This window comes from Oncorhynchus mykiss, chromosome 15 (assembly GCF_013265735.2).
Source record: "Oncorhynchus mykiss isolate Arlee chromosome 15, USDA_OmykA_1.1, whole genome shotgun sequence".
NCBI lineage: Eukaryota > Metazoa > Chordata > Actinopteri > Salmoniformes > Salmonidae > Oncorhynchus > Oncorhynchus mykiss.
The window spans coordinates 14492485-14564573 of NC_048579.1; the positions used below are offsets into that span (position 1 = coordinate 14492485).

The 72089-nt window shown below is 42.7% G+C and overlaps 2 protein-coding genes across 4 annotated transcripts; one reads left to right on the forward strand and one right to left on the reverse strand.

Annotated features, from left to right (window-relative positions):
* Positions 1-15942: 15942 nt before the first annotated feature.
* Positions 15943-53213, reverse strand: LOC110489648 (SH3 domain-containing kinase-binding protein 1). Of its 3 annotated transcripts, XM_036943837.1 has the most exons (19): positions 52770-53212; positions 51209-51366; positions 40971-41073; positions 37394-37500; positions 34739-34883; positions 33773-33846; positions 33582-33671; positions 27930-27999; positions 27676-27770; positions 19561-19662; positions 19403-19454; positions 18607-18684; positions 18148-18286; positions 17986-18056; positions 17575-17684; positions 17343-17489; positions 16811-17037; positions 16651-16714; positions 15943-16559 (listed from the first exon to the last, which is right to left on the reverse strand). In XM_036943837.1, the coding sequence occupies exons 1-19, from the start codon at positions 52771-52773 to the stop codon at positions 16521-16523; spliced, it is 1875 nt and encodes a 624-aa protein (XP_036799732.1). In that variant the 5' UTR covers positions 52774-53212; the 3' UTR covers positions 15943-16520. The 3 variants fall into 3 exon arrangements, with proteins under 3 accessions (XP_036799732.1, XP_036799733.1, XP_036799734.1); XM_036943838.1 differs by lacking the exon at positions 18607-18684 and having other exon boundaries at positions 52770-53213; XM_036943839.1 differs by lacking the exons at positions 17986-18056; positions 18148-18286; positions 18607-18684.
* Positions 53214-61350: 8137 nt separating this feature from the next.
* si:ch211-161h7.8 (thiosulfate:glutathione sulfurtransferase) lies at positions 61351-71256 on the forward strand. Its single transcript, XM_021562393.2, has 4 exons — positions 61351-61748; positions 70355-70477; positions 70600-70762; positions 70894-71256. The coding sequence occupies exons 1-4, from the start codon at positions 61598-61600 to the stop codon at positions 70946-70948; spliced, it is 492 nt and encodes a 163-aa protein (XP_021418068.2). The 5' UTR covers positions 61351-61597; the 3' UTR covers positions 70949-71256.
* Positions 71257-72089: the final 833 nt, after the last annotated feature.

The window sequence follows — 72089 nt, forward strand, 5'->3', positions numbered from 1 at the left end:
ATGACAGACAAAATGAGAAAAAAAAATGTAGGATTTTTTATGAATTTATTTGCAAATTATGGTGGAAAATAAGTATTTGGTCAATAACAAAAGTTTATCTCAATACTTTGTTATATAAATACGTTATATAATACTTTGTTATATACCAATGACAGAGGTCAAACGTTTTATCTGTAAGTCTTCACAAGGTTTTCACACACTGTTGCTGGTATTTTGGCCCATTCCTCCATGCAGATCTCCTCTAGAGCAGTGATGTTTTGGGGCTGTTGCTGGGCAACACGGACTTTCAACTCCCTCCAAAGATTTTCTATGGGGTTGAGATCTGGAGACTGGCTAGGCCACTCCAGGACCTTGAAATGCTTCTTACGAAGCCACTCCTTCGTTGCCCGGGCGGTGTGTTTGAGATCATTGTCATGCTGAAAGACCCAGCCACGTTTCATCTTCAATGCCCTTGCTGATGGGAGGTTTTCACTCAAAATCTCACGATACATGGCCCCATTCATTCTTTCCTTTACACGGATCAGTCGTCCTGGTCCCTTTGCAGAAAAACAGCCCCAAAGCATGATGTTTCCACCCCCATGCTTCACAGTAGGTATGGTGTTCTTTGGATGCAACTCAGCATTCTTTGTCCTCCAAACACGACGAGTTGAGTTTTTACAAAAAGTTATATTTTGGTTTCATCTGACCATATGACATTCTTCCAATCTTCTTCTGGATCATCCAAATGCTCTCTAGCAAACTTCAGACGGGCCTGGACATGTACTGGCTTCAGCAGGCGGACACGTCTGGCACTGCAGGATTTGAGTCCCTGGCAGCGTAGTGTGGTAGGCTTTGTTACTTTGGTCCCAGCTCTCTGCAGGTCATTCACTAGGTCCCCTTGTGTGGTTCTGGGATTTTTGCTCACAACTTCTGTTGACTCCAAAATGACGGATATTTCTTTGGCTGGATTGGGCTCTGAGCGCTGTTCTCAGATTATGCTTTTTCCGTAAAGAAATCTTACACAGTGGCTGCATTAAGGAGAAGTCTATCTTTAAGTCTGTGAATAACAATTGTATCTTTTCTCAATGTTTATTATGAGTATTTCTGCAAAATCACCGGATGTTTTGGAATCAAAACATTACTGCACGTAACGCGCCAATGTAAACTGAGATTTTTGGATATAAATATGCACATTATCGAACAAAACATATATGTATTGTGTAACATGATTTCCTATGAGTGTCATCTGATGAAGATCATCAAAGGTTAGTGATTCATTTTATCTATATTTCTGTTTTTTGTGACTCTTTGACTGGAAAAATGTCTGTTTTTTTGACATGGCGGTGATCTAACATAATCATATGTTGTGCTTTCGCTGTAAACCATTTTTTTTAAATCGGACACGATGGGTAGATTAATAAGAAGTTTATCTTTAATTTGCTGTATTGGACTTGTTAATGTGTGAAAGTTACACATTTTGTGTCTGCACCCGACAGAACTGTTTCGGTTTCGTTCATTCCCTTTGTTATTTTTATTTCAGTGTTCAGTTAATAAAAATCATGAACACGTACCCCGCTGCACCTTGGCTCACACCTTCTTCAAACAGCCGTTTACAGTTTCTATTCCAAGATGGGTTTCCATTAGGATGGAATGGAAAATATGGCGCTGCACAACGTGACGGTCGGCAGTACAGTACTGGGCTATTTAGCTAAAGAATCCCTGTGTCGTGCGGGCAGGGCACGCGGGAGACCGGGGTTCAATTACCCTATGAAGAGGAAGGAGTAGGCTATCCTTGTAAATAAGAATGTGTTCTTAACTGACTTGCCTAGTTAAATTCAATCTGGAGTGTCTGTGCTCATAAATTCAGAGCGTTGTCAGATTGTCAGTTTGTTAATTCAGACCGTTTCGGTTTCAGAGCGCACATTGGGCGTTTGGGCCGAGGAGTAGGATTGATTTAAGCGTTCTGCCCCTACAACGGCAGTCAAGCACCCAAGCTAACGTTAGCTAGCTTGCTAGCTTCTTCCAGACACAAATGAGACCACTCTGACCATTTTACTCACCCTAGCAGAGCTGGTAAGGTAGTTTTTGTGTTAACCAGAGCGTTGGTGACTGTAACTGTGCTGCTGGAAACAATTTAATTATGCTTTTTTGCCGACCTTTACTGACACCGGTCATATTCAATGGGTGTTGAGCGCTGGTAAATGTATTATTCTGCGCTCTGGGACACTCAGACGAGCGTGCTCTGAAATCGGAGTAGATAGCCAGAGCGAATTTACAAAAGCACCCGGATGTCCATTGAGAACACACAACAGCTATACCATTTAGCTAAGCTAAGAATGATGGGAATAATCAAGTCAATAACGTTGGGTAGTTAGATAGCCTATAGTTAATATACAAGCAAGTTTTATGTATAACTACTAACGTTAGCTAGATAGCTAACATACCGGTACATACTGCTGCAATGATATGCTATGTGGTTCGTAAGGACAGAGTAACTAACACATTGTCAGCCAACATAACGTGTAAGGTAACTTATTTGAAAGTCATTACTTTACTACATTGAGTAGCAAGCTACCGGGAGGACGTGCACAGTCGATAGCACGCTGGTCTTCGGGCAAGAAGGTTAAGGGTTGGAAACCTGTTCCTTGCTTGTTTCATTTGAAGTAATGCACAATTATCAGTTTATTATTTGGTTTATATTGCCCATTCATTGTCAGTTAGAGACACAGTAGTGCATTGGGACCCAAAAAGCATAATCAGTGCTCTAACCCCCCCTTGGTCATTAGGGCAGATCTGGTCTGTGATAGTAGAGGGGGGTTTTAGACTATTCTTTAGTGAAGGTTAAAAAGTCTAATGTTCAGCTATTAGCCCCCCTCCCCAACTTGCAAAAAATTGATGTTACTCCCATCTTGTTCCTCGCCCTCTTCCACGCGTCATTCTCCGCCTGAGTGGCTCTCTTGTGGGCATGCTGGCAGGATACAGCAGCACCACAATAATTCTGCCTAACAAGTTTGTATGAAGGTCTGGATATTCACAGGCAAATTGTTATATGCTATGGAGGTATATTTGTGTATTTTTGTCGAGAAAACCTTTTTTATTTTCAATCAAAAATAATTGTTCTACACTCAAATATTTTGTAAGAGCGCAAAACTTCATGCATTTTATTCCCCCAAAATATTTTGAGAATAAAAAATGTATTTGAAAACAAAACTAAATTTTGGCCATTTTTTCCAGTGTCAGTTTGGCTACAACCAATGCTGTTCAGCCTTTCTTGCCGACACCAAGGAAGTCATAGCGGACATCTACAAAGGACTGTGTCATGATGGCATCTCAGGTAAGCAGCACTGGGTGTTCCTCCGTCCAACTTCTACATAGCTAGTAGTTAGCTCCTAGTTCATAACATTCTACTGTAGAATGATAAATAATGCAATTATTATTCTCAGGCGAACCAAAAACATTTAGCTACGATCGCCTGTTCTCGCCATTTTCAGTTGAACTCATCTAACTTTCTTTCATGGCAACTCATAAGCAGGCCATGTCCTATTTGCTTCATAGTCGATATATAATCATATTTCATGACAGTGTATCGGTTAGCTTTATATACAGAAGGATGAAAGAACACAATATGTCTGTCAGGAAATGCTATTCTGATATGTCAGATAAAGAGTTAGACCAGAAAGTCAGGGACATTAAGGCAAGGATGCCCCATGTGGACTTTAGAATGGTCAAAGGAAGTCTCCAAGCAATGGGCCATTGTGTACAATGGCAAAGAGTTAGGGAGTATTTGCAGCATGGAGATGGTGCATGTATCATTGCCAGAATGATCCAGCTTTGTTGCATTGCTCTGCAAAAATACTCTGTTCCTGCTCCCCTGTCTCTCATCCACATTGATACAAATGTTCAATGATGTATGAAATAGGAATTGTTCTTCAACAACACAATAGATCTGGTAGAAGAAAATACAACCAAAAAAACAACCTTTTTTCTTTCTACCAACATCTTTGAAATGCAAGAGAAAGGTTCCAGTTCCAGTCATTACTCTGCTTGTTATTCCGATGGTGTCCACAAGATGGCAGCATTGTATGTGCAAGGTTTCAGATGGATAACTTGAGTATGAGCGAGCTACATGACATTTAGTGGGAAGTCACCCAGGTACATTTGGGCAAATCGTGAAGGAGACATTTGCATTCATATTACATTTTTTCTTCAAGAATATTGCCAAATCTGTATACTTGGACTTTGATTGAGCTTTTACAGTATTGTAGCCATATTATAAGTTCAACATTTGCAAAACAGCCAGTTTTCATAACTTCATAACTCTGAATATTCTTATAATTTTTGTCCAAAAGGAAAAGGCATTCAGTCGTACAAGGTTATTAGCTACATGTTATGAGAAATACACGGTTTCCAGATACTCCCATAAAGCCCAGCTCATTGACTATCTAGCTAGCTTTGTTAGACCCCGATTGGTGCTTATTTGACAAAGTTAGAGTCGTTCAAGTGAAGACCGCCCGCATCATCGGCGTGCCATGAAGGCATCGGTCTCTGACCAAATATGGTGTCCTATAGGATATACTACACCCCTAATGATATAGTGAAGTCTGGTTAAGTTATCTCTGGAACCCTTTGGATGAGAAATCGGAGTAAGATTTCAGAATGTAAGTACACATTTCACCTTCAGAGTTGAATTTATCAAACCTATCGCGGTGAAAAAAAATGTTTGTTGTTGGGAGCTCTCAAACAATAGCATGGCAATTTTTCGCAATAATAGCTACTGTAAAATTGGACAGGGCAGTTATATTAACAAGAATTTCAGCTTTCAGCCGATATAAAACTCCTATATGTACCGTCATTTGTTGTTTCTCTAAAATCTGCGATCATGACACAAGGCACTGCATGATTTATAACTAGCCCGTTGACGGGACGCCAATCCCTAAGAAGTGCTTTAATAACGTAACATAATACAAAACAAGAAACCACAAGCAACGTACAGACATGAAACAGAAACAATGACACCTGGGGAAGGAACCCGAAGAAGGTTAAAACAAGGCCTTATACCTTTTAAATGGTTAATAAATTATGCTATAAATTATGCTATGATAAACTGTAACACCTGTTTTGAGTGTTGTGACCTTCAGACACTATCAGAAGGTGTCTACATTCAGACTCCTCCTGTCTGGATCCCACCGTGGTTATCTGGTTGTCCGACAACACAAGGCTGCCACAGACCTAATGAAACCAGACACCTGTCAGAAGATGCTTACACTCGTTTACATTGTTATGACTCTATACTTGTGATGAAAGGTCAAGTTTCGGTCAAACCCACTTCTGAGTTTTTACTTGTTGATAAGATGTTTCCTGCTGTCAGGGGAGGTTAGATTTATTAAAATGTTGTTGCTAGGGAAAGTTACATAAGGGTTGGGGAGGCTATATGAGCTACAGGATGTCTTAGATATTTTGCAGAACTTGGGGAGAACTATTATATACTGTTATACTGTACTCTGTACCAACTTCTGCCTACAATTGTATAACTAAAACAAGTATTTTAATACTTAAACAAAGAGTCTGTTTCCTTTCCATTACTAATGTATGTTTGATAATTATGTAGACCTGATCATTTGTTGAAGAAATTGACCAACAAACCAAAGGGAGTGACATATAAAGGGCAGGTGATCAAGGAAGTGATGGAGTCCAGATGCGTCTGACGACGCACAGGTGCGCGTAATCATGATGACAGGTGTGCACCATAACAAGCAGCCTGGTGACCTAGAAGCCCGGAGAGGGAGCACACGTGACAAACGGTCATATCTCAGTTGTTTTCATATCTACAAAAAATAAGCAATTTTCTTTAATTTCGGAGTATGAGCTGATCAAGGGGTCGAAAATGTAGATATTGCTAGATGTATGTTCACTGTCTGAGGAACAGGCCATAGAAGCTTTATTGCTGGCAAAAGTGTCCATAACCAGAAGTAAACTGTTCAGTGTTCTTTTTCTCTATTCCTCTCCGCCTGTCTTGTTGTACATGGAACTTGTCTCACATTCATTCATTAAAAAACCCTTAAGATGTCAGCTGCTAATTTTCAGATTTACACCACAAACACTCAGCCATTTTCACTGAACTATCAAGCCCCTGTTGCTGCCAAGTCATGATTTCCCTAGGGGTTAGCCTTGCAACAACCAAGTGGTGAGACACAACGCCCTCTATGTTTAAATGTTTCAGGTACACTCAGATAGGTGTCTGTCACATACAGTCCAGTACCCACTCAGAGGCACACACAACTTGCATTTCTATAAACTCTGACCCAACTCGGTGTTCATTATTCATGGAGGAAGACCACAGGACCACAGAGATTAGGAACCCCCCCCCCCCCCCCAACCCACACACACACACACAAAACCTTTTATTTCTCTATTAGGGTGGAACGCTTATAGAAAAAAAATAGCACAGATAGAGATGTAGTAGTCCCAGAGTTAATGATCCAAGGTCAGTTTTGCATTTCACCTCCTGATGATTATGATGACTGACCATGATAGAATAAAACCAGCCGTTACTTAAGTCATGTTTCTAGTCTATTGCATAGTTACAATGTGTAATCATTTATGTCCCAGCCAGGAGAAGGAGTGGTAAATACTGTTGGTGTATAATTGTAATACATACATTCAGACACAGCATCATTCAAACAATAGAGTTTGATACACCTCGTATTGGATATGACTGAAAAATACTGTCTCACAGAGATTCATACCTGAACTGCACCTTTATTTGCCAAGGAAGAGTACATGATCAGTGAATATATTCAATGTACAGGCTACAATGTGGGGATCTCATGCGCGGTAAAAACTACAGTAAATGTATATAGGACTTGCATCTTTGGCAAAATAAAGTAATATTCTACTCAATCCATAGGCTTCATTAATGCCATTCAGACTTGAAGTCAATACATCAACTATGATAGCTGAGGTTCATATATTCTGAACTAATATTCATACCAAACGTTTTCAGATCCATACACAGATCGGCTACATACAGTAGCTAGCTACACATCCATAGGCATACAGTTATTTTCAACCTCAACTACACAATAAGCAAATAAACAGTTAGTTAGCTAAGTTACTTCAGATGCATTGCATGGCAAATATCAGCAAGGCAAGCTAACACAATTGTACATTCAATTTGCAGTAAATGCTTTAGCTAGCTAGATTCTTTACATCCACTGTTTCACAAGACGACAGCCTGGTTTGCTGGTTTTCTCAGGAGTCCCTAAAACATGAAACAACACGAATTACAATTTCATACTCATGTTATAACACTAGCTAGCTAGCTGGCTAATGTTAGCTAGTCAGCTAACTTGCTAAATATTTTCCTAAATTAACTTTATGGCAAAAAAATGCTGGCCGTTTTCATCCAAGCTACTCAATACTACCCCTGCAGCCATATGAAGTTAACTAACATATTCCTCTCAATTGTACATGTTTTGCTTGACTCGTTATGACGTTATAATTACTTACATTTGCTTCCACCATAATGTTTTGTCAGCCATCTTCGCTGAAGAAAGTCACCAGCGATGAATGGCTCACATCAAATTCATCATTGGAACCACTCGATATGATTGGTCATATGAAATCCTTTGGACCAAATGCATAATGAGTGCTCTAACTCCCCCTTGCGGTGGTCTGGAGCAATGAAGCCGTGACGCTGTGTACCTCTAAGTCCCGCAGTGTAAGCTCGCAACTTTCAAAGGAGGAACCCCTGTAAACACACATACACACACAATGTGCTTGATCAGGATAATTACAATTCTACATGAAGACCCTTGATTTAGACTTGAATAGTTTAATTCCAAAACACTATATCCATACTGTCACGCCCTGGTCGAAGTATTTTGTGTTTATCTTCATTTATTTGGTCAGGCCAGGGTGTGGCATGGGTTTTTGTATGTGGTGTGTTGGTATTGGGATTGTAGCTTAGTGGGGTGTTCTAGTTAAGTCTATGGCTGTCTGAAGTGGTTCTCAATCAGAGGCAGGTGTTTATCGTTGTCTCTGATTGGGAACCATATTTAGGCAGCCATATTCTTTGAGTGTTTCGGTTTTCACATTACGTTTATTGTTTTCGTACAGTTCATGTTTTATCATTGTTGAATAAACATGGATCGCAATCTACACGCTGCATTTGGTCCGACTCTCCTTCTACCGAAGAAAGCCGTTGGGGGGGCTCACAGGAAGTATGGCTATGCCAGGTAGGAGACCTGCGCAAACTCCCTGTGCTTACCGGGGGGCTAGAGAGACCGGGCAGGCACTGTGTTATGCTGTGGTGCGCACGGTGTCTCCAGTGCGGGTGCATAGCCCGGTGCGGTACATTCCAGCTCCGCGTATCGGCCGGGCTTGAGTGAGCATCGAGCCAAGTGCCATGAAGCCGGCTCTACGCATCTGGTCTCCAGTGCGTCTCCTTGGGCCGGCTTACATGGCACCAGCCTTGCGCTCGGTGTCTCCGGTTCGCCTGCATAGCCCAGTGCGGGCTATTCCACCTCGCCGCACTGGCAGGGCGACCGAGAGCATTCAACCAGGCAAGGTTGGGCAGGCTCTGTGCTCAAGAGCTCCAGTGCACCTGCACGGTCCGGTCTATCCAGTACCACCTCCACGCACCAGCCCTCCGGTGGCAGCTCCCCGCACCAGGCTTCCTGTGCATGTTCTCGGCCCAGTACCACCAGTGCCAGCACCACTCATCAGGCCTGCAGTGCGCCTCTCTGCTTGTCCAGCGCTGTCAGAGCCTTCCTCCTCTACAGCGCTACCGGAGTCTCCCGCCTGTTCAGCGCAGTTGGAGCCTTCCTCCTCTCCAGCGCTGCCGGAGTCTCCCGTCTGTTTAGCGCTGCTAGAGCCTTCCGTCTCTACAGCACTGCCGGAGTCTCCAGTCTGCATAGAGCTGCCAGTCTGCAAGGAGCTGCCAGTCTGCAAGGAGCTGCCAGTCTGCAAGGAGCTGCCAGTCTGCAAGGAGCCGCCAGAGCTGCCAGTCTGCAGGATGCCGCCAGAGCTGCCAGTCTGCAAGGAGCCGCCAGAGCTGCCAGTCTGCAAGGAGCCGCCAGAGCTGCCAGTCTGCAAGGAGCCGCCAGAGCTGCCAGTCTGCAAGGAGCCGCCAGAGCTGCCAGTCTGCAAGGAGCCGCCAGAGCTGCCAGTCTGCAAGGAGCCGCCAGAGCTGCCAGTCTGCAAGGAGCCGCCAGACCTGCCAGTCTGTATGGAGCAGCCAGGGCCGCCAGTCAGCATGGAGCAGCCAGGGCCGCCAGTCAGCATGGAGCAGCCTAGGGCCGCCAGTCAGCATGGAGCAGCCAGGGCCGCCAGTCAGCATGGAGCAGCCAGAGCCGCCAGTCAGCATGGAGCAGCCAGAGCCGCCAGTCAGCATGGAGCAGCCAGAGCCGCCAGTCAGCATGGAGCAGCCAGAGCCGCCAGTCAGCATGGAGCAGCCAGAGCCGCCAGTCAGCATGGAGCAGCCAGAGCTGCCAGTCAGCATGGAGCAGCCAGAGCTGCCAGTCAGCCAGACTCTTCCAGATCTGCCAGTCAGCCAGACTCTTCCAGATCTGCCAGTCAGACAGACTCTTCCAGTCAACCAGACTCTTCCAGATCTGCCAGTCAACCAGACTCTTCCAGATCTGCCAGTCAACCAGACTCTTCCAGAACCACCAGCCAGCCAGGATCTGCCGGATCCAACTACCTGCCTGAGCTTCCTCTCAGTGCTGAGCTTCCTCTCAGTGCTGGGCTTCCCCTCAGTGCTGGGCTTCCCCTCAGTGCTGGGCTTCCCCTCAGTGCTGGGCTTCCCCTCAGTGCTGGGCTTCCCCTCAGTGCTGAGCTTCCCCTCAGTGCTGAGCTTCCTCTCAGTCCCGAGCTTCCTCTCAGTCCCGAGCTGCCCCACAGTCCCGAGCTGCCCCTCAGTCCCGAGCTGCCCCTCAGTCCCGAGCTGCCCCTCAGTCCCGAGCTGCCCCTCAGTCCCGAGCTGCCCCTCAGTCCCGAGCTGCCCCTCAGTCCCGAGCTGCCCCTCAGTCCAGTGGGATTCTGGGTGAGGACTACTAGGCCATGGTCGGCGGCGAGGGTGGACTATCCTAGGACGCGAGGAGGGACTAAGACATTGATAGAGTGGGGTCCACGTCCCGCGCCGGAGCCGCCACCATGGACAGACGCCCACCCGGACCCTCCCTATTGTTTTGATGTGCGTCCGGGAGTCCGCACCTTAGGGGGGGGGGGTTCTGTCACGCCCTGGTCGAAGTATTTTGTGTTTATCTTCATTTATTTGGTCAGGCCAGGGTGTGGCATGGGTTTTTGTATGTAGTGTGTTGGTATTGGGATTGTAGCTTAGTGGGGTGTCTAGGGCTGTCTGAAGTGGTTCTCAATCAGAGGCAGGTGTTTATCGTTGTCTCTGATGGGGAACCATATTTAGGCAGCCATATTCTTTGAGTGTTTCGTGGTGATTGTCCTTAGTGTCCTTGTAACTGTCTTGTGTTAGTTTGCACCAGTTTAGGCTGTTTCGGTTTTCACATTATGTTTATTGTTTTCGTACAGTTCATGTTTTATCATTGTTGAATAAAAATGGATCGCAATCTACACGCTGCATTTTGGTCCGACACTCCTTCTACCGAAGAAAGCCGTTACACATTTTTTACATGTAAGTTTTTTCATAATAAATGAATGCTTATTGTACTTTTGTGTGTAAAATATTACTGTTCTCATATTTTTTTATTCATGGAATTTAGATTGAAAAACAAATCTAAATTCTACATGTCCATTGTTTAGCTGGAATGGAATGTTGGTGCACTGTTTATTTGACTGTGATGTGGTTGTCTCAGCTAGCTATCTTAAGATGGATGCACTAACTGTAAGTCGGTCTGGATAAGAGCATCTGCTAAATGACCATTTATTTTTTGCAAAATGCTATTTATCCACCTCACTCTCAGAGAAATAAATGACAAATGTCAAATGTAAATGTTTTACATATAGATCTCATATTACTGTCACGACTCACGACGTTTCCCTTTTGGGTGTATATCGTGGCTTCCCCCCCTCTCTCACTCTCTTTCCCACCGCAGGTTTTACAACGGTCATAAATTCCTGGGAGAAACTCTCTTCGCTGCCAAGGAGTATTGAGGGAGAGAGCCTATGGAGAACAAAGACATTCTTCTTGCCAAAACTCCTAATAAAATATTTATATTTTTGAGAATGTGGGAATGGTCCGTGGACACTTAAGAGACAGTCATGTAGAGTTTGTTTAATTTGGTGATCTCTTTGAAGGAAAGGAAACACACATTACTGTGTCTTTGGTTGTGTAAACATCTGATGGTTGTATAAAATATATTATTTAATATGAAACTATTTGTGAGAAGATGTAATGTGATGTTGGCCTTCTAAACGAGATACGTGTTTAGATATTAAGTTTTAACTAGTCAGTGGCCACGCCCCCGTGATCCCAGACATTACATCAGGCGTCATGGAACCACCCTTTCTTCCAGAGTATAAAAGCACTTGTGACAAAATGTACATTTTATGCCGAAGAGAGCCACGGTAAACCGTACCTCACGAATGGTTAGGAAATCTACAAACTAGAGTCAAGATAACGCCAGGACAGGGTCCCCACGTTGAAATGCCTAAACTCTGAAACTATCGATCACTACCGAAGAAGTAAATCCTAGACCGTAACCTTTATCAGTCTGCAGCTGAAAATATGAGTAAGTCTAGGACGAGAATACCGAGAACCTTGGAAGCATCTATTCTAACAGAAAAACTCTAAGAACTACAGGGTACGCTGACATATCTATTATAACAGATCTACAAAGGACACGGCGACCAGCGTTAAACAAGCATGATGAACTATTAACCAGCAGACGGTCCAGCGATCAAAGAGAGAGACATCAAAGGCATACACTCGCAAATATGTAAATTGCAATTCATTTTCGAATGAGCAGTTGTTCATGTTAAAAGTATTAGCATTTCCATGAGTGTAGTTACAAACTTTGAGTTTCCCGCTCTTCAACTATCCCCACCCCTTTCCTTTGTCTACAAAGGACACGGCGACCAGCGTTGTCCCTGTTCTTGGTGTCTTAACAGTCAGATTTGAGGAAGATGTCCTTGCAGATCCGTCCACACAGACAGAACATGTCTGGAACCGGGTGGTCACATGACTTAACACATGTAACATCACACCTAGAGTCTGCTCCCTATCTCCTTGGCTGTTCCTCCTTGAAACATGTTGGTATTACAGACTCAATACTATCAAAATAAGGAAAGTCGCACACTCCATATATAAACTCCCTGCAATTTAATGGGTATTTACCAACGATTCGGAATCACTGTGCCTTCCTCAGGGTAATGTCATGAATACTTGAACCAGGTTATGTAGAGAAACAGTGCAATTAGTGCAACCAATGACAATAGTGAAGGGTGTTTACATACACCTTAGCAAAATACATTTAAACTCAGTTTCACATTTCCTGACATTTAATCCTAGTAACAATTACCTGTTTTAGGTCAGTTAGGATGACTAACTTGACTTTATTTTAAGAATGTGAAATGTCAGAATAATAGTAAACAAATTATTTATTTCAGCTTTTGTTTCTTTCATCACATTCCCAGTGGGTCAGACGTTTACATACACTCAATTAGTATTTGGTAGCATTGCCTTTAAATTGTTTAACTTGGGTCAAAAGTTTTGGGTAGCATTCCACAAGCTTCCCACAATAAGTTGGGAGAATTTTGGCCCATTTCTCCTGACAGAGCTGGTGTAACTGAGTCAGGTTTGTAGGCCTCCTTGCTCGCACACGCGTTTTCCTCCAAACATAACGATGGACATTGTGGCCAAACACTTCTATTTGTATTTCATCAGACCAGAGGACATTTCTCCAAAAAGTACAATCTTTGTCCCCATGTGCCGTTGCAACCCGTAGTCTGGCTTTTGTACCGGTTTCCTCCAGCATCTTCACAAGGTCCTTTGCTGTTGTTCTGGGATTGATTTGCACTTTTCACACCAATGTACAATAATCACTAGGAGATAGAACACGTCTCCTTCCTGAGCGGTATGACAGCTGCATGGTGTTTATACTTGCATGGTATTGTTTGAAGGTTGGCCTTGAAATACATCCACAGGTACACCTCCAATTGACTCAAATGATGTCAATTAGCCTATCAGAAGCTTCTAAAGCCACGACATCATTTTCTGGAATTTTCCAAGCTGTTTAAAGGCACAGTCAACTTAGTGTATGTAAACTTCTGACCCACTGAAATTGTGATACAGTGAATTATAAGTGAAATAATCTGTCTGTAAACAATTGTTTGAAAAATGATTTGTGTCATGCACAAAGTAGATTTCCTAACCGACTTGCCAAAACTATAGTTTGTTAACGAGAAATTTGTGGAGTGGTTGAAAAATGTAACCTAAGTGTATGTAAACTTCCGACTTCATTTGTATGTTGATGCTAATATGATGTATAATATTCAATCATGTTTCTATATGATAACAATAGCGTAATATATTTAATATGCCATAAACCATTTAAAAAAAAGTTTCACTAATTAATTTTAATAAACTTAATCATTATGACACACCCTTCACTATTGTCTACATAACCTGGTTCAAGTATTCATGACATTACCCTGAGGAAGGCACAGTGATGGCGAAGCATTGGTATATAAAATTGTTGGGAGTTTATATATGGAGCGTGCGACTTTCTTTATTTTGATAGTTTATAGTTTATTTGCCGTTAGTCAGCACCTCCACACAAAATACTTTTCTGGGTGTGCGCCAGCTCATGTTTTTCAATCTAGTATTACAAACTCAGTCAGGGACTGGTGAAAAATGAAAGTGAAGACACTTGCCAGTTGGTCAGTGCATGCTCGGAGTACATGTCCTGGTAATCCGTTTGGCCTGTTTAAAGGTCTTACTCAAATCGGATACGGAGAGTGTGATCACACAGCCATCCGGAACAGCTGGTGCTCTCATGCATATTTCAGTGTTACTTGCCTTGAAGCGAGCATAGAAGTAATTTAGCTCATCTGGTAGGTTTGTGTCACTGGGCAGCTCGCGGCTGTGCTTCCCTTTGTAGTCTGTAATAGTTTGCAAGCCCTTAGTACGATTCAATCTTAGTCTTGCATTGACGCTTTTCCTGTTTGATGGTTCGTTGGTGGGTATAGCGGGATTTCATATAAACTTCCAGGTTAGAGTCCCGCTCCTTGAAAGCGGCAGCTCTACCCTTTAACTCAGTGTGGATGTTGCCTGTAATGCATGGCTTCTGGTTGGGTATGTACGTATGGTCACTGTGGGGACGACGTCATCGATGCACTTATTGATGAAGCCAGTGACTGATTGGGTGTACTCAATGCCATCGGAGGAATCCCAGAACATATTCCAGTCCGTGCTAGCAAAACAGTCCTGTAGCTTAGCATCTGACCATTTCTTATTGACCACTGGTGCTTCCTGTTTTTGCTTGTAAGCAGAAATCAGGAGGATAGAATTATGGACAGATTTGCCAAATGGAGGGCAAGGGAGAGCTTTGTACGTGTCTCTGTGTATGGAGTAAAGGTGGTCTAGAGTTTTTTCCCCCTCTGGTTGCACCTTTAACATACTGGTAGAGATTAGGTAGAACGGATTTAAGTTTCCCTGCATTGAAGTCCCTGGCCACTAGCAGCGCCGCCTCTGGATGAGTGTTTTCCTGTTTGCTTATGGCCGTATACAGCTCATTGAGTGCGGACTTAGTGCCAGCATCGGTCTGTGGTGGTATGTAGACAGCTACGAAAAATATAGTTGTAAACTCTCTCGGTAAATAGTGTGGTCTACAGCTTATCATGAGATACTCTGCCTCAGGGGAGCAAAATCAACTTCCTTAGATTTCATGCACCAGCTGTTGTTTACAAATATACATAGGCCGCAGCCCCTTGTCCTTCCAGAATCCGCTGTTCTATCCTGCTGAAAAAGCTTAAAACCCGCCAGCTTGTATGTTAATCATCGTCGTTCAGCCACGACTCAGTGAAACATAAGATATTACAGTTTTTAATGTCCTTTTGGTAGGATATACGTGCTCATAATGCATCTATTTTATTATCGATTGATTGTACGTTGGCTAATGGGACCGATGGTAAAGGTAGTTGACCCTCTCTGCGACGGATCCTTACAAGGCACCAGGATCATCGTCCTCGATATCTCTGTCTTTTCCTCCTGCGAATGACGGGGATGAGGGCCCTGTCGGGCGTCCGAAGTAAATCCTTCCGGTCCGACTCGTTGAAGAGGAATACCTCCAGTACGGGGTGAGTAATCGCTGCCCTGATATCAAGAAGCTCTTTTTGGTCATAAGACACGGTGGCAGAAACATTATGTACAAAATAAGTCACAAATAACGCGAAAAAACATACACAATAGCACAATTGGTAACAGGATCGTAAACCGGCAGTCATCTCCTTCAGAGACATATATAATCAACTGTCTGTCCTCTGATCTGACACCCCCAGACAGCCAAGCTGAGTTGTGTCCACCGCCTGAGGACATTCTTGAACTGTCACATGCGATCTGCGTTTTTAATCAAAACAACATGCACACACTACCTGATGAGACAGAGATGGTAACCTACTTGTCTACAACACACACAGCAGTTTATACAAGGAATGTGTGTGTGTCCAGTGCTCTGATGTTCAACCAGACTAATTATCTGAATCAACAGAGTAAAGAGCAGTGGAGGGGCACTGACACACACAAACACATGTGGGGTGGCAGGTAGTGGTTAGAGCGTTGGACTAGTAACCGAAAGGTCGCAAGATCGAATTCCCGAGCCGACAAGGTAAAAACCAGTCGTTCTACCCCTGAACAAGGCAGTTAACCCACTGTTCCTAAGCCATCAATGAAAATAAGAATTTGTTCTTAACTGACTTGCCCAGTTAAATAAAGGTCAAATTAAATGTGTGTGTATGTTTGGGTAGGTAAGGTAGCCTGAGACAGAGTAACTGATACTGTGGCTCTCCCTACCCCTAGGGTGACAGGTTGGTTGAGGTTTTTTTATTTGATTAAAATCGGCACACATCCATAATATTCATCTTTAGAACACTGGAATATAAAAGTCTGTTTCAATTTCCTGGAGATATGAAGTCCAGAAACTGTCTTTATGTCATCAGAAAGAAAGACATCTAAAACAGGAAGGAAGGCCACAGTGCGGGGTTGCCATAGAAACCTTGTATGCTCACACACACACACACACACACACACACACACACACACACACACACACACACACACACACACTAACAGCAGGTAAAGGTGTTCCAGGTATTTTGAGTAGCGTGGTGTCAGAGTACTAGTGAGGCTATGCCCTTGATCCAGAACACTCCAATCAGATAGCAGGAAACAAAAAAATAAGCAAGCCTTTTCAACACAAACAGACAAGAAGGGATTGGAATCGTCTGTCATTGATGTTGATTTCTGGCACAAACTAGTTCGTCTGAACTCTGCCCGAGGGATGATGTAACACTCTGGCTCCAGCGTGAGGTGACGTCATCAACATGCGGGTGAAAAGGAGGGTGAAAAGTCATTTAAATAAACTCCTCTTAATCTTCTCCACCTCCATCTGAAAAAGACAAACACCAAATGTAATGTATAGCTAAGATGAAAAATGTAGCAGCGGTAAATGAATGTTGTTCAGCACTAGATGTGTTCACCTGCATAGTAAGGCGGAACCTCTTCTCCTCGTCCAGGTCACTGGACAACTGCTTCATCTCCTGCCTGGGACAAAGACACCAGTCACTCACACTATTAAACAAACAAACAAACAAACAAACAAACAAACAAACAAACAAACAAACAAACACACACACACACCTGTGTTGGCTCTTCAGCAGTTCTACAGAGGCTCTCAGCTCTCTCAGTTGTTCCCTTAGCTCCTCCAGGGTGGGTGTCGGCCTGGGCTCAGGGGAGGGGCTTATACATGAAGAGGTGGGTTTTGCGTATGAAGGGGAGGGGCTTATAGGACGGAGGGCTAAGCCTTCTGTCGACGGTGGGTGAAGGACAGCAGGCTTGGGTGGCAGCACACCCTTACTGTCAGGTACCTGTGGGGTATGTCACAAATCAGGATTCATGAGTTAGCCAGCTAACTTACTTAAATGTTTGGAAATAACTTTTAAGGAACTTTTTAGGAAGATATGCTTGAAATGGGCATGGATTGATTCTATTGTTTCAACCAGCAACATATACACAGGTCTAGGTTAATTAATACACCAGAAATCCTTTTTATTTTTCGCAAGCCAACTTGATGGTCCGGGAATACACAAACACACACAGTATACTACACACAATATACTCTGATTCACTGCTAAAATGTAATTAAACACATTTAAATTCAACAAATTCTTACAGTGATGGTGGGAAGTGCTTTCCTCTGAGAGACATCTACTGTTCTAGGACACAAGGAGTCCTGCAGCTCCTCCTTTTCTCTGTCCTTCCCCCTTCTCTGCTCCTCTACCGCAGGAGAGTCCAGCAGGTCAATACTGGACAGAGAAGACTGCGAGAGAGAAGAGGAGAGAGGTGTCACCCAGACATGTTAAAGAAAAGAATGTGTGCGTGTGTGTGTGCGTGCGTACACTTACTGTGCTGATGATCAAGGAGCGTGGTCTGCGGATGAGGACTCTTGGTCGCATTGCAGTGGGATGGCTTAGTTTCTCTCTAGACAAGAATAGCGAGTCCAAATAAACCACATCTACACACAGACACACATTATATTGTCAATCCACAGTAACACATAACATAACATCTTACCAGAGAACAGGCACAAACAAACACACAGTTCCCTGACCAATATGAAGTCTAGGGCAGCTAATTCCTCACATATGGACAGAGAGAGAGAGAGAGAGAGAGAGAGAGAACTGAGGATCTTCATTCATATTCAAACCTCTCTGTCTCTTAAGTCAGCCAAGTCCCTACTCTGATTGGACTAGTGTCCTGTCACATAACTGTCAAACTGCCCCAGGTCTGCCCCTTGTCCTCTCAGTCAAACTCACCAATGTCTTTTGACATGTCAGAGGCAGGATCTGGAGTCACAGCCCCACCCTCAGACTTAGGGCTCTCACACCTGAACAGGCAGACCAGTTGACAACTTTAGTGTGTGTGTGTGTGTGTGTGTGTGTGTGTGTGTGTGTGTGTGTGTGTGTGTGTGTACTGACGGTACAGAAGGAGGTCTCTCAGGTCTGTCTGGGCCTCGGGGAGGGAGGTGGGAGGAGCTTGTCTTTGGTGGGTGTTTTTTTTTTGGAGGGATGGACGGAAGGGCGGGCTTAGGGATCTCTCCAACCTTCACCTCCTCACCTACACACAAACACACACAAACACATACACGTATACGGACAGGATAAGTGGGGATGTCACATGCGCGCGCACACACACACACACACAGTGTAGAGGTGAGGTGTGAGCCAGCTGAAGAGGTGAAGAGTGTTAAGGCAGGCAGGCTGAATAGGGCCATATAGGGTAGTAGTCAGGCTGCAGCAAGCCGAAGCAGGCATTGTAGATGATTGTGGAATAGTGTAGTATAGTAATGGTAGTAGTAGTAGCTCTGTTGTCATCAGATCTGTGAGGCAGAGTTAGTAGCTTTTTTTTATAGTATTACTGTAGTAGTACTGTAGTACCTTTGTTGTCGTCAGGTGGTCTGTGAGGCATGTGTTCTGGGCGCTCCGGGGGTACCTTCCTGACCTCTGACTTTTTATCTACAGGTCACATAGGGGTCAGCGGTCAACTGAGGGTGACATTTTTGACACTCTTCCCTATGGATATCTCTATCTTTGGTTCTCTCCCTGTTTATTTATCACCATTCGGTTATATGCCTGTTTAATTACCACCATTGCTCCTAGTTTCTATCTCTCTCCCTTACACACACTAACACAAAACAGAGAAGAGCAGAGACGGAAATAGAGAGATGATTGAGACAAGCACAAAACGGTATCAGTGACGATGGGGGATTACCTGTGGAGAGAGGAGATGGGGGGATTACCTGTGGAGAGAGGAGATGGGGGGATTACCTGTGGAGAGAGGAGATGGGGGGATTACCTGTGGAGAGAGGAGATGGAGGATTACCTGTGGAGAGAGGAGATGGAGGATTACCTGTGGAGAGAGGAGATGGAGGATTACCTTTGGAGAGAGGAGATGGGGCATTACCTGTGGAGAGAGGAGATGGGGCATTACCTGTGGAGAGAGGAGATGGAGGATTACCTGTGGAGAGAGGAGATGGGGCATTACCTGTGGAGAGAGGAGATGGGGCATTACCTGTGGAGAGAGGAGATGGAGGATTACCTGTGGAGAGAGGAGATGGGGGATTACCTGTGGAGAGAGGAGATGGGGCATTACCTGTGGAGAGAGGAGATGGAGGATTACCTGTGGAGAGAGGAGATGGGGGATTACCTGTGGAGAGAGGAGATGGAGGTTTACCTGTGGTGTGTTTACCCGAAGGGACGCTGGGGGGAGGCGGCTTCTTTGGTCTCTGCAAACGCACACAAAAAAAACACTAAGTGATTTTGCTCTCATGGAATGTCATTCCTTGAACACCATAATAACAGTACAAATCAAATGATATTTGCGCGTCTTACCTCTTTCTCTACATCAGGTATTAACAGCTTGACAAAGTTATCAGGGAAGACTCCCTTTCTCCCCCCTATCTCCCCCATCCACCACCCCGTGTCAGCACAGTCCTACAACACACAGAATCCACATACACAGGTTAAACATGCTAGGCTTGGGCGGTATACCGTATAAACTCTATACCGGGGTATTTGGAAATAGCCATGGGATGGCTTTTCAATACCGTTGAAACTATTTTAATAATTTGAATATTTGTAGCTACTTTAAGTAAATACCTGCAGTCAACTTGTGCAATACATTAGGAGATAAAGCAGATCACATTCTTCATTTCACGTGTCACATTATCTTACATTAGGAAGCTTAACGTAGTTCCCCACAACAGTTGAGCCAGTCACGTTAGGAAGCTTAACGTAGTTCCCCACAACAGTTGAGCCAGTCACGTGTTTGTGAGTCCAGCTGAGTATTGACAGGGGTCACGGTTTATATTGAAAGTCAACAGTGTTTTTGTTGCTACAATAGAGTGATCAGGGACGTGCAGCTATAGTTTCCCTTCACAGAAAATACATCAGTGCACCACATTCGGCAGAAAACAGCTTTATTGTCATCAGATGACTACAGAAGTGCGATGCTAATTGGCTGGCAGCCACACAAGTAAATTAGTTTACAGTGAAAAAGCAAGGTATTTCTTTGCAAAAAATTATGCATGGCCATCATATTTCTAATGTTTATCATATAAAGAATGTAACCAGCTACATTTCCTAATGTTTCGCTTAAAGTTAATCTTGTATTTTACCGGAAAAAAATAGGCTGGCTACACCAAGAAAAGTACCAGAGAAAAGTAGTTCCACATCAGTCACAGCGCTGTCTGCTGATAGAATGCCAGTTCGTGAATTCTCATCCGAGTGGAGAAGCGCAACTGAAGCAAAATTAGAAATTACAATAAGAAGCAAGTTAGATCTGCTCTTTACCAAACACAGCAATATATTTCTTATGCATTTGATCTTTTTAGTTTATTTTCATTTGCGCTCGTTAGCAAATTTAGCTAGCAGCCTCCATGGAAATTCACCTTTAGTTATGCTAACTTTGTTAGCATTCTGGTAAAAGATGCCCAATGGGTATTTTGGTGCCCCCTCGTGTACCAAACTAGTAATACAGTCAATTCCAACGTGAGAGAAGGACAGTCTGGATACAACCCAAGCACAATACACACCGGGGTTGGGGTCAATTAAAATGTCATTTGAAATTGCAATTACATTTTTGAATTCACTCATGAAGGGGAGCATTTATGTTGAATACAAAACAATCTTCCAGTTATGCAATTGTAATTGGACTGTTTGAATTTAATTGGAATTGAATGGGCCCTATATGGATAGGCCTAAATTGAAATGTTTCTTACAGAAGAAATGTGAAAAGCATATGCATAACCATGGCGGAAATTGAAAGGGAAAAGTTTGGATATTATGGGATTATTATTATTATGATTTATTTTTCATTTTAGGGGAGGATCAGCTTAATATTGCGGAAAGAATGTTGCTTCCATCAATGTAATTGTCTGCATCATTTCCGATCCCCCATATATTTTTGGGGTAAATATATATGTCCATTTATATACACATATTCATACATATTCATACCTATATAGATATACATACTTTTTTTTAGAATATACCTTTATTATTCCCCACAAACCCTACCACCCTCCCCCAATTGGAGTAAACTAATAAGCAATAACACTTAGGCTTCTACATTCGGTTTATACATCTTATACACATTTTACAACTATCTATTTTACAGTAGTTATATTTTGTTGGTTTTTAGTCCTTCCTCTTTTTCTGATGTCCATCCAGTTTGATTTCTATTTGTAACTGTGCTATTTCACAAAATGTATGAACCTATATACATTCTACAGACCCCGTATGTTTTACATTGGTTATCTTGTTATTAGTCCCACCCTTCAGCTCCATTCAACCCCTCCCATCTATCTCTTAACACCATCCATTTTGGATTTCTATTTGCCATATATTTTTCAACTGTGCTGTGATACTTCACAAACAAATTGAACCTTTCTATTCTCATAGCTTCTACAGATTGTTTTGGCTAAAATAATTATTATATTATTGATTGATTGACTATGGCTTTTCAAATCACCCAGTATTGCTATCTGCAGCGTTAGTTCTAGGCAAATGTTGCAATTCTTCAACCATTCCTGTACCTGTGACCAAAAACGAGCTACATATGGACAATACCAAAATAAATGATCTATTTAGCTAGGATTTTCGCATCACAACACTGAAGTGTAAGAGGCCTCCACTTTTTTAAATGGACTGGATCTTTACATATACTACTTGGGTCCTGTTTCAGTAATAATGATTTTAAACATTCTTGTAGCGTGTCTGATAATCTACCATTTATATAATAGTGATTAAAACATGCTAATAATGGTCCTCTGAATATATCTCTTTTAATGGTTTGGTTTACGGTACTTCCACTGGTATGCCATCCAGCCCTGGAGTTTTCCCAGCCTTTAAGGCTTTAATTGCACCAAGAAGTTCCTCCTCTGTAATTTGGCCTTCACATGAGTCTTTCTGTACAGATGTTCATTTTACATTATTAATAGGAAAAAAATACATACAATTAGCTTCGGTTAGTAGAGATGGAGGAGACTGAAACGAAAACATATTCTTAAAGTACTTCTCTTCCTCTTTCAAAATATAATTTGGTGAATCATGCATGTAATTTGTAACAAGTTTCAATAAAAACAATGTTGGTAGCATTTCTATATTGAAGATTGAAAAATAATTTTTCATCCAGTTCGCTTTATTTTTATAATATATTACACGGGATATTTCTTGAATAAGTTCCTCCATATCTTTTTGTTTTTCCTCTAACTTCCTCTGTGCCTCTATGGTACAGTTTTTTATTGCTATCTAACTGTACTGTTAGTCCTTCAATTTCCTTTGTTAATATGGACTCTTGATCTAAATTGCTATTGTTTTATAGATGAGTACTGAATTGCGTGGCCTCTAAAGGCCCATTTAAAACAGTCCCATACAATAAGGGGATCTGCTGTACCTATGTTATGTCTGAAAAAGTCTGTTATAAATTCTTCTGTCCTAGTTCTAAACAATTTATCATCCAGTAGGCTTTGATTAAATTTCCAATATCCTCGCCCATGTGGAAATTGTGTAAGAGTAATATATATGCCAATTATGTGATGATCTGACCGCATTCTGTCCCCTATCAACACTTTTTAAACTTTTGGTGCCAGAGAGAATGACATAAGAAAGTAGTCAAGACGACTAGCTTGATTAAGCCTCCGCCATGTATATCTCACTAGGTCAGGGTATTTAAGTCTCTATATATCCACTAATTCCAATATATCCATGACATTCATGATTTCCTTAAGTGCCTGAGGGTGATAGTTTGTAGTGTGATTTCCTTTCCGGTCCATAGAGGTATTTAAGACCGTATTAAAATCTCCCACCATAATAATAGAGTCTAGTGTTGCTTGTAGAGTTGATAAATTCTTATATATATATATATATTTTCAAAGAAGCTTGGATCATCATTATTCGGACCGTATAGGTTAATAAGCCATATCTGTTTATTGTCCAATAACATATTTAAAATCATCCATCTACAGTGCCTTGCGAAAGTATTCGGCCCCCTTGAACTTTGCAACCTTTTGCTACATTTCAGGCTTCAAACATAAAGATATAAAACTGTATTTTTTTGTGAAGAATCAACAACAAGTGGGACACAATCATGAAGTGGAACGACATTTATTGGATATTTCAAACTTTTTTAACAAATCAAAAACTGAAAAATTGGGCGTGCAAAATTATTCAGCCCCCTTAAGTTAATACTTTGTAGCGCCACCTTTTGCTGCGATTACAGCTGTAAGTCGCTTGGGGTATGTCTCTATCAGTTTTGCACATCGAGAGACTGAAATGTTTTCCCATTCCTCCTTGCAAAACAGCTCAAGCTCAGTGAGGTTGGATGGAGAGCATTTGTGAACAGCAGTTTTCAGTTCTTTCCACAGATTCTCGATTGGATTCAGGTCTGGACTTTGACTTGGCCATTCTAACACCTGGATATGTTTATTTTTGAACCATTCCATTGTAGATTTTGCTTTATGTTTTGGATCATTGTCTTGTTGGAAGACAAATCTGTCCCAGTCTCAGGTCTTTTGCAGACTCCATCAGGTTTTCTTCCAGAATGGTCCTGTATTTGGCTCCATCCATCTTCCCATCAATTTTAACCATCTTCCCTGTCCCTGCTGAAGAAAAGCAGGCCCAAACCATGATGCTGCCACCACCATGTTTGACAGTGGGGATGGTGTGTTCAGCTGTGTTGCTTTTACGCCAAACATAACGTTTTGCATTGTTGCCAAAAAGTTCAATTTTGGTTTCATCTGACCAGAGCACCTTCTTCCACATGTTTGGTGTGTCTCCCAGGTGGCTTGTGGCAAACTTTAAACGACACTTTTTATGGATATCTTTAAGAAATTACTTTCTTCTTGCCACTCTTCCATAAAGGCCAGATTTGTGCAATATACGACTGATTGTTGTCCAATGGACAGTGTCTCCCACCTCAGCTGTAGATCTCTGCAGTTCATCCAGAGTGATCATGGGCCTCTAGGCTGCATCTCTGATCAGTCTTCTCCTTGTATGAGCTGAAAGTTTAGAGGGACGGCCAGGTCTTGGTAGATTTGCAGTGGTCTGATACTCCTTCCATTTCAATATTATCGCTTGCACAGTGCTCCTTGGGATGTTTAAAGCTTGGGAAATCTTTTTGTATCCAAATCCGGCTTTAAACTTCTTCACAACAGTATCTCGGACCTGCCTGGTGTGTTCCTTGTTCTTCATGATGCTCTCTGCGCTTTTAACGGACCTCTGAGACTATCACAGTGCAGGTGCATTTATACGGAGACTTGATTACACACAGGTGGATTGTATTTATCATCATTAGTCATTTAGGTCAACATTGGATCATTCAGAGATCCTCATTGAACTTCTGGAGAGAGTTTGCTGCACTGAAAGTAAAGGGGCTGAATAATTTTGCACGCCCAATTTTTCAGTTTTTGATTTGTTAAAAAAGTTTGAAATATCCAATAAATGTCGTTCCACTTCATGATTGTGTCCCACTTGTTGTTGATTCTTCACAAAAAATACAGTTTTATATCTTTTTGTTTGAAGCCTGAAATGTGGCAAAAGGTCGCAAAGTTCAAGGGGGCCGAATACTTTCGCAAGGCACTGTACCTTGAGGATCTGTTTGAACTATTTGCACATTTGGATCAAAATGACTGTTATTTAAAACCATCACCCCTTTTTAATTTCTTTGCCCCTGGGAGAAATATATTCCCCCCCCCCCCAAGTCCTTTTTCCACAAAACTTCATCTAAAATTGTTGAATGAGTTTCCTGTAAACAATAGATATTATATTTATTTTCTTTTATCCAGGTAAATACTGTCTTTTCTTATTATCTGCTAAACCATTACAATTGTAACTGGCTATACTTATTTCACCATTTACCATAATGAGACACAACTTTCAATTCTATTTGTCAAAATATATGTTTGTAAACGTAACATTAAAAAGTAACACTATGATTGAGTGTCCATATAGCTGTACCATGATATTTGTATTGCTACTAAGTAAACCTCCAATTGGTCCCCACTAAAAGCCCTCCCCATCCTGAGTTGGGTTGTCATCCCAATGCCCGGTAGACCACCCCCGACCCCACAGTGCCATTTACAGAACAGTAGATCAACCGCCAAATGCATTTCCATCGCCCTCACCTAGATTTGTATTATATATAGCCATCAAAAAAATATCTTTTTTTTAAATCCTGTTTCTTATTTTCCATAATTAGCTATTAATATTTGTAGTAATGTAGGCAATTTATGCAAAGAATTACCTCTCACCAGTCTCACCATTACCAAAATTACATTATTACAAGCAATTATTATATTAGCGAACAATTATTGTGAATCCTCCTATATTGTCCCTAACATCTTTCACTCCTTCGCAACAGTTGTGGGATACACACATACACACACACTCATACACACACTCATACACACACACACACACACACTCATACACACTCAACCCTTTCCCCCCACACAACCATAGGCTCACATTCTCAACAGTTCCACCATCCCAGAGCCCTGCAAGACTGTGCAGAAATGGGGAGATTTTATGAACCATTGTCATGTCCTAGATGATGGGAGGTCAAATGTACCCCTTTCCCTGAAACACGGTCCCCCGTATTGACCATAATTCCAAAGCATCTCCATGCAGTCAGACTTTTGATTTTGTACCACCAGGGCCATAATAATATACCCCCTCTCTGAATGTCAGAGTGTGACCCCCTCCCCATGGGTTACTGCAGCTAGTGTTGCCAGCACTGCCACTGCCTGGGTGGGGGCACCCCACCGGAATCCCCACCAGCTAGGTACAAGGTCGTCAAGGTTCTCATTAGCAGCTTTGAGAATTTCCTTGTATAGTATGCTCTCCCTTTAGGGGGCTTTGGCTTTGCAGGACCAACCCAGCCAAGCAGCCTCAGAATCTTTAGGGAGCAGTGCTGCTCTCGGTCTCTGACCGCATTTTGGCTGCATACAGACCGCTTACAGCAGGCCCATAAAACAGTTAGGGACTTCTCCTTAGTATCTGGGTCATTCAGGTGGGTGTCTGGGGTATAGGGTTGTGGACCGTTCCATCAATATAGGATCATAAATAAATAAAGAAGATGTAGAATTCATTATAAAAGTATATCCATCATCTGAACAACATTGAAAGCTCCCTCACACCCCCGCTCGCAGAAATACATAGGTTCTGGGATATGCAACCATTTCCTTTCTCACTCAATGCCACACTTCCCCAAACATAACACAATAACACACACTCCACCATCCACACATACTGCGCCTTCTGTTTACTGAGTTTTTATCTCCACCATGTTGAATTAGTGCTTTTGTGTTCCAATTAGTTATATTTGAAGATATATAGAAAAGCTATATTTGTTATTGTATTATTTCAATCCATAACTGGGACAGAATTGTGTTTCATTATTTTCCTCGTCTATAAGAACTTTGTCATTTTTAAAATATCCATGGAGTAGTCTTTGTGTCTCTGAACAACTGGTTATCAATATATAGTTTATTGACGACGAAAGCTACTCGTTTCCTTTTAATCTAGTTTCCTTGAAAATTGGATACAGAACTTTACGCCGTTCTGCAATGTCCTTCGGGAACTGGTCATTCAGGTGAGGACACAACAGTTCACCTGACAAGACTGAATCCAAACATTACACTGTTGACTGTGTGATCATTTTACATTTACTGGACTTTTTGCTGCATTTGTTGATAAAGAAATCTGAAAATGTTCTGGATATATTTGGGGTAGGTGCAATCTGGGTCAGGTGGGCATCACTTGAAGGTCTGTTCTATTGCCAACATGACTAGCTAAGTTATAAAATACAATATGAGATGGAATAGTCTTTGGTGTGTATAGAAAGGTGTGTATTCAGGTCCGTATAGACTCCTCCTGTTCAGGACTCACAGGTGTTTGACTTGCTTGTATGACATCAAAGCGGTATTTATTATAATCCTCAACGTCTCATCTTTCAAAATATATAGTCCTTTTTTATTTACATAATTTCCCTCAGACCAAAAATGTGCAAAGGTTGCCCAGTTAGCAGGAGGGATGGGAGCAACTTCTTGGCGTGCGGTGCTCAAGTTCAAAACGGCTGTCAGTCAAAATCCACACAGCGCTGTGAACGGAAGAGCCAGAGCTCTGACATCATGTATAGCATGTTACTGTATAGCCACAGTGTTCCAACTTAGGTGCTTATTAGTGCCCAAATCTGCCATTTTAAACCCGTATACAGGTAAGAGTAGAAAGAGCTACTTGAATTGGAATTCAATATTTATACATCTCCCCGTTAATGGATTTAATGCACTTCAAATAAAGAATTTACTCCAGAATTTGAATTAAATGGAATTTGGAATTTACAGGTAGAGGGAATTTAAATGGAATTGAATTTGTGGAATTAACCCCAAACCTGACACACACATGCACAACCGCATGCATGGACACTCAGAGGTTAGACACACACACCCTGTTGATTATGGTGACAATCTCTCCCTCTTTCATTGACAGCTCATCTTCGTTATGGGCGTCGTACGGGAAGATGACCTTACACAGCTCACGGCCTGGGAACCAATCAGAATACAGACACTCACGTTGAATCCCAAAACTCAGGTATATTAAAGTAAATCAAGAGACTAAGCAGGTGTGAATCTTTATCTTATTCTAGGTGTGAAACAGGAAGTGAGAGACTGTCTAGAATAACCCAGGCCCCTCCCTCTCACCTTTCACCATGCGTTCAGGTTCTGCCTTCATGGTTTCCAGGGAAACAGAGGGCGATTTCCTAACCTGTGTCTAGAGGAGAAGAGGGAAACACACAGGAAACTACATTCCCAGAATACTCCATTTGCGATCAATTCCGGACAGACTGGGCTCTGTCTGTCACACACACACACACACAGAGCCCGGTCTGTTTCAAACACACACACTTCTCTGTTTCACACTCAGAAGAACATCCCAACTCCTCTCCCCCTTTCTCTCCACCCTGCCTCTCTCTCCCCCTCCCTCCCTCCCTCCAGTCCCAGTTCCCTCTCCCTCCACAACTTCCTCCCTCTCTCTCTGCAAAATATCGTACATACAACAGCAAACGCACACACAGCCTGACACGTACCCAAACTCTCACACACACACACACAAAATTGATTATCACACGCATACACACGCTGACACTGTTTAATATACTCATACACAAACACTACACAAGACATACCCTAAACCAAACATGACCCTGCCATCATCCACACAGTCCCGTTATAAATCAGACTCCATTGTAATACAACGAGTGTGTGACAAGTGAAAAGGAGAGAGAACAAAGTGAAGAGAGAAAGAGAGACAGAAGGAGAGAGAGTAAAGTGAATAGAGTGGGGGGAGAGAGAGAGAGAGAACAAAGTGAAGAGAGAGAAAAGGAGAGAGAACAAAGTGAAGAGAGAGAGGAAGAGAGTGAGCGAGAGAGCGAGAGAGAAAAGGAGAGAGAACAAAGTGACAAGAGAGAGAGAGCAAATTGAAAAGAGAGGGAGGGAGAGAGAGAGAACTAAGTGAAGTGAATAGCGAGAGAGCAAGAGAGCAAAGTGAAGTGAGAGAGAGAACAAAGTGAAGTGAGAGAGAGAACAAAGTGAAGTGAGAGAGAGAGAGAGAACAAAGTGAAGTGAGAGAGAGAGAGAGAACAAAGTGAAGTGAAGTGAGAGAGAGAGAACAAAGTGAAGTGAGAGAGAGAGAACAAAGTGAAGTGAGAGAGAGAGAACAAAGTGAAGTGAGAGAGAGCACAAAGTGAAGTGAGAGAGAGAGAACAAAGTGAAGTGAGAGAGAGAGAACAAAGTGAAGTGAGAGAGAGAGAACAAAGTGAAGTGAGAGAGAGAACAAAGTGAAGTGAGAGAGAGAACAAAGTGAAGTGAGAGAGAGAACAAAGTGAAGTGAGAGAGAGAACAAAGTGAAGTGAGCGAGAGAACAAAGTGAAGTGAGCGAGAGAACAAAGTGAAGTGAGAGAGAGAACAAAGTGAAGTGAGAGAGAGAACAAAGTGAAGTGAGAGAGAGAACAAAGTGAAGTGAGCGAGAGAACAAAGTGAAGTGAGAGAGAGAACAAAGTGAAGTGAGAGAGAGAACAAAGTGAAGTGAGAGAGAGAACAAAGTGAAGTGAGAGAGAGAACAAAGTGAAGTGAGAGAGAGAGAGAGAGAACAAAGTGAAGAGAGAGAGAGAGAGAGAACAAAGTGAAGAGAGAGAGAGAGAGAGAACAAAGTGAAGAGAGAGAGAACAAAGTGAAGAGAGAGAGAGAGAACAAAGTGAAGTGAGAGAGAGAGAGAGAACAAAGTGAAGAGAGAGAGAACAAAGTGAAGAGAGAGAGAGAGAGAGAAAAAAAAGTGAAGAGAGAGAGAGAGAGAGAACAAAGTGAAGAGAGAGAGAGAGAGAGAGAGAGAACAAAGTGAAGTGAGAGAGAGAACAAAGTGAAGAGAGAGAGAGAGAGAACAAAGTGAAGAGAGAGAGAGAGAGAACAAAGTGAAGAGAGAGAGAGAGAGAGAGAACAAAGTGAAGTGAGAGAGAGCGAACAAAGTGAAGTGAGAGAGAGAGAACAAAGTGAAGTGAGAGAGAGAGAACAAAGTGAAGTGAGAGAGAGAGAACAAAGTGAAGTGAGAGAGAGAACAAAGTGAAGTGAGAGAGAGAGAACAAAGTGAAGTGAGAGAGAGAGAGAGAACAAAGTGAAGAGAGAGAGAGAGAGAGAGAACAAAGTGAAGTGAGAGAGAGAGAGAGAGAACAAAGTGAAGTGAGAGAGAGAGAACAAAGTGAAGTGAGAGAGAGAGAGAGAGAACAAAGTGAAGTGAGAGAGAGAGAGAGAGAACAAAGTGAAGTGAGAGAGAGAGAGAGAGAACAAAGTGAAGTGAGAGAGAGCGAACAAAGTGAAGTGAGAGAGAGAGAACAAAGTGAAGTGAGAGAGAGAGAACAAAGTGAAGTGAGAGAGAGAGAACAAAGTGAAGTGAGAGAGAGAACAAAGTGAAGTGAGAGAGAGAGAACAAAGTGAAGTGAGAGAGAGAGAGAGAACAAAGTGAAGAGAGAGAGAGAGAGAGAGAACAAAGTGAAGTGAGAGAGAGAGAGAGAGAACAAAGTGAAGTGAGAGAGAGAGAACAAAGTGAAGTGAGAGAGAGAGAAAGAACAAAGTGAAGAGAGAGAGAGAACAAAGTGAAGTGAGAGAGAGAGAGAGAACAAAGTGAAGAGAGAGAGAGAGAGAGAACAAAGTGAAGAGAGAGAGAGAGAGAGAACAAAGTGAAGAGAGAGAGAGAGAGAGAGAACAAAGTGAAGTGAGAGAGAGAGAGAGAGAGAACAAAGTGAAGTGAGAGAGAGAGAACAAAGTGAAGTGAGAGAGAGAGAGAGAACAAAGTGAAGAGAGAGAGAGAGAACAAAGTGAAGAGAGAGAGAGAACAAAGTGAAGTGAGAGAGAGAGAGAGAGAACAAAGTGAAGTGAGAGAGAGAGAGAACAAAGTGAAGAGAGAGAGAGAACAAAGTGAAGAGAGCGAGAGAACAAAGTGAAGAGAGAGAGAGAGAGAGAACAAAGTGAAGAGAGAGAGAGAGAACAAAGTGAAGAGAGAGAGAGAGAGAGAGAACAAAGTGAAGAGAGCGAGAGAACAAAGTGAAGAGAGCGAGAGAGAGAACAAAGTGAAGAGAGAGAGAGAACAAAGTGAAGTGAGAGAGAGAGAGAGAACAAAGTGAAGTGAGAGAGAGAGAGAGAACAAAGTGAAGTGAGAGAGAGAGAGAGAGAACAAAGTGGTGAGAGAGAGAGAGAGAGAACAAAGTGAAGAGAGAGAGAGAGAGAGAACAAAGTGAAGAGAGAGAGAGAGAGAGAACAAAGTGAAGAGAGAGAGAGAGAGAAAACAAAGTGAAGAGAGAGAGCGAGAGAAAACAAAGTGAAGAGAGAGAGAGAGAGAGAACAAAGTGAAGAGAGAGAGAGAGAGAGAACAAAGTGAAGAGAGAGAGAGAGAGAGAACAAAGTGAAGAGAGAGAGAGAGAACAAAGTGAAGAGAGAGAGAGAGAGAGAACAAAGTGAAGTGAGAGAGAGAGAGAGAACAAAGTGGTGAGAGAGAGAGAGAGAACAAAGTGAAGAGAGAGAGAGAGAGAACAAAGTGAAGTGAGAGAGAGAGAGAACAAAGTGAAGTGAGAGAGAGAGAGAGAACAAAGTGAAGTGAGAGAGAGAGAGAGAACAAAGTGAAGTGAGAGAGAGAGAGAGAACAAAGTGAAGTGAGAGAGAGAGAGAGAACAAAGTGAAGTGAGAGAGAGAGAGAGAACAAAGTGAAGTGAGAGAGAGAGAGAGAACAAAGTGAAGTGAGAGAGAGAGAGAGAACAAAGTGAAGTGAGAGAGAGAGAGAGAACAAAGTGAAGTGAGAGAGAGAGAGAGAACAAAGTGAAGTGAGAGAGAGAGAGAGAACAAAGTGAAGTGAGAGAGAGAGAGAGAACAAAGTGAAGTGAGAGAGAGAGAGAGAACAAAGTGAAGAGAGAGAGAGAACAAAGTGAAGAGAGAGAGAGAACAAAGTGAAGAGAGAGAGAGAACAAAGTGAAGAGAGAGAGAGAACAAAGTGAAGAGAGAGAGAGAACAAAGTGAAGAGAGAGAGAGAACAAAGTGAAGAGAGAGAGAGAACAAAGTGAAGAGAGAGAGAGAACAAAGTGAAGAGAGAGAACAAAGTGAAGAGATAGAGAGAGAGGACAAAGTGAAGAGAGAGAGGGAGAGAAAAGGAGAGAACAAAGTGGAGAGGGAGAGAAGTGAAGAGAGAGCGAGAGAACAAACTGAAGAGAGAAAGAGAGAGAGAGAGAGGAGAGAACAAAGTGAAGTGAGAGAGAGAGAGAGAGAACAAAGTGAAGTGAGAGAGAGAGAGAGAACAAAGTGAAGTGAGAGAGAGAGAGAGAACAAAGTGAAGTGAGAGAGAGAGAGAGAACAAAGTGAAGAGAGAGAGAGAACAAAGTGAAGAGAGAGAGAGAACAAAGTGAAGAGAGAGAGAGAACAAAGTGAAGAGAGAGAGAGAACAAAGTGAAGAGAGAGAGAGAACAAAGTGAAGAGAGAGAGAGAACAAAGTGAAGAGAGAGAGAGAACAAAGTGAAGAGAGAGAGAGAACAAAGTGAAGAGAGAGAGAGAACAAAGTGAAGAGAGAGAACAAAGTGAAGAGATAGAGAGAGAGGACAAAGTGAAGAGAGAGAGGGAGAGAAAAGGAGAGAACAAAGTGGAGAGGGAGAGAAGTGAAGAGAGAGCGAGAGAACAAACTGAAGAGAGAAAGAGAGAGAGAGAGAGGAGAGAACAAAGTGAAGAGAGAGAGAGAGAGAGAGAGCAAAATGGAGAGGGAGAGAGAGAGAGGAGAGAACAAAGTGAAGAGAGAGAGAGAGAGCAAAGTGAAGAGAGGGAGAGAGAACACGGTGAGAAAGAGAGAGAGCGAGAGAACAAAGTGAAGAGAGAGAGAAAAGGAGAGATGTAGGCTTGTCTTACCCTAGTCCTGTGGTTCTAGACACAGCCCTGCTATATCAGCCCTGCCAGCCACAGTGACTCAGTGTGTGTCTGTGTGTGTGTACATGTAGGTAAAAACCTCTACTGCCTCTCCCTCCCTCCCTCCCTCCCTTCCTCCCTCCATTACTCCCTGTAGAGCGCTCTCACATGCCTTCATCATTGAACGGTGTGTGTGATATAATATGAGGTACTTCCTGAAACTGAAAGACAGGAAGAGGAGGAGCCTGGAATGGACTTCCTTCCTCCCATTTACACGTAAACACTGACATCGTGTTTACGTGTAACTTGTCGTGCAGCGTTTCCCAAACTCGGTCCTTGGGACCCCAAGGGGTGCACGTTTTGGTTTTTGCCCTAACACTACACAGCTGATTCAAATTATCAAAGCTTGATGAGTTGATTATTTGAATCAGCTGTGTAGTGCTAGGGGGAAAACTAAATGTACATCTTTGTGGTTCCAAGGACCGAGTTTGGGAAATTCTTTTGTAGTGTATTTCAGGGTTAAAAAGGCTTCCAAACATTTGTGATTTTCCCTTTAAAAATGTCAGACATGATTTACCCTAAAGAAAAATGTCCATGAATTATAATCCATATAATAATTCACATTTCCTGCTGCTGAATAATTATTTTCATGCTTTAGCAAACTAGCTCAAATTAAAATCCTACATCTGTATGCACCATTAAAGGGATAGTTCAGGCATAATCTATATTTGGGTTGTGTCTGAAGGCCCATAGTGACAGAATCCACAATAGTCCATTGTTTCCTTCTGCCATAGCTAGGAGCTTACATAATTAGGATAATCTAAATTCATAAATTTAAACAGCTGGACTATTGTGGATTCTGTCACTATGGGCTTTCAGACAACTCAAGGTAACTATCCCTTTAAGTTTGTGTGCGTGCATCACCTTCTCTCCCTCCGTGTCCATGTCTCCAGATGCAGGTCTCAGTTTGATGGGCTGGTCTTTAAAGATGTCACCGAACCCAAACCCTCGAACCTGGAGACACACGTTACCACCACTATAGTTACCACGACAATACTGTTCTAACACATTACACTTATCATGAAACTGTTATTAAACTACACACACAAACACACCTTCTTGGGTTGAATCTCTCCACTATCAGAGCGACTCTCTCCTCCGTCACTCTCGCTGCCTGGACTGTCTTTACCTACACACACACACACACACACACACACACACACAATTACTATTTATGCTAACAATTGATTAGAAACCAAGTTGAGTTCAGCAGAATCATGTAACAATGTTCTTTAATTCTGTTACATCATATGAATATTGATCTGCCATTTCATGCATATAAAAAACATTTGATCAGTAACCAGGTTTCCGTTCAACCTTTTTATGTGTGTAAAAGTACACGTTGGATAAAAATATGTCACGACAGGCCTGACGGAAAACTTTCCAAATGTCAACTAAACTAAATCCACTAGACAAGGTGGTGAAATGAATTATACGCATTGATATAACAACCATCATATAGAAGTCAGCTTGGAGTCCTGCGATGGATGACATGTTGTGTGGTCCTCCCACTACGACTCGTGGGGAAACCATGCAGTTTATTAGACTACAGATGAAATACGTTATGATGAATTTCACAGGGTGGTGAAAGTGCACGGTAATGAGCTTGAGGGTCTTATTCTGGTGACATGATTGATGCTTGACTGCCATTTGACAAATAGAAATCCATAATCATCTCATCATGTAGACTAGACAACCCTCACAGTCTGCCCGCACTGTATCTGCGAGCTGTTGGCTGGAGTAGAGTTGAAAATGCGATAGAAACACATTGAATTTAAGAATTTTTATTCGGTATGTGAAAATATAAGGCAAAAAGTAAATGTTGTGTGCAGTACCTCATCACGCACTGATTTTTATCCGTAACATGTCTCTTGGTGGAAACACACCACTGGTGGGAAAATGGGCATATTTACTTTATGCAGATTTTAGAATATTTGCATGAAAATCTGTTACCAATTGGATGGAAACCTAGCTAGTGATGGTTTGTGCATGTGCATGGCTATGATGAGTGTGTGACTCACTGGTCTTGTTGCTGCGTAGCTCCTCTTGTGATGACCTAGTGGATGTGTCTAGTGAAGGGGGCGTGTCCTCCAGCTCTATGGTGAAGTTGGAGGGAAACATCCCTGTCTTACCGTTCAGACTGCCCTGCCACCAGCCCTCCTCCACCTGAACACATGAAACATCCCTGTCATACCGTTCAGACTGTCCTCCCACCAGCCCTCCTCCACCTGAACACATGAAACATCCCTGTCATACCGTTCAGACTGTCCTCCCACCAGCCCTCCTCCACCTGAACACATGAAACATCCCTGTCATACCGTTCAGACTGCCCTGCCACCAGCCCTCCTCCACCTGAACACATGAAACATCCCTGTCATACCGTTCAGACTGCCCTCCCACACCGTTCAGACTGCCCTCCCACCAGCCCTCCTCCACCTGAACACATGAAACATCCCTGTCATACCGTTCAGACTGCCCTCCCACCAGCCCTCCTCCACCTGAACACATGAAACATCCCTGTCATACCGTTCAGACTGCCCTCCCACACCGTTCAGACTGCCCTCCCACCAGCCCTCCTCCACCTGAACACATGAAACATCCCTGTCATACCGTTCAGACTGTCCTCCCACCAGCCCTCCTCCACCTGAACACATGAAACATCCCTGTCATACCGTTCAGACTGCCCTCCCACCAGCCCTCCTCCACCTGAACACATGAAACATCCCTGTCATACCGTTCAGACTGCCCTCCCACACCGTTCAGACTGCCCTCCCACCAGCCCTCCTCCACCTGAACACATGAAACATCCCTGTCATACCGTTCAGACTGTCCTCCCACCAGCCCTCCTCCACCTGAACACATGAAACATCCCTGTCATACCGTTCAGACTGCCCTCCCACCAGCCCTCCTCCACCTGAACACATGAAACATCCCTGTCATACCGTTCAGACTGCCCTCCCACACCGTTCAGACTGCCCTCCCACCAGCCCTCCTCCACCTGAACACATGAAACATCCCTGTCATACCGTTCAGACTGCCCTGCCACCAGCCCTCCTCCACCTGAACACATGAAACATCCCTGTCATACCGTTCAGACTGCCCTCCCACCAGCCCTCCTCCACCTGAACACATGAAACATCCCTGTCTTACCGTTCAGACTGCCCTGCCACCAGCCCTCCTCCACCTGAACACATGAAACATCCCTGTCATACCGTTCAGACTGCGCTCCCACACCGTTCAGACTGCCCTCCCACCAGCCCTCCTCCACCTGAACACATGAAACATCCCTCCCACACCGTTCAGACTGCCCTGCCACCAGCCCTCCTCCACCTGAACACATGAAACATCCCTGTCATACCGTTCAGACTGCCCTGCCACCAGCCCTCCTCCACCTGAACACATGAAACATCCCTGTCATACCGTTCAGACTGCCCTCCCACCAGCCCTCCTCCACCTGAACACATGAAACATCCCTGTCATACCGTTCAGACTGTCCTCCCACCAGCCCTCCTCCACCTGAACACATGAAACATCCCTGTCATACCGTTCAGACTGCCCTCCCACACCGTTCAGACTGCCCTGCCACCAGCCCTCCTCCACCTGAACACATGAAACATCCCTCCCACACCGTTCAGACTGCCCTGCCACCAGCCCTCCTCCACCTGAACACATGAAACATCCCTGTCATACCGTTCAGACTGTCCTCCCACCAGCCCTGCTCCACCTGAACACATGAAACATCCCTGTCATACCGTTCAGACTGCCCTCCCACCAGCCCTCCTCCACCTGAACACATGAAACATCCCTGTCATACCGTTCAGACTGCCCTCCCACCAGCCCTCCTCCACCTGAACACACAAGTCAATATTGTAATGAAACAGGAAGGGAGAGTGAAGTTGTCTGAAGATGAAAATTGAAAGCACAAGGTTCTGGTCGGGAGCCCTGCATGTTCTCCATGGTGTAAGACAGCTAGCTCCCGTGGAGGAGCTAATATACATGACTGTGAACACAGGGTCACTACAGTATTATAATGTGGTTTAACAGATCTGTCATGTGGCCACCAGAGGGGGAAGTTACTACAGTAAAGAAAAAGTTGAAAACGACACACCCAAACACACAGTGAGCCTCCCCTCTCACCTCCCCCAGATGTCAGCCTCCCCTCTCAATTCCCCCAGTATGTCAGCCTCCCCTCTCAATTCCCCCAGTATGTCAGCCTCCCCTCTCACCTCCCCCAGTATGTCAGCCTCCCCTCTCAATTCCCCCAGTATGTCAGCCTCCCCTCTCACCTCCCCCAGTATGTCAGCCTCCCTGCTCAACTCCCCCAGTATGTCAGCCTCCCCGCTCAACTCCCCCAGTATGTCAGCCTCCCCGCTCACCTCCCCCAGTATGTCAGCCTCCCCTCTCACCTCCCCCAGTATGTCAGCCTCCCCTCTCACCTCCCCCAGTATGTCAGCCTCCCCTCTCACCTCCCCCAGTATGTCAGCCTCCCCTCTCACCTCCCCCAGTATGTCAGCCTCCCCTCTCACCTCCCCCAGTATGTCAGCCTCCCCTCTCACCTCCCCCAGTATGTCAGCCTCCCCTCTCACCTCCCCCAGTATGTCAGCCTCCCCTCTCACCTCCCCCAGTATGTCAGCCTCCCCTCTCACCTCCCCCAATATGTCAGCCTCCCCTCTCACCTCCCCCAGTATGTGGATGACATCTCCTATCTTCAGCTCTAACTCATCCTCGTTCTGGGGAACATAGCTGAAGGAAGCCTTACACCTCCTCTGGGGGGTCTGATCTCCTGGAACACACACACACACACACACACACTAGTATATTATAACTATTTATTATGTTCACAAATATTATTTGTTGCCCACTGCACACGTACACATATATATATATATATACATATACATATACATATACATATATATACATATATATACACATATATATACATATATACACACACACACTACCGGTCAAAAGTTTTAGAACACCTACTCATTCAAGGGTTTTTCTTTATTTTTACTATTTTCTACATTGTAGAATAATAGTGAATACATCAACACTATGAAATAACACATATGGAATCATGTAGTAACCAAAAAAGTGTTAAACAATATATTTTATATTTGAGATTCTTCAACAGCCACCTTTTGCCTTGATGACAGCTTTACACACTCTTGGCATTCTATCAACCAGCTTAATGACGTAGCCACCTGGAATGCATTTCAATTAACAGGTGTGCTTTCTTAAAAGGTAATTTGTAGAATTTCTTTCCTTCTTAATGAATTTGAGCCAATCAGTTGTGATGTGATAAGGTAGGGGTGCTATACAGAAGACAGCTTTATTTGGTAAAAGACCAAGTCCATATTATGGCAAGAACAGCTCAAAAAAGCAAAGAGAAATGACTTTAAGACATGAAGGTCAGTATACGGAAAATTTCAAGAATTTTGAAAGTTTCTTCAAGTGCAGTCGCAGAAACCATCAAGCACTATGATGAAACTGGCTCTCATGAGGACCGCCACAGGAATGGAAGAGCCAAAGTTACCTCTGCGGCAGAGGATAAGTTCATTACCAGTGGAAATTTGTCCTTTGGTCTGATGAGTCCAAATTTGAGATTTTTGGCTCCAACCAGAGGGATGCAGGGATCATCCATTCACCTACTTTGCATCTCACAAAGACACAGCTGTTGGAACAAAAAATCTCAAATTTGGAATCATCAGACCAAAGGACAGATTTCCACTGATCCAATGTCCATTGCTTGTGTTTCTTGGCCCAAGCAAGTCTCTTCTTCTTATTGGTGTCCTTTAGTAATGGTTTCTTTGCAGCAATTCGACTATGAAGGACTGATACAGTCTCCCCTGAACAGTTGATGTTGAGATGTGTCTGATACTTGAAATCTGTGAAGCATTTATCTGGGCTGCAAAATGAGGTAGTTAAATCTAATGAATTTATCCTCTGCAGCAGAGGTAACTCTGGGTCTTCCTTTCCTGTGGCGGTCCTCATGAGAGACAGTTTCATCAAAGCGCTTCATGGTTTTTGAGACTGCACTTGAAGAAACCTTCAAAGTTCTTGACATTTTCTGGATTGACTGACCTTCATGTCTTAAAAGTAATGATGGAATGTCATTTCTCTTTGCTTTGTTTGAGCTGTTCTTACCATAATATGGACTTGGTCTTTTACCAAATAAAGCGATCCTCTGTATACCACCCCTACCTTCTCACAACACAACTGATTGCATTAAGAAGGAAAGAAATTCCACAAATTAACTTTTAACAAGGCACACCTGTTAACTAAAATGCATTCCAGGTGACTACCTCAATAAGCTGGTTGAGAGAATGCCAAGAGTGTGCATTCAAGGCAAAGGGTGGCTACTTTGAAGAATATCAAATATAATTTATTTATTTATTTGTTGAACACTTTTTTTGGTTACTATATGAATCCATGTGTTATTTCATAGTTTGTCTTCACTATTATTCTACAATGTAGAAAATAGTAAAAAATAAAGAAAAACCCTGGAATCAGTAGGTGTGTCCTCTTGACTGATACTGTATACTGATACTGAAGTCGGAAGTTTACATACACCATAGCCAAATACATTTAAACTCAGTTTAACAATTCCTGACATTTAATCCTAGTAAAAATTCCCTGTCAGAGGTCAGTTAGGATCACCACTTTATTTTAAGAATGTGAAAATGTCAGAATAATAGTAGAGTAGTATTAGTATTAATAGAGTAGTATTAGTAGTAATAGTATTTAATTCAGCATTTCATCACATTCCCAGTGGGTCAGAAGTTTACATACACTCAAGTAGTATTTGGTAGCATTGCCTTTAAATGGTTTAACTTGGGTCAAACATTTCGGGTAGCCTTCCACAAGCTTCCAACAATGGGTACATTTTGGCCCATTCTGGTGTAACTGAGGCAGGTTTGTAGGCCTCCTTGCTTGCACACGCCTTTTAATTTCTGCCCGCAAATGTTCTATAGGATTGAGGTCAGGGCTTTGTGATGGCCACTCCAATACATTGACTTTGCTGTCCTTAAGCCATTTTGCCACAACTTTGGAAGTATGCTTGGGGTCATTGTCCATTTTGAAGACCCATTTGCGACCAAGCTTTAACTTCCTGACTGATGTCTTGAGATGTTGCTTCAATATATCCACATCATTTTCCTTTCCTCATGATGCCATCTATTTTGTGAAGTGCACCAGTCCCTCCTGCAGCAAAGCACCTCCACAACATGATGCTGCCACCCCCGTGCTTCACGGTTGGGATGGTGTTCTTCGGCTTGCAAGCCTCTCCCTTTTTCCTCCAAACATAACGATGGTCATTATGGCCAAACAGTTCTATTTTTGTTTCATCAGACCAGAGGACATTTCTCCAAAAAGTATGATCTTTGTCCCCATGTGCAGCTGCAAACCGTAGTCTGGCTTTTTTTATGGTGGTTTTGGAGCAGTGGCTTCTTCCTTGCTGAGCGGCCTTTCAGGTTATGCCGATATAGGACTCGTTTTACTGTGGATATAGATACTTTTGTACCAGTTTCCTCCAGCATCTTCACAAGGTCCTTTGCTGTTGTTCTGGGATTGATTTGCACTTTTCGCACCAAAGTACGTTCTCTAGGAGGCAGAACGCGTCTCCTGCCTGAGGGTTATTTTTTTCTGAAGTCTTGGATGATTTATTTTGATTTTCCCATGATGTTAAGCAAAGAGGCACTGAGTTTGAAGGTAGGCCTTAAAATACATCCACAGGTACACCTCAAATTGACTCAAATAATGTTAATTAGCATATCAGAAGCTTCTAAAGCCATGACATCATTTTCTGGAATTTTCCAAGCTGTTTAAAAGGCACAGTCAACATAGTGTATGTAAACTTCTGACCCACTGGAATTGTGATACAGTGAATTATAGGTGAAATAATCAGTCTGTAAACAATTGTTGGAAAAAATTACTTGTGTCAGGCACAAAGTAGATGTCCTAACTGACTTGCCTAAACTATAGTTTGTTATCAAGAAATGTGTGGAGTTTTAATGACTCCAACCTAAGTGTATGTAAACTTCCGACTTCAACTGTATGTATATATATAGTACTGTTAATATTGTGGATAATTCCTTTAGTGAACGGTAGTACCAGGAATGTGTGCATGTGTGTGTGAAGGACAAAGGATAACCTCACGCTAATCCCTATCACTCTAATAGGATCTGTGTATGAGCATGGGGACATTAATCTACCTAAGGATGTGTGTGTGTGTGTGTGAAGGGGGGGTACCTTTCCTGGCTGGTCGTAGGTCAGGCTCAGGTACAGGGCTTGTACTGCCATTGGACAAATCAGATTTAGGACCCGCCGCTCTCTTCACCTCCTTCTTCATCTCCTGGACAGAGAGAGAGAGAGAGAGAGAGAGAGAGAGAGAGAGAGAGAGAGAGAGTTTGAATGTTTGTTTTGTATCTTGTCTCCCATCTATTTATCAGGTGCTGAAGTCATGGTAATGGATAAAATGTCTGTAACCCGAGTCACCTAACCCTTTATGAGCAGGAAGAGGAATACACACACACACACACACACACACATCCTTAACTTCATGTCCACCCACAAACGCTAATGCAGTTATTGTGTCTTGCCCTTTTTTTCTTATGGAAACTATCACAGGACACACACGACCTGAGTTACTGTGTGTACGTCAGCATTGCCCTACCCGAGTTACTGTGCGTTCGTCAGCATTTCCCTACCCGAGTTACTGTGTGTTCGTCAGCATTGCCCTACCAGAGTTACTGTGCGTTCGTCAGCATTGCCCTACCCGAGTTACTGTGTGTTCCTCAGCATTGCCCTACCCGAGTTACTGTGCGTTCGTCAGCATTGCCCTACCCGAGTTACTGTGTGTTCCTCAGCATTGCCCTACCAGAGTTACTGTGTGTACGTCAGCATTGCCCTACCCGAGTTACTGTGTGTACGTCAGCATTGCCCTACCCGAGTTACTGTGTGTACATCAGCATTGCCCTACCCGAGTTACTGTGTGTTCCTCAGCATTGCCCTACCAGAGTTACTGTGTGTACGTCAGCATTGCCCTACCAGAGTTACTGTGTGTACGTCAGCATTGCCCTACCAGAGTTACTGTGTGTACGTCAGCATTGCCCTACCCGAGTTACTGTGTGTTCCTCAGCATTGCCCTACCAGAGTTACTGTGTGTACGTCAGCATTGCCCTACCAGAGTTACTGTGTGTACGTCAGCATTGCCCTACCAGAGTTACTGTGTTCGTCAGCATTGCCCTACCAGAGTTACTGTGTGTACGTCAGCATTGCCCTACAGCTGCAACATACACAGCCTTTTTATTCACACACACGACTGTATATTTCCCAGTTCTTTAATGCATTCGTCAGGATGCAGTTTCATAATCCCTGCTCTGCAGCTAACAGACTGACGCAATAACACACACACACACACACACACACATTCACACGCACACCTGAGTGTGTCAGAGTATAAGTGAGTGCGTTTCTCTATAGAAGGAAACCAAACTGATATAACAAAAGGAAGAGGAACAGATTTGCAATGTCAGAACAGGAAACACCTGCTTACTGTACAGTCGTGGCCAAAAGTTTTGAGAATGACACAAATATTAATTTTAACAAAGTCTGCTGCCTCAGTTTGTATGATGGCAATTTGCATATATTCCAGAATGTAATGAAGAGTGATCAGATGAATTACAATTACTTGCAAAGTCCCTCTTTGCCATGCAAATTAACTGAATCCCCAAAAAACATTTCCAATGCATTTCAGCCCTGCCACAAAAGGACCAGCTGACATCATGTCAGTGATTCTCTCGTTAACACATGTGTGAGTGTTGACGAGGACAAGGCTGGAGATCACTCTGTCATGCTGATTGAGTTCGAATAACAGACTGGAAGCTTCAAAAGGAGGGTGGTGCTTGGAATCATTGCTCTTCCTCTGTCTACCATGGTTACCTGCAAGGAAATATGTGCCGTCATCAAGTGCTTCATAGGCAAGGATATTGCTGCCAGTAAGATTGAACCTAAATCATCAAGAACTTCAAGGAGTGGTTCAATTGTTGTGAAGAAGGCTTCAGGGTGCCCAAGAAAGTCCAGCAAGTGCCAGGACCTTCTCCTGAAGTTGATTCAGCTGCGGGATCGGGGCACCACCAGTACAGAGCTTGCTCAGGAATGGCAGCAGGCAGGTGTGAGTGCATCTGCACGCACAGTGAGGCGAAGACTTTTGGAGGATGGCCTGGTGTCAAGGGCAGCAAAGAAGCCACTTCTCTCCAGGAAAAACATCAGGGGCAGACTGATATTCTGCAAAAGGTACAAGGATTGGACTGCTGAGGACTGGGGTAAAGTCATTTTCTCTGATGAATCCCCTTTCCGATTGTTTGGGGCATCCAGAAAAAAGCTTGTCCGGAGAAGACAAGGTGAGCGCTACCATCAGTCCTGTGTCATGCCAACAGTAAAGCATCCTGAGACCATTCATGTGTGGGGTTGCTTCTCAGCCAAGGGAGTGGCCTCACTCACAATACTGCTTAACACAGCCATGAATAAAGAATGGTACCAACACATCTCCCGAGAGTAACTTCTCCCAACCATCCAGGAACAGTTTGGTGACGAACAATGCCTTTTCCAGCATGATGGAGCACCTTGACATAAGGCAAAAGTGATAACTAAGTGGCTCGGGGAACAAAACATCGATATTTTGGGTCCATGGCCAGGAAACTGCCCAGACCTTAATCCCATTGAGAATTTGTGGTCAATCCTCAAGAGGCGGGTGGACAAACAAAAACCCACAAATTCTGACAAACTCCAAGAATTGATTGTGCAAGAATGGGCTGCCATCAGTCAGGATGTGGCCCAGAAGTTAATTGACAACATGCCAGGTCGGATTGCTGAGGTCTTGAAAAAGAAGGGTCAACACTGCAAATATTGACTCTTTGCATCAACTTCATGTAATTGTCAATAAAAGCCTTTGGCACTTATGAAATGCTTGTAATTATACTTCAGTATTCCATAGTAACATCTGACAAAAATATCTAAAGACACTGAAGCAGCAGACTTTGTGAAAAATAATATGTGTGTTGTTCTCAAAACTTTTGGCCACGACTGTACACACACACACACACACACACACACACAATGATACTGTCATGGGACACATCTAGTGTCTCTCTTCCTCTGAGATAAACATTTTCCAACCCTGTTCCTGGAAAGCAGTTTAAAAAAAAAAAATTTTTACAGGTTTTTGTTCCAGCCTAGCACCAACATACCAGCAGGGCCCATATCCATAAAGCATTAGACTAGGAGTGCTGATCTAGGCTCAGGTACACTCTGTCCATGTAATGTTATTCATTATGATCTAAAGATCAGCACTCTGCTCTGAGATGCTTTATGAATACCAAAACAAATCATAATAATCCAAATCAAATGCATTTATAAAACCCTTTTTACATCAGAAAATGTCACAAAGTGCTTATATAGAACCCCAGCCTAAAATCCCAAACAGCAAGCAATGCAGATGTAGATACACGGTGGCTAGGAAAAACTCCCTAGAAAGGCAGGAACCTAGGAAGAAACCTATAGAGGAACCAGGCTCTGAGAGGTGGCCTATTCTTGCTGTGCCGGGTGGAGATTATAAGAGGACATGGCCATTAAGGCCTCTTTTCAATTCATGAGATGGAGGTGAACAAGTGCACACTTCAGAAAGATGGCAGAAGAGAATCATAACATTTGTAATTCTTGGCACAGCCAAGCCGACAAGGTGGTGCAGCTTGTTTGGGGAGAACCCTGCCATAGTGACCATACAGAGCCTTCTGAAAGAATATACCCCCTGACTTACTTCACACTTTGTTGTCACAGCCTGAATTTAAAATGTATTCATTGAATTTCTCTCTCATCCATCTACACACAATACCCCATAATGACAAAGTGAAAAGATGTTTTTAGACATTTTTACATTTACATCTCAGTATGTGTAGACCATATACAGTGGGGCAAAAAAGTATTTAGTCAGCCACCAATTGTGCAAGTTCTCCCACTTAAAAAGATGAGAGGCCTGTAATTTTCATCATAGGTACACTTCAACTATGACAGACAAAATGAGGGAAAAAAATCCAGAAAATCACATTGTAGGATTTTTTATTAATTTATTTTGCAAATTATGGTGGAAAATAAGTATTTGGTCAATAAGAAAAGTTTATCAATACTTTGTTATATACCCTTTGTTGGCAATGACAGAGGTCAAACGTTTTCTGTAAGTCTTCACAAGGTTTTCACACACTGTTGCTGGTATTTTGGCCCATTCCTCCATGCAGATCTCCTCTAGAGCAGTGATGTTTTGGGGCTGTTGCTGGGCAACACGGACTTTCAACTCCCTCCAAAGATTTTCTATGGGGTTGAGATCTGGCTAGGCCACTCCAGGACCTTGAACAGCTCTTTGGACTTGGCCATAGTGGAGTTTGGAGTATGACTGTTTGAGGTTGTGGACAAGTGTCTTTTATACTGATAACAAGTTCAAACAGGTGCCATTAATACAGGTAACGAGTGGAGGACAGAGGAGCCTTTTAAAGAAGTTGTTACAGGTCTGTGAGAGCCAGAAATCTTGCTTGTTTGTAGGTGACCAAATACTTATTTTCCACCATAATTTGCAAATAAATTCATAAAAAAATCCTACAATGTGATTTTCTGGATTTTTTTTTCATATTTGAAGTGTACCTATAATGAAAATTACAGGCCTCTCTCATCTTTTTAAGTGGGAGAACTTGCACAATTGGTGGCTGACTAAATACTTTTTTGCCCCACTGTATCTAATGCTGTCTGGACCAAAATAGTATAGCATGTCATACTATTTCTGCCCAGGCCGAGATACATGGTCTATATGCAGAGGGGTGCTGTTCCACTCGCTTAGATGCTTTCTCCGGTGATGTAGTTTTAGCAGACAGGAAAAGGAAAAAGTGACAGGGCTCACTCCAAATCTGTCCAGTATAAGTACAATGCTGTTCTAGGGGTATAATGTGCAGACCTGTGTGTGGTGGAGGGGTGTGTGGCCAAGATATGGTGCAGCTCTCCAGACTGTGCTCAGCTGTCTACATCCACATTGTGTGAATTCTTTGCCCTTTGATGGTAAATGTTTTTATCAATTCCCCATTACATATGACTCACGTAAGCCTAGTAAAATGTACTGTTATTCTCTCATCATATGGTTACATACACTTCTATCAATGCATGTCTTAATTACAGTAATTCGCCGGTCTCATTCTCGGAGTGGAAACATTGTTTGCAGAGTTCACAACCTTCTAAACTTGTGAGAAACAAGTTTTGGTTTTGTCAATCTTGTCATTGTCTTTTGTTTGGAGCGCTCGGTGAGCAATGAGTATGTGTTCCCCTGTCCTGATAACGTTGAGGGAGCGAGTGCCCCTGAGCACGCATTTAGAGTAGGCTTACCTGGCCCGCGGCATGCAAATACAGGAGGGTGCCCATTTGTTCATGTCTGATTGTCTTAACTCACCACGTCCACCACTAATAAACTGAGCTTCTCAGTATGGTTTTCAACTCACACATCGGAAACAAAGTCAGTATTTTTTCTTTCTTTCTTTCTTTCTTTACATCCATTGCAAATTATAGTTCCTCAGTATTTAAAAAATATTTGTAACACTCCCGGCCTCAATAATCACCACGCCTCGGTGTGAAAGAGCAACATATCATGATCTGATGACCCCATATAGCCAGTGGAAATGTTATTTAAAAAAACAGCAGTCTGTCTAGAGCTCACTGGGTGGGAAACTCTGAGGGCCCAGAATAGGCTAGTTGATACAATGTTGCAGTTCACTAACAATAGCTCAAGACAGATAGAAAGGGAGGCAGACAGGTGGAGAAGAGAGATGATTGTGTTTGAAAGAAGCAGAATTTTCATCAGGTTATTTTCTACTGTTTTTATTTGTCAGCTTTACTTAGTTGAGATGGAAGTTACAGGCCTACTGCTGCATTGGCCTATAGGCTGTCTCGGAGTTCTATGAGCTCATTTCTTTAGCCAATGGATCACAGTGTATCAATGTGTTCATGTGGCAGAGGCTGCTGCTCTCACCTCAGTTCAATTTTAACTTTGACATTTTTATCATTTTATTTCAGATTTTTATGATTAACCACGTGACAATGACTGAGAAAATAAAATGTTATTTTTGAAATTAAACTGTTCCACAAAAATGTGCATATAAAAGATGGGTAGAAATGGTAGGATAAATTGGAAGCTTCCTCAAACTTGAAACTCATCAGCTGCCTATTGTCTTTACTATTACACCTATTAAAACAAATGATCTATAGAAAAAGAGATGCGCATTAGGTTTCTAAGAAGAGGCTATTCGTCACAATGTGTGGATGAAGCTCTTAAATTTGGCTTTGGGAAAAACACCAGATGAACTGCTACAAAAAAAGACACCCTAAAGCTGAAGAGAAGCTTTGTAATGTTCACAACTACATATACTTTGAACTTGCGAAAAGTGGGAGGTGTGGTCAAGAAACACTGGCATATTTTATCATCGGACCAGAGGGCTATTTTACGCCCTCTACAAAATGGTAACTATAAATGCAGAGGATGCGCACAGTGCAACAATATTATGAAGTGTGAATATTTCTGCCACCCACACACAGGAAAATGGTTCCAAATAAATGACATTATTACGTGTTCCATCACCCATGTTATTTACATTATTAAATGTCCATGTGGGCTCTGCTATGTCGGTAAAACCTCTCGTTCTCTCAAACAGAGAATTAGTGAACATAAAAGTTCAATCAGGAGAAACGACAGGGATTATCCAGTCGCAGTACATTTTAATGACCCAAAGCATGACATTTCTACCTTTAGATTTTGTGGCATAGAGAAAGTTAAGATATCAGACAGGGGAGGAGATAATAATACTCTGAGTAAAAGAGAATGTGTTGGGATTTTCAACCTCCAGACTTTATTTCCTAAAGGACTTAATGATGAAATGTTATGTTGTGAATTTGAACATGAGTTAGGTCCCTATTTAAGATTACTCTGTTTTTCGTCGATGTACCCAACAATTAATGAAAACTTGCTATGTCCTCAGTGGTTTTACAGACGTGGTTGTTCTCATTGTGGTTTTCCACACTTTATTCTAATATATATATATATATATATGTGAAATGCATATGGTAGCACTTATTTGTTTTTCCTTTGCCTCCAACCCCTTTCGATGTGTGAACGGATGTGGGTGGGGCTAGGTCTACATAAGGGTGCTAATTTTAAGAAATTCACAAAAGCTCTGACGAAGGCCGTGAGGCTGATACTCAAGCTTATTAAAGATCAGTGATACTATCAAGAGCAGTGTGCGGTTTCCTGTTTCCTTCATCAGGTTATTGTCCTGCTGAAAGGTGAATTCATCTCCCAGTGCCTGGTAGAAAGCAGACAACCAGATTTTCCTTTTCACTCTGTCAGTTCGGTTAGTATTCTGGAGTAATAAATACAATGTTGTTGACCCATCCTCAGTTCTCTTATCACAGCCATTCAACACTGTAACTGTTTTAAAGTCACCTTTGGCCTCATCTTCATATCCCTGAGTGGTTTCCTTCCTCTCTGCAGACTGAGTTAGGAAGGACGTCTGTATCTTTGTAATGACTGGGTGTATTGAGACACCATCCCAAGTGTAGTTAATAACTTCACCATGCTCAAACGGACATTCAATGTCTGCTTTTTTTGTTACACCCATCTACCATCTTTGCATGTCATTGGAAAACCTCCCTGGTCTTTGTGGTCGAATCTGTGGTTGAAATTCACTGCTCGACTGGGGGACCTTACAGATAGTTATTTCTCGGGACGCTCGGCATAACATGTATTATTCCTAGTGTTGAAACCTGAAAGATTCTCTGGAAAATATTCATCCCTAAAACTGACCACAGGGTGAGTGTAATCTGAGTCCACGAGGGGAGTGAACAAATGCACATTTTATTGTGAAGAACAAGAGAATGATAACATGCATGACTCATGCACTCAAAAAACTGACCACAAGGTGAGTGTAATCTGAGTGAGCAGTGACATTCAACACAACAGTAATTAAATAATGATTTTTAGGAGCAACAATTCAGCAGTTGAATATCTTGTCTGTTCTATTCTAGATCGACTTTATCATTGACCATTCAGGGTTAAAGAAACACACAACAACACTGGGTTCATGTTTGCTTGTGTTATTTTTACTTCCTCTACTGTGAAAGGAAGTGGATGCTTCCCCCGTACCACACAACCACACCACTGTTAGATACTGGTGTCAGTGCTTTTGTTGCAGCATCTGGTCTCCATTCCAGGACATTCAAAGAACAGGTTTGTGTTCTTTACAGATTCGCAGAACCAGTCATTAGGTTCATTAGGTTACACTGTAAAAAAACAACATGAAACGTGACGCGTTTAAAACTTAAACGTTAAACGTTATTTTGATTTGGCAATAGGTGTTCTCATACTAAACACAAGCATTTAGAATGCAAGATTAAACATGAGTCAGCTTTTTCACAGTTAGTTTCCAACCAGTAGAACACCTTCATCTCCTAAGTGTTCACATTTTAAACACTAGTGTTTACTTTCCCATAGTCCTGTTAGGAGTGGATTTAGTCAATAGCAATGGATGTGACTTTCCATGCCTTCTATTCAGATCAGTGTTAGGAATGTCTGCCACCTTTCCCTCTTCAAAAGGACCACAATGGGAATAAGCTGTTAAGATGTATTGTGTTATCCTTGATGATTTCCTTAAAATGTATGTGGAGGCGTCACCAGCTGGAGCTCCCTTATGTATGGATTTTACAGACTGTCGAATAAATTCAATCAAACCTACATTTCAGAAAAACTGAACAAGACATTTGATTCAAGAAATGTTTCCATTCAATGCAGGTTGATTTTTTAGAATAGTTTGTTTTAATATCTATGTTTCCTCATGCACATTGATTGATTACTTGATTGTATACTATACAAAGATAAATAACTTCCATTTTTCTAAACTAATCCAATCTGTAATGGGTTGGATTTATTACACCCGTTACTGAGATGTTGGTTCCAGTTAAGAGGGTTAAGGTAGTATTGTTTGTTAAGTCCTTCACCACGGCAGTCATTCTGAGTGCAGGTTTGGGTGAAAAAATATTGCCTTTAATATTTTATTTATTATATATATTTTTTATAATACAAAATATCCACATACAAAACGACAACATGCAGATGCACACAAACATCCACGACATCACTCCTGCCAGGATGCAACACACCCCTCATCTCCAGCGCCTGCATCACTCTCACATGGCCTTAAACTGCACCATTTTGTTTCTCTCCATCGCCCACACACTTGCAACCTTTAGATAGTAAAGCATTTGACCTTTGGTTGATTTCCAGTTTTCAAAAGCTGCAATATGTAACTTTTTTTTTAGGCGGACTGACCAAATTTACATAGAAATGTGTGTTCTAGATCTCAATGAAAGCAAGTCTAAGAAGAGGTAGATCTGTTCTGTGCGCGCTATTTCTACACTTTCTGTTCTTAAGTTTAGTATTTTTGCGTATTTCACTTTCAGTTTTTATACACCAGCTTCAAACAGCTGAAAATACAATAGTATTGGTTATGCAAATATATATTTCAGAGCGGTTTAGACGGTACAATGATTCTCTGCTGTTTGTTTTGCCACATAAACTGAAATTGGAAGAACTTTTGGAATTCTAGCAAACAGGAAATGGTGGAGCGATTCCTGCATAGTGCAATCTTTAACTATACGTTTTCTTTCGAGATGATTGACGAGAAAAGTATCATCTAACCGATTGGGTATCTCACTGCTCCCCCATATGCCATGTCTTGAAAGATTTTTTAAAATATTTTTTTTATTTTTTAAATTGTTGGATAAACACCCTCTATCTGTATTCCAACAAGATTTATTAATCACTTCACAAACCAGTGTACTGTGATTTGCAGGTCTGATGTGGCCCATGAGTCAAGATTTTCAGAACACATTATGGAGGACAACTAGGTCATAACTAAACGTCTCATGACATGTATGATATGTGAATGGCCTTTAGTTATGGCCAAGTTAGAGTATATTTTACATTTAAAAAAGTAACATGTTCACATATGGTCAATAAAGTTATTGAAATCAACAACAATGTCTCTCTCACCAACAAACACAGTCATGGGTGGGTCTTTCACATTCACTTGAAAGGCATGCTGGGAAATATTCAAACCGTGCTTTACACCCTACACTGTTAAAACCTCATCCCCAGTGTTTCGTTTTTAAAATCTAAAACGTCTTTGCTGAATAAATATGTTAATGTTTTTAAAAAGTGTTACGGTAAATAAACATGTTGACGTATTTACAATGTAAACACTGTAAAGCATTTTCATAGACATTCTAAATGCATTGACACATTTAGAAAGTGCTACAGATCCTAAACACTTGGTTGTACAATGCTCTTAAAACACAATATGGGAACAACAACATTGATTTGAGTGTGTGTTGTAATTGTTACTCACTCTGACAAAGTTGTCTGGGAACAGCCCCCTCCGTCCGTCTATCTCTCCTTTCCACCACCCTCCGTCATCCTTGGTTACCTTGACGATGATGTCACCGACACGCAGACTCAACTCATCCTCCTGTTGAGCCTCATAGTCAAACTCTACCACCACCTCCACTGGAAACACACACAGAGACAGAGAGAAAGAGAGAGAAGAGAGAAAAAAGAAACAATTTATGACTAATGGCTAACAAACTTAAGCCTGAATCTTAATGTGAGAGATCTGTGCCGAAGTCATCAAGTTTTTGATTGACATGAATGCATCATTTAGTTCCTGTTAAAAAAAAGGTTGAATTGTAGTCATTTACTGCATTGATTGATAGGGTCTAGGAAGATAAGCATTTCACTGCCCCGCCACACCTGCTAAACCGTGTACGTGACCAATAAAATGTTATTTGATTTCCGCAATAGTTGAGTTGTGTTTGCATTCCAAGTCAGGAATGCGCCCAAAGAGAATACCTCAGTTTGTAAAAGGACACACAAATACACAGATCGCTGTCATAGTTGTGTGGGTGGTGGTGGGGATGTAACTACGGGAATGGTGGAATGAGACGGAGGACTGCTATGATTCAATCCCCCTCCTCCTAGCTCCCAACCCCTAAAACAGCCTCTCATTCTCTCCCTGTCTATCCCCATCTACCCTGTGTTTCTCTGTACTGAGAGAAAGAACAGAGGAACCATAAGAGTGTACCAACTATGCCTGCAGACATAATACACTCCCAACTCAGTAGTAGAACACACACATACAATACTGATGACACAGCTGCATCATGAATATTCATATGTCAGCTGGCCACCAATAACAATCCCCATGGAGGTGCTGCTGAGGTGTCTAGTTACCATGGGGAACCAGGACTCCAACTGATGGTGCCAGGTGGTGTCTGTGTGTATCTGTGAATGAGTATATTATTGGTCACAACTAGGGGGGTGGCTTATACAGCCACTACAGGAATAGAATGAAGAGAGGAGAAGAAGAGAGGATTGAAATAATAGAGGAGGAAGAGAGGAGGGGACATCTGGCCTATCTACACAACAGCTGCTATCTCAGTCTATATTACAGTGAAGATCATGAAGCTGTTTTCTCTTCCGGTCCTCCCCCTCCTCTCTCCCCCCACTTCTCCCTGGGGTTTACCTGGAGGGATCTACACTACCTATTAGTAACTCTACAACTAAACCCATTTAAACTCAGGCTATATTAGCGCAAAAACGGGGAGAGGAAGAACGAGATAGGGGAAGAGAGAGGACGGAGAATAAAAATGTAAACGTGTCAACATCTGTAGCACATCAATGTCTTCTTACTGTCTGCTGTACTCGCAACACACACGCAAGTTCCCCGCCTAAGCATCGCGTTTTGGTCATCAGGACACGCAGCTAACGAAAACATAGTTTAGACTACATTCAGCATCTGTACGGTAAAGTATCCAGGTGTGTCCAGTTGTGTTTAGGTTTTCTACTGTTACAACTATAAATTGACGCATCACAAAGGTTAAAAAAATAAAAATCATCTTGTCTCAACTCACCCATCTGTTTCCGTGACGCTCAGCTACTGCTGCAGGGACTACCGTGTTAAACGGGAAAGGCAGGAATCCTGGTTATTCCGTGGACCGAGTACAAGCCCCAGCCGCCCCGCACGAAAACTCCGTTATGACAGCGCTGCAGCCGGAGGGACGTGAGATGGAACCATATTCCTTCCGCTTTATCCCCTTATCACACCACACACCAGTCAAGATAGCGGAAAACCACTGATGTACAAAAAGAACTGCGCGCTCGCTTTCTCTGAGCTGAGCTGCGTACCACGTCAGTACAAATAATATCGCGAGAAATTGCGAATCTTCCTCCAAAAGATTGGGTGCGTTCCAGATACACAAACGATATAATTGTTTACAGGCCTATACAGTGGCGATCCGTCATTCAGGGCAGGTTGGGCAGAGGCTAGCTTCAGTCCTTTAGTAAGGGTAGACATCCAAAATGTCAGGCCTTTGGGTCCTATCATAGAGTTATATTAAAAGTGCCCTTCCAAGAAGGCTCAAGGTCATTGGCCACAGAAATGACGTCAAGTCACCTTATATGTACAGTAGCTTTGATTGGACTGATCATGTCAACATCTTACTTTCACAATCTCAGCTAGCAGTCATCATCGTGAATCAAATTTACTGACAAATCCTTCTTAATCCTTGTCAAATTAAGAGAAAAAATGAAGAGAAATATAGATGAAACGTATCAGTGCTCATCGGCCATTGAACATAAACATTACCGCAACAAGTTGGAAATCGCAAATTCAACAATGAGTTGTTTGGAAGGAATCGGTGACAGTGGATATTCGCAAGCATTGCAACTGGGAAGTCAGACTGGGAAAATATGTTTTGAACGGTCATCCAACTCAGAATTGTAAATCTTTTTTTTTAAATGACAAAATTTGCCAAAGAAGGAATGCAGCGTAGAACAAAGTCAGTCCAAAAATGTCTTATATGCTGCTGCATAAATGATGTAATATGCCAGGAAAATATGGTCAGCCATAACAGCTATGTTTTTTTTTTAAAGGCAGTAAACGAAGCTGAATGAATTGTTTCGCTGCCAGATAAGACTCTGATAAGATGCTAAGATGCTGATCACCTGGTGTAGCGGTGGTAAAGATTCACTCCATTGTGCTGGCAAGAAAGCGCTGCTGTTGGGACAGCTTTATGTAGGCCCGAAACGATAGTGGGCACCGCTTGTTGCCGTTATAGTGCAATTCATGTATTGTTTTGTGTTGTGTAGTGGCTTTGCTGGCATGCAATCTAAAAAGAAATTGGGGGAGTTTACCCCCACCAAGATTTACATCCTAAAATCGCCACTGGCCAATACTATTAATGTGGATTATCTGATGATAAACGTCCTCCGGCCATTGAAAATAAAGACTGGATAATCTGCACAAGTATGAACAGAATTTGGTGGCGTTCCATGCTGCAGACATTGCAGACATGTTGAGCAGATTATCACATAGTTCCTCGTATGTAGAGACCTTATATACATTTGATCTGTATCCGATCTCTGAAAATGTGGACGTTGTGTTTGACATGGCATATTGATATATTTACACTGAACAAAAATATAAATGCAACAATTTCTAAGATTTTACTCAGTTCATATAAGGAAATCACACAATTTAAATAAATTAATTAGGCACTAATCTATGGATTTCACATGACTGGGAATACAGATATGCATCTAATGGTCACAGATACCAAATAAAACGGGCATGGATCAGAAAACCAGTCAGTATCTGTCAGTTACCTCATGCAGCACGATATCTCCTTTGCATAGAGTTGATCAGGCTGTTGATTGTGGCCTGTGGAATGTTGTCCGACTCCTCTTCAATGGATGTGCTTACTTGCTGGATATTGGAAAACTCTGTCGCACACGTTGATCCAGAGCATCCCAAACATGCTCAGTGGATGACATGTCTGGTGAGTACACAGGCCATGAAAGAACTGGGACATTTTCAGCTACCAGCAATTGTGTACAGATCCTTACGTCATGGGGCTGTGCATTATCATGCTGAAACATGACGTGATGGTGGCGGATTAATGGCCCGACAATGGCCCTCAGGATCTCGTCACGATACTTCTGTGCATTCAAATTGCCATCGATAAAATGAAAATTGTGTTCATTGTCCGTAGCTTATGCCTGCCCATACCATAACCCCACCCCCCTCCACCATGGGAACTCACAACATTGGCATCAACAAACTGCTCACCCACACAACGTCATACACGCTGCCATATGCCCGGTACAGTTGAAACCGAGAATCATCCATGAAGAGCACACTTCTCCATCGTGCCAGTGGCCATTGAAGGTGAGCATTTGCCCAATGAAGTCAGTTACGACGCCAAACTGCAGTCAGGTCAAGACCCTGGTGAGGATGACGAGCACACAGATGAACTTCCCTGAGAAATTATTTGGTTATGCAAACCCACAGTTTCATCAGCTGTCCTTGTGGCTGATCTCAGATGATCCTGCAGGTGAAGCCGCATGTGGAGGTCCTGGGCTGGCGTGGTTGCACGTGGTCTGCGGTTGTGAGGACGGTTGGACGAACTGCCAAATTTTCTAAAATTATGTTGGAGGCGACTTAAGGTAGAGGAATGAACATTCAATTCTCTGGCAGCAGCTCTGATGGACATTCCTGCAGTCAGCATGCCATCCTGTGGCGTTCTGCATTAGCACCGAATAGTCCCCGCGATATGCAACTTTTCAGGGAAGTCAGGAACCAATATACTCAGTCAGTTAGGAAAGCGAAGCCTAACTTTTTCAAACAGAAATTTGCATCCTGTAGCACTAATTCCAAAAAGTTTTGGTTTTACAAATCAGCCGGGCTAGACAATCTGGACCCTCTCTTTCTAAAATTATCCGCCGAAATGGTTGCAACCCCTATTACTAGCCTGTTCAATCTCTCTTTCGTATCGTCTGAGATCCCCAAAGATTGGAAAGCTGCTGCGGTCATCCCCCTCTTCAAAGGGGTAGACACTCTAGACCCAAACTGTTATAGACCTATATCCATCCTGCCCTGCCTTTCTAAAATCTTCGAAAGGGAAATTAACAAACAGATCACCGACCATTTCGAATCCCACCGTACCTTCTCCACTATGCAATCATGTTTCGGAGCTAGTCATGGGTGCACCTCAGCCACGCTCAAGGTCCTAAACGATATCATAACCGCCATCGATAAAAGACAGTACTGTGCAGCATCGACCTGGCCAAGGCTTTCGACTCTGTTAATCACAGCAATCTTATCGGCAGACTCAATAGCCTTGGCTTCTCAAATGACTGCCTCGCCTGGTTCACCGACTACTTCTCAGATAGAGTTCAGTGTGTCAAACCAGAGGGCCTGTTGCTCAGACTCCTGGCAGTCTCTATGGGGGTAACTCTGTGTTGTTTGATTTTGTCGCACTGCTCTGCTTTATCTTGGCCAGGTTAAGGGTTGTAAATGAGAACTTGTTCTCAACTGGCTTACCTGGATAAATAAAGGTGAAATAAAATAAATACAAAATTGCACATTCTCTCTAAACTTGCAGTTGCCATACCAGGCAGTGATACAGCCCGACAGGATGCTCTCAATTGTGCATGTGTAAAAGTTTGTGAGGGTTTCAGGTGAAAAGTCACATTTCTTCAGCTTCCTGAGGTTGAAGAGGTGCTGTTGCGCCTTCTTCACCACACTGTCTGTGTGGGTGGACCATTTCAGTTTGTCCATGATGTGCATGCCGAGGAACTTAAAACTTTCTACCTTCTCCACTGCTGTCCCGTCGATGTGGATAAGGTGGTGCTCCCTCTGCTGTTTCCTGAAGTCCACCATAATCTCCTTTGTTTTGTTGACATTGAGTGAGAGGTTGTTTTCCTGACACCACACTCCGAGTGCCCTCACCTTCTCCCTAGAGGCTGTCTCGTTGTTGTTGGTAATCAACCCTACTACTGTTGTGTCGTCTGCAAACTTGATGATCGAGTTAGAGGCGTGCATGGCCACACAGTCATGAGTGAACAGGGAGTACAGGAGGGGGCTGAGCACGCACCCTTGTGGGGCCCCAGTGCTGAGGATCAGCAAAGTGGAGATGTTGTTTCCTGCCTTCACCACCTGGGGGGTGGCCCGTCAGGAGGTCCAGGACCCAATCGCACAGGATGGGGTTGAGACCCAGGGCCTCAAGCTTAATGATGAGCTTGGAGGGTACTATGGTATTGAATGCTGAGCTCTAGTCAATGAACAGCATTCTTACATAGGTATTCCTCTTCTTCAGATGGGATAGGGCAGTGTGCAGTGTGATTGCAATTGCATCGTCTGTGGACCTATTGGGGCAGTATGCAAATTTCAGTGGGTCTAGGGTGACAGGTAAGGTGTAGGTGAAATGATCCTTGACTAGTCTCTCAAAGCACTTCATGATGACAGAAGTGAGTGCTACGGGGCGATAGTCATTCAGTTCAATTACCTTTACCTTCTTGGGTACAGGAACAATGGTGGCCATCTTGAAGTATGTGGGGACAGCAGACTGGGATAGGGAGAGATTGAATATGTTCGTGAACACACCAGCCAGCTGATCTGCGCATGCTCTGAGGATGCAGTAGGGATGCCGTCTGGGCCAGCAGCCTTGCGAGGGTTATCCACTGTATTGTAATGACCTCTGAACAGTGGGAGGGGGCTTCAAAAGCCTCTGCATTTGGGTGGGGTCGGCTGTGAAACTCTCCTGACATTTTTGGGCTCAAGGGCTTTGACACCTCTCACTGCTAATTGCAGTCAGCTATGTTCTGTCCTAGCAAGCTTGGTAGCCTTACCTTAGCATTCAGTCCTTATAAATAAAATATATAATTGTATTGTATTTTTCTTCTTGGCTTTAAAAGTAGATTCTGACTAGACATTACTCACTCAGTTCCAGGTTAGATGGTGTTTTCAGGTTTATGTTGTTTGTTTGCCAGCGCACCCTCTGTATAGCTTGGAAATAAGAGTCTTGGTAGTATGAATCCTTCCAGGAAATGTTTTCCAAAATCACATTGTAGGTTTGGAGTTTTGATTTGGAGTGAAGGTTATGTTGTGGAGGGTAGTATCTTGTATATGTTCTTGCAGAAAAATTCAAGTTTATCTAACTCTAAATCTATCTTTATGTAAAAACATGATGAAAAATGTGGGCGCTCATCTGCTCAATTCAATTCAAGGGCTTTATTGGCATTGGGAAACATATGTTAACATTGCCAAAGCAAGTGAAATAGAAAATAAACAAAAGTGAAATAAACAATAAAAATGAACAGTAAACATTATACAAGTTCCAAAAGAATAAAGACATTTCAAATGTCATACTATGTCTATACAGTGTTATAACTCTCTCTCTCCCTTTCCTCTGCGCAAGCTCCCACTCATTCACTGATAACTCAGAGCCACACAGAATGTGATAGGGACAGCTGAAAGATAGGAGAGACGTGTGGCAGCGCAAAATTCAAGTCAAAATTATTTTTCTAATCCAGTTTTTAATACAGTCAAATATATCATCATCTGTGTGTACCTATGAATGCATAAATTAATATACATATTGTCACAGGTCTGAGCCCTCACCTAGCCTATAGATGCACCAAGTTAAGGCCTACATACAGGCCCATACACAAGTCATTTTCATTCATGTTCACCTCAGTTAGGCCTACAACATGCAGGTATTATGATACTGATGGTCTGTCGGGTCTGACAGTTTCTACCGTTGTGGCTAGATTGAGTACAGCTCCATCTAGTTGTCGCGTCGGGGACAACAGTTGTTGATAACAAGGATTTTACTAAGCCTAACACTAACCCTTTTCTCTAACCTTAAACTCATTCTCCTAACCTGCTACGTAAATTCTCCTACACTGATACTCAGTGGCAATTTTAGCATGTAAATCTTGGTGGGGCAAAAACAAATAAAAAAGTGGGATCCATGGCAGCAAAGCCACTACACAACAAAACACTAAACAATACATTAATTGCACTATAACAGTGACAAATGGTGCCCACAAAACACCTGCATAAAGCTGTCCCAACATCTTACCACTGCTACACCTGGCTATCAGCAGAGTCCCAACATCTTACCACTGCTACACCTGGCTATCAGCAGAGTCCCAACATCTTACCACTGCCACACCTGGCTATCAGCGGAGCCTTGTCTGGCAGCGAAACAGTTCATTCAGCCTCATTTACTGCCCTTTAAAAAAACATAGCTGACATGGCTGACTTGCTTAAACAAATGTGGTTTCTAATGACAATTGAGATGTACAAACTATGGCATAATGGGATGACAAGCGGATAAGAGGCTTTCCGTAATTTCGATTAAGACATTGATGAGCGAGCTAGGACCGACATAGTCAATATAACTATTTGTTTAGCACTTTTGAAATGTACAGCGACACAATTCAGAACATGGGCCGTTCTTACAGTGTTCTCCTTGTACACCAAGTCAGAACTGTAGGATAAATAAAGGGGCCATATAAACAGACAATGAAAGCTCTTACAATATTCAATGATTACATTTTTCTAAAACAAGTTATAGGCTACATGTGCACCACCAAGTTAGAACAGTAGGCAAAATTAAGAGGGGTAAAAATACCAAATTATTAGGGTGAGGCACATGGGCTACTGACATCTTATTACACAACATAATCTTAGTATTACTTTCTTAGCTACAGGATACATATCTCCCTGGCATATTGCATAATTTATGCAGCAGCATACAGCATACTCATCTTGCTGTGCTGTACTCACTTGAACAGAAAGGTGGCGCGGAGGTCCTTCGTGGGCAAATTTTATCATCAAAGTCTAACATTCTCTGGATTTATGGTGCTTTCACAACAACTGGGAACTCTGAAAAAGTCGAATCATGATGACGTCATTTATCTTCAGGTCGGAGCTCTAGAAAGAGGCCGGATTTACAATTCCGTGTTGGATGACCGTTCAAAACGTATTTTCTCAGTCGGAGCTTGTTTATTCCCGACTTCTCAGTTGTCTTGAACTCACTGAAGTCAAGTTATCGCAGTTCCGATTCAACAATTATTTTGAATGCGGCACAAATCATGCATTGACATTCATTGACAGCATGGCATTGACAGCATGGCGAATGTTGAATGTTTATCATTTTAAACTTGGACCACACAGCCACTCCACTGAATAGCAGGTGAGTGATTGCTTTGCAATGCTTGCAGTTAGCCACTGTCACTGATTTCTTCCAAACCACTCATTGTTGAATTTGCCATTTCTACCTTGTTGTGTAATGTTTATGTCCAATAGTCGATGAGCACTGATACGTTTATCTATAATTTCCCTTTATTATTTATCTTCATATGACAAGGATTAAAAAGTATTTGCCAGTAGATTGTCGACTTGATACATGATGATGACTGCTAGCTAAGATTTTTAAAGTATGATGTTGACATGATCAGTCCAATCAAAGCTACTGTAGATATAATGTGATTTGACATAATTTTATCTGTAGCCAATAACCTTGTGCCTTCTTGGATGGGCACTTCTAACGTAACTCTATGGCAGCACCCAAGGAGCTAGAATTCTCTAGCTCTACCCTTTGACTTGGTGGTGATGTAGTGTTCCCATGAGTGACAGAACACTGGGCCAATCACGACGCAACGCTGCATATTTTCTGCTGGCTTGCCCCACCACCACAGAAAGCACTGAGCTAAGCTGAAAGACCTGCATTTTGGAGCTGTATTAACTCAATGATATATATATATATATATATTTTTTTACATTGTTTAAAAAACTGATATGTGACACATATTAATGGCAAAATGACATGCAAAACAGGCAAGCCCCCCCTCCCACACAATTTTTTAAATTACATTTTCGGTATTTCATTTTTTTTTTGGGTATAAATGTGGGGCTCAAAACAGCCCCACCTGCCCTGAATGATGGGTCACCACTGATACGTTAATTATCCAAACCTGATACATTAATTATCCTAACCTGTTACATTAATTATCCTAACCTGCCATGTTAATTATCCTAACCTGTCACGTTAATGATCCTAACCTGTCATGTTAATAATCCTAACCTGCTATATAAACAAACCATCAGACCCGACAACCCATCAGTGTCAGCACGCTGGCAGACCGCTGATGTAGAAGTAGGCCTATGTAACTTTTTAGGGTCCACTGTAAATAATTCCCATGCACTGCACTGGAACGCAACATATTGCCTGTAAAATAGGCTAAACTAGAACAATGGTCAAGGTTCCTTTCTGTAGAAGATAAGATAAAATACATTTTATTAGTCCACGCCAGATGGGACTTTGTCGTCTGGGCGTTCCCTTTCTCGTGCTCCGTCTGGCCAGAAAAAAAATACCAAGTGCTTATCTATGGTCACGTTCGTGTGGGTGAAACAAAAATACATTAATTAGAGACAATAGAGCCTCCCACAATGCAGGCGATAGCTGCAGGATGCAGTTGGTGAAGAACTGCAGTAAAAAACGAGACGTTTTTTTTTTTGTAAAGTTCATGCAGTCGACATGTAGGCGCAAGTCGGGCAATTTTTATTCCCGAAATGCAACACACGTTGAAAGGCAGTGATCAACGATGGTCACCTACTTGACAAAAGTAATCTGCTCGAACGCGCCCATTCACTAAGGGCCTAATTCATTGAACTCATAAATCGACGCAATTGCCTCTTTCTTATCTTTCTCGATAATATGACTCGAGATAGGCATGGCCGAATTTCTCAACACTTTAACAATGGTTAGGGTACGTGCACTCTTGACACATTGTTAACACGTATTTGTCGGCAGGGGGCAGAAAGAAAACACTGTGTAATACATTTATGATAAAGTAGTTTGTTCCTTTGCTTACAACGGGAAGCCGGTCTATGGTCAACATGGTGTCAGGTCTGCTGTTACGGAGAATATTTCTGACCGTTGCGGAAACCAGCAGCCGCGTTTCGCTCGGTATGAGAGGCCAATGGTGTGGTTTCACGACCTCAACAACCAGATTCAGCGAGTCCTCCTTGCCCAACCCCGGTAGGCTATAATGCTTCCATCTGTCACGGTCACCACTCTTCTTGAGGCCTGTCAATTTGGTTAATCAGTTGTTCAACCTGAATCCAACATAGACCTAGTTGTTGTTCAATGTGACTGCACTATATAAACCCGTGCCTATGTGTTACCATGTCATCATATAGCCTAAGGCACATTTTGAGTGTTAATTTAAGGGCAATCTGCGATTGATACAACAATTTTGGACTTTTGAATTAATTATATATAGCCTACCCATTGACGGTGCTTAAAATGTATGCACTGTGCAGAAATCACTCCGCTATTTCCTGGTTGCTAAAATATTAATAGTTTGCCTAATTTCAGTTTGTGACAAAACAAGCAACTATAGTAGAGAGTCATTGCACCATCTAAACCAATGGGAAATATATTTTCCATAACCAAAACTTTTGTATTAAGCTACTTGAAGCCGGTGTGCAAAACCGAAGTTTAAGATGCAAAACCTAAACTTAAGAAAGGGAAATATAGAAATAGCGCTCTTAAATCAAATCAAATTTATTTATATAGCCCTTCGTACATCAGCTGATATCTCAAAGTGCTGTACAGAAACCCAACCTAAAACCCCAAACAGCAAGCAATGCAGGTGTAGAAGCACGGTGGCTAGGAAAAACTCCCTAGAAAGGCCAAAACCTAGGAAGAAACCTAGAGAGGAACCAGGCTATGTGGGGTGGCCAGTCCTCTTCTGGCTGTGCCGGGTGGAGATTATAACAAAACATGGTCAAGATGTTCAAATGTTCATAAATGACCAACATGGTCGAATAATAATAATAAGGCAGAATAGTTGAAACTGGAGCAGCAGCACAGTCAGGTGGACTGGGGACAGCAAGGAGTCATCATGTCAGGTAGTCCTGGGGCATGGTCCTAGGGCTCAGGTCCTCCGAGAGAGAGAAAGAGAGAAGGAGAGAATTAGAGAACGCACACTTAGATTCACACAGGACACCAAATAGGACAGGAGAAGTACTCCAGATATAACAAACTGACCCTAGCCCCCCGACACATAAACTACTGCAGCATAAATACTGGAGGCTGAGACAGGAGGGGTCAGGAGACACTGTGGCCCACTCCGAGGACACCCCCGGACAGGGCCAAACAGGAAGGATATAACCCCACCCACTTTGCCAAAGCACAGCCCCCACACCACTAGAGGGATATCTTCAACCACCGTAGCGTACGTGTAGGTATGTACGGCAGGACCAAATCAGAGAGATAGGTAGGAGCAAGCCCATGTAATGCTTTGTAGGTTAGCAGTAAAACCTTGAAATCAGCCCTTGCTTTGACAGGAAGCCAGTGTAGGGAGGCTAGCACTGGAGTAATATGATCAAATTTTTTGGTTCTAGTCAGGATTCTAGCAGCCGTATTTAGCACTAACTGAAGTTTATTTAGTGCTTTATCCAGGTAGCCGGAAAGTAGAGCATTGCAGTAGTCTAACCTAGAAGTGACAAAAGCATGGATTAATTTTTCTGCATCATTTTTGGACAGAAAGTTTCTGATTTTTGCAATGTTACGTAGATGGAAAAAAGCTGTCCTTGAAATGGTCTTGATATGTTCTTCAAAAGAGAGATCAGGGTCCAGAGTAACGCCGAGGTCCTTCACAGTTTTATTTGAGACGACTGTACAACCATTAAGATTAATTGTCAGATTCAACAGAAGATCTCTTTGTTTCTTGGGACCTAGAACAAGCATCTCTGTTTTGTCCGAGTTTAAAAGTAGAAAGTTTGCAGCCATCCACTTCCTTATGTCTGAAACACATTCTTCTAGCAAGGGCAATTTTGGGGCTTCACCATGTTTAATTGAGATGTACAGCTGTGTGTCATCCGCATAGCAGTGAAAGTTAACATTATGTTTTCGAATGACATCCCCAAGAGGTAAAATATATAGTGAAAACAATAGTGGTCCTAAAACGGAACCTTGAGGAACACCGAAATTTACAGTTGATTTGTCAGAGGACAAACCATTCACAGAGACAAACTGATATCTTTCCGACAGATAAGATCTAAACCAGGCCAGAACTTGTCCGTGTAGACCAATTTGGGTTTCCAATCTCTCCAAAAGAATGTGGTGATCGATGGTATCAAAAGCAGCACTAAGGTCTAGGAGCACGAGGACAGATGCAGAGCCTCGGTCCGATGCCATTAAAATGTAATTTACCACCTTCACAAGTGCCGTCTCAGTGCTATGATGGGGTCTAAAACCAGACTGAAGCATTTCGTATACATTGTTTGTCTTCAGGAAGGCAGTGAGTTGTTGCGCAACAGCCTTTTCTAAAATTTTTGAGAGGAATGGAAGATTCAATATAGGCCGATAGTTTTTTATATTTTCTGGGTCAAGGTTTGGCTTTTTCAAGAGAGGCTTTATTACTGCCACTTTTAGTGAGTTTGGTACACATCTGGTGGATAGAGAGCCGTTTATTATGTTCAACATAGGAGGGCCAAGCACAGGAAGCAGCTCTTTCAGTAGTTTAGTTGGAATAGGGTCCAGTATGCAGCTTGAAGGTTTAGAGGCCATGATTATTTTCATCATTGTGTCAAGAGATATAGTACTAAAACACTTGAGCGTCTCTCTTGATCCTAGGTCCTGGCAGAGTTGTGCAGACTCAGGACAACTGAGCTTTGAAGGAATACGCAGATTTAAGGAGGAGTCCGTAATTTGCTTTCTAATAATCATAATCTTTTCCTCAAAGAAGTTCATGAATTTATCACTGCTAAAGTGAAAGTCATCCTCTCTTGGGGAATGCTACTTTTTAGTTAGCTTTGCGACAGTATCAAAAAGGAATTTCGGATTGTTCTTATTTTCCTCAATTAAGTTAGAAAAATAGGATGATCGAGCAGCAGTAAGGGCTCTTCGGTACTGCTCAGTACTGTCTTTCCAAGCTAGTCGGAAGACTTCCAGTTTGGTGTGGCGCCATTTCCGTTCCAATTTTCTGGAAGCTTGCTTCAGAGCTCGGGTATTTTCTGTGTACCAGGGAGCTAGTTTCTTATGAGAAATGTTTTTAGTTTTTAGGGGTGCAACTGCATCTAGGGTATTGCGCAAGGTTAAGTTGAGTTCCTCAGTTAGGTGGTTAACTGATTTTTGTCCTCTGGCGTCCTTGGGTAGACAGAGGGAATCTGGAAGGACATCAAGGAATCTTTGTGTTGTCTGTGAATTTATAGCACGACTTTTGATGATCCTTGGTTGGGGTCTGAGCAGATTATTTGTTGCAATTGCAAACGTAATAAAATGGTGGTCCGATAGTCCAGGATTATGAGGAAAAACATTAAGATCCACAACATTTATTCCATGGGACAAAACAAGGTCCAGCGTATCTTAGACCGCTTCTTAGAGTGGCTTCCACTTTTCAATGTGAATTTGGTCAGGTAGCCCAAAAAGTTACATATTACAGCTTTTAATTTGAACCACCTCTCAGTTTTGGACTGTTTCGTTCCAGAACCTATTGTATATTTTTCAATGCAATGTAAAAGTTAATTGGAATGGCCTTCTAGTAACATTTCCTGCCCCCTAAAAAAAACGGAATGTAGATTTTCAGCCGCTGCCTCATTATTCTAAGACTTGATTCTGGTTGGGAGGCCTGGGTTTATGGTTTGTGCAACTTTGTGGACAGAATGGTGCCGGAGGGGATGGCTGCCATTTTTATGTACTCCTAACCAACTGTGCGATTTTCTTTTTTTTTGCATTGTTTGTAACTTACTTCTTTACTTATTTTGTACATAATGTTGCTGCTATTGTCACTTATGACCGAAAATAACTTCTGGACATCAGAACAGCGATTACTCACCTCAAGCTGGTGCAGTTTTCAGTCCATCGGCAAGATAGAACAGCTGCCTCTGGTAAGACAAGTGGTGGCGGTCTGGGTCTATTTGTAAATAACCTCTGGTGCACAATCTAAAATTAAGGAAGTCTCAATGTTTTGCTCGCCTGAGGTAGAGGATCTCATGATAAGCTGTAGACCACACTATTTACCAAGAGTTTATCTATATTTTTTGTAGCTGTCTATTTACCACCACAAACCGACGCTGGCACTAAAACGGCAATCAACGAGCTGTATAGGGCCATAAGCAAACAGGAAAATGCTCATCCAGAGGCGATGCTCCTAGTAGCCGGACAATATTGCAGGGAAACTTCAATCTGTTTTACTTAATTTCTACCAGCATGCTAAATGTGCAACCAGAAGAGAAAAAACACTCTAGACCACCTTTACTCCACACACAGAGACGCATACAAAAGCTCTCCCTTGCCCTCCATTTGTCAAATCTGACCATTACTCTATCCTCCTGATTCCTGCTTACAAGCAAAAACTAAAGCAGGAAGTACCAGTGACTCGCTCAATAAGGAGGTGGTCAGAGGACACAGATGCTAATTCTGCTATGCCCTCCGACAAACCATCAAAGCGTCAATACAGGACTAAGATTGAATCATACTACACCAGCTCGAGTGTTCGTCGGTTGTGGCAGGGCTTGCAAACTATTACGGACTACAAAGGGAAACACAGCTGCCCAGTGACACAAGCCTACCAGACGAGCTAAATAACTTCTATGCTCGCTTCGAGGAAAGCAACACTGAATCATGCATGAGAGCATCAGCTGTTCCAGATGACTGTGTGATCACGCTCTCTGTAGCCGATGTGAGTAAGACCTTTTAAACAGGTCAACATTCACAGGGCCAGACGGATTACTTGTACTCTGAGCATATGCTGACCAACTGGCAAGTGTCTTCACTGACATTTTCAACCTGTCCCTGACTTAGTCTGAAGCCATTCTTGTGATTATTGTTACTTGCCATTGTAATTGTTTGTAAGCTTGTGTAGTCTAAAATGAATCTATGATTGTATGCTATCCATTTGTTGTTTGTATGCTGTTCTTTGTATGCCATTTTAATAATTGAGAATTAACCAATGATATTAGGCCACTCGTGGCCATGATTACAGACACCTGTGTCTTTTGACACTATATAAACGAGTAATTCCGCAGTGTTTGTGATTATACCCTGATGACGGCTTGGCTGTCGAAACGTTTGTAATTACATTTTTGCATCTGAGCTCCTAGAGTGTGCAGCTCTTTTATTTTCAAGTTTTTCTACTCCGCTAGCCAGCACCTCACCTAAATAGGTGTGCATTTATTTTTCTTCTAGATGAGTCTTTAATACCAACATGTTTCAAGCAGACCACCATAGTCCCTGTGCCCAAGAACACCAAGGTAACCTGCCAAGGTAACCATGAAGTGCTTTGAAAGGCTGGCTATGGCTCACATCAGCACCATTATTCCAGAAATCCTAGACCCTCTCCAATTTGCATACTTCCCTAACAGTTCCACAGATGATGAAATCTCTATTGCACTCCACACTGCCCTTTCCCACCTGGACAAAATAACACCTATGTGAGAATGCTATTCATTGACTACAGCTCAGCGTCCAACACCATAGTGCCCTCAAAGCTCATCACTAAGCTAAGGACCCTGGGACTAAACACCTCGCTGTGCAACTGGATCCTGGACTTCCTGACGGGCCGCCCCCAGGTGGTGAGGGTAGGTAACAACACATCCGCCACACTGATCCTCAACATGGGCTCCCCAGGGGTGTGTGCTCAGTCCCCTCCTGCGCCCCCTGTTCACCCATGACTGCATGGCCAAGCATGACTCCAACGCCATCATTAAGTTTGCTGATGACACAACAGTGGTAGGCCTGATCACTGACAATGATGAGAGCCTATAGGGATGAGGTCAGAGACCTGGCAGAGTGGTACCAGGATAACAAACTCTCCCTCAATGTGATCAAGACAAAGGAGATGATTGTGGACTACACAAAAAGGTCTGAGCAAGCCCCCATTCTCATTGACAGGGCTGTAGTGAAGCCGGTTGAGAGCTTCAAGTTCCTTGGTGTCCACATCACCAACAAACTATCATGGTCCAAACACACCAAGACAGTCGTGAAATGCGCATGACAATGCCTATTCCCCAACAGGAGAATGAAAAGATTTGGCATGGCCCTCAGATCCTCAAAAGCTTCTACAGCTGCACCATCAAGAGCATCCTGATTGGTTGCATCACCACCTGGTATGGCAACTGCTCGGCCTCCGACCGCAAGGCACTACAGAGGGTAGTGCGTGTGGCCCTGTACATCACTGGGGCCAAGCTTCCTGCCATCTAGGACCTCTATACCAGGTGGTGTAAGAGGAATGCCCCAAAAATTGCCAAGGACTCCCGCCACCCTAGTCATACACTTTTCTTTCTGCTATTGCACGGCAAGCGGTACCGGAGCTCCAAGTCTAGATTTTTTTTTAAAGTCTTAAAACTGCATTGTTGGTTAAGGGCTTGTAAATAAGCATTTCACTGTTCACTACACCGTTCGCATGTGACAAATAACATTTTGATTTGATGTTTGAGAACAACACATGGCTGACTGGCCAATTGTTTGCCAATTGTGGTGAGAGATGGCAGAATTGTAATTCGTAACATCATACGAAATGGATGATGCATTGAAATAAATTTGACAAAGTTATAGAATTACTGCAGTCTGTTCAGAAATAAATGAAACAATTCAGAATACTACACCAGGAGTAGGCTTATAACTTCGCCACAGAGGATCCTAGCTGTTGATTGTGTGTAGCCCAATCACAAGCCATAGCCTACAGTCGGGAACTTGCTGCAAATCTTTCAGTGAACAGCATACAGCCAAAACAGGCCTTTCACAACATTTCAAATACAATCACAGGAAAACACAGGTTGGAAAGCAAATGGCTCCTGTTGATCAAAGGGAAGACTTTTTCATCTGTACATTTCAGAATGGGGGGGCATGTCCCCCCCCCCCGTCCCATGTGAAAGTTGCGCCCCTGCATATACAGGTTAAAGGACTATTTTTACCCATGTAATACAGTGGTTTTGTTGTTTTTACTCGTCTATTGTAGACACTTTCACAAAACATTGTATTTTAAAACAATGTCTGAGTCTAGATATCTAGCTTTGAATGTCATGATCAGTCCTGATGTTCCCAATTCCAACAACTCCCAAGATTCCCCTCTCTCTAACTAGGTGGAGTGGGCGGTGTGTGGGTTGAACCTCATCAAATATAAAACCGAAGAGATTATTTCACAAATGTTTGAGTGACGAAAAGCAGCTCGCAGCCATGCTCTGTGCTCTCATGTCTGGTCATTGAGCCCAAGCGGAGTTGTTGCTATACTCACTCAGAGCAGCCATGAGCAGAACACATGCAGAGCGAACAGCACGCAGGTAGCGGGTGACACAGGGAAAAGCGGCTAATGGATTTAGGTGTACTAACAGGAAGTTATTTCTAGTTTCGGGTAGAAGCAATCGTGCCTGGGTAGGGTCTTAACAGGCATGGGTAGGGTCTTAACGTAGCAGGCATGGGTAGGGTCTTAACGTAGCAGGCATGGGTAGGGCTGAGGCAGGGATCTAGTAAAAATTGGTCACAGAAGATAATTAGAATTAAACCCCCAAAAATCTGGACCCTAGGATGCTAAAAATGTTCCATGTGTGGAATGTATAAGTGCCTCTACTCTACTGCTCAGTTCTCTATGCCACTACGTAAATGCGGTGACATGCATTGCGTTATTATGAAGGGAATTTTTTTGGTTCCTTTGCCACCAGAGCTCCCAAGGAGAATGAAAAAAAACCCTCTTGCGCTCACTTTTTGTTCTGGCACCTCCTGATTTACACATTTAAGCACTACCCATTGATTGTTGAAGAATATAACTTATAAATGCCTCATGAACTCACTCATACCCCATACAACTGTCATGCCCCATCAGAACCCAAAATATAAGCTTGTTTTACTCCATTGTTTGTAATGTAGTTTTAACAGAGTTTGTTTACAATTATCATTTTGATCTCATGGTTAGTCAGTGCTAGCATCCATAACTCTGTCTATGAATTTGAGAGTGGAAACATTTATCCAGCCACATCCCTCAGATTTTTACCAATACAGTGGCGGGGTATCTGCTTTGTGATAATTTGATTGGCAGATTTCCCCTTTAAGGAAACTAGTTAAAGGCTATTTAATTGCAGCATTTCTGCTGTAGCCATATTGGTGACTGGTTCCATAACATGCTCCCTAACATGCTCTTGTTTTCAAATGCTCACCTAGAGTAGCAAAACATAATTAGAATGGCTGATGAGTGGATTGGTTGGTTAGCCCAGATGTTAGGACTAACTGAAAAAAAGGTAATCAGCACTTTCCAGTAAAAAGTGTGTGTGTGAATGGATCTGCTGCCATGCAGTTTGTGGTTGGGCCTGGTTCAAGTGATTCATTCATTGGCTTATTCATACTTTTCAACTATAGACTGTGTTTGGGGGTCCAGCACTATAGTCAACCTTTGTAACACAGCCTGCAATCCTCTATTAGTAAACCTCTGTCCTGAACAGTTTAGTTTCACTGAATTCACCACCAGTAGGATCCTTTTGGCTGAAATCATTCCTGGTTTACAAGTCTTTCTTTCAAGCAATGGATGGTGAGTCCAGGTTTATCAAGGTTTTAACAACAGACAACAATGTATATTGATGGGACAGGGGATATGATTATGGATTAGCAGTGAACCCATTATAGTGGTGTGTGTGTGTGTGTCTCAGATTCGGTGGTGAGCTACAAGCAGCTGAAGAACATGTTGTCCACTCACAACGTCCAGCTGTTCGATGTCCGCAACCAAGATGAGTTCATGGCTGGACGCATCCCGGACTCTGTAAACATCCCATGTGAGTAGACTACACAACATGGTGTATATTAACCTATCAAAGGTGTGTGTTTTTATGTGTACTGTATCTGTGCATGCGCGCAATCTCTACTAATGTTCAGCGTGTATGTGTGGGTCTGTCAGTGAGCCAGCTGGAGGAATCTCTAAAGCTGTCACCAGATCACTTCCAGCTGCAGTTCGAGGTGAAGGCTCCTGGGAAAGATGATGACAACATTGTGTTCCACTGCCAGAAGGGCCGGAGGAGCGCCGAAGCTCTAGCCATTGCCCGACAACTGGGCTTCAACAGGTAGAACACACTTTAACTCACCTGGCATACCTTATTAGGGTACATTAGTGTGGACATACAGTATTCTCATATACATATACTGGAAGACACCTGAAAGATCTCCCCCTCTCTCCTCCCCTTCTCTCTCCTAGGGCTCGGCACTATCAGGGGGGGTACAGTGAATGGGCCGCACATGAGGGAAAGTGAGTCACTTTACATCCATAACATGAAGCCTGTATTGGAGTTGTGGTCCAGCCCTATAACTCCTCTAGTCTGAGTACTGCACCAGAAAACCAAGACCCACATTGAAACACACGTCTTAGAGGACTCAAGTTTTCAGTTACTGTTCCTGACTGATTGACCTCAGTTATCTATGACAACTAACTTACTTGGAAGAGGTTGTTCTGCATCCTTATTTCCTACCTCATTTGGCTGAAAGACTGATGTGAAATGTAAAAGGCAAGATCATAAACTGAGATACTTACTTCATCAATAAAGTCAATATTTAGGATTTATATGGTTGTATTACTGTTTATTTTATGCAGGAATTTTACATAAATTAACAATAAACAATGACATACAGTACCAATCAAAAGTTTGGACACACCTTCTCATTCAAGGGTTTCTTTATTTTTACTATTTTCTACATTGTAGAATAATAGTGAAGACATCAAACCTATGAAATGACACATGGAATCATGTAGTAACCAAAAAGTGTTAACCACATCAAAATATATTTTAGATTCTTCAACGTAGCCACCCTTTGCTTTGACAGCTTTGCACACTCTTCGCATTCTCTCAACCAACTTCACCCGGAATGCTTTTCCAACAGTCTTGAAGGAGTTCCCACATGCTGAGCACTTGTTGGCAGCTTTTCCTTCACTCTGCGGTCCAACTCATCCCAAACCATCTCAATTGAGTTGAGGTCGGGGGATTGTGGAGGCCAGGTCATCTGATGCAGCACTCCGTCACTCTCCTTGGTCAAATAGCCCTTACACAGCCTGGAGGTGTGTTGGGTCATTGTCCTGCTGTAAAGAAAAATGATAGTCCCACTAAACACAAACCAGATGGGATGGCGTATCGCTGCAGAATGCTGTGGTGTGCCTTGAATTCTAAATAAATTACTGACAGTGTCGCCAGCAAAGCACCCCCACACCATCAAACCTCCTCCTCCATGCTTCACGGTGGGAACCACACATGCGGAGATCATCCTTTCACCTACTCTGCAGCTCACAAAGACAGCGGTTTGAACCAAAAATCTCAAAGGACATATTTCCACCGGTCTAATGTCCATTGCTCATGTTTCTTGGCCCAAGCAAGTTTCTTCTTCTTATTGGTCTCCTTTACT

Bases quoted from the DNA above. Each gene is read 5' to 3' on its own strand.
- LOC110489648 (XM_036943837.1), bottom strand. The intron at 37,501-40,970 runs GTACCCCCCCTT...TGTGTGTTCCAG, and splicing joins CCTACGACCAGCCAGGAAAG to GAGATCAGACCCCCCAGAGG. The intron at 16,560-16,650 runs GTGAACACATCT...TGTCTTTTTCAG, and splicing joins GGTTCCGCCTTACTATGCAG to ATGGAGGTGGAGAAGATTAA.
- si:ch211-161h7.8 (XM_021562393.2), top strand. From the start codon at position 61,598: ATGGTCAACATGGTGTCAGGTCTGCTGTTACGGAGAATATTTCTGACC. The intron at 61,749-70,354 runs GTAGGCTATAAT...TGTGTGTCTCAG, and splicing joins GTCCTCCTTGCCCAACCCCG to ATTCGGTGGTGAGCTACAAG. The intron at 70,763-70,893 runs GTAGAACACACT...TCTCTCTCCTAG, and splicing joins CGACAACTGGGCTTCAACAG to GGCTCGGCACTATCAGGGGG.